Genomic DNA, 72,089 nt, shown 5'->3' on the forward strand with positions numbered 1-72,089 from the left:
CTCGGATGCTTCGGGCTTTCTCGTCGTTGCTTCGATGTCACTAGCGTGTGCCTTTATGAAGGAATCTGCCAATACGGTAAGTGAGTTTATCGGGTTAGGAGATAGGCTATGATGCCATATCGTGGCCCCCTTCAATAGTGTTTCTCCAAACCTTTAGTTCTATCATTCCGGATTTTTTTGGAATAGGTTTCGTTGCCGCTTCCTCGGTGAACGGCCTTTGTATGAACTTCTTTGAATCCATGCCCTTGAGGACCGGGGGTGCACCCAAGATCTAGTCGACCATAAAGTTATAGGTCTCGTCCTTCTTGTCATTGGCTGCTATCAATTTCTCTCTCGATTCGATCCTTTTGGTGAGATCCTTATGCATTTTTACTATGGCAGGGTCGGTTATCGATCCATTGTTGCTCGATCTCCCGGGTACCTGTTCGACTGGGGGAGCTGTTTCCGGTGCTACTATGTTGGGAGTCTTCAGGTGCTTTTGCAAATGAGCGATAGCCAACCGTTGTGCCTGCAACATTTCAAAAATAATATGAAGACTAACTTGCTATTCTTCCCGTGCTGGGATTCTTTGGGCTTCCTGTTGGTCGTCATGCCGCATGCTCCTATCGGTGTGTGAGGTTTCGTCGACCTGCTGTGCGTCCTGCGAATTCCCGTCCACTAAAATTGGTCCAGGTGCGTTATCGGGATTCTGCGGTGGCGCACCGATGGTTGGAACAGCCACACCTTTTTCCTTGTGGTTTTCGATGTCGTCATTCTCGACTCTGTTTACTGAGCCGGACATTTTGTCCTGAAATCAAGAGATCTTGAACAAGAAAAAGTGTGAAAGATAACTTGTGTTTGTATAATGAAACCAGCAAGAAAATAATCACTATTATTCTTAGCCCCACGGTGGGCGCCAAAGTATTTGCCGTGAAAATAGTAATAACAATTAAATTTGTAAATGGGATTCTAAAAATACATAATCTATTTTTATGCTAGTTGTTAGAGCAGTGGATGCTAGATATGCGAAGTTTAATGACGAAGTACAAGCTAAAATGGGGCGGTAATCAAACCGAGGGGCTTGCTATCCGGGCTTTGGATTGATCGATGAAAGGCCTCGACGTCAATACTCGGCTCGAGCTATCGGGGGTAGCCGGGAAGGGAATAACAGTTAGGATATAATTAAAGAAGGCTCTTTATGGCCAGTACCAAGCAATAAATGAAGAACAAGTATAAAAGCAATAAATGGGAAGAGTAGCCTAGAGCGAGTAAGTTAGATAGAAAAGAGAGAGAGAGTTATTATTGATCTTGTGTAGAATGGTTAGAGCAATGGCATCCCTTTACAAAGTGGTGAGGATCCCCTTTATATAGGAGGGGAATCTTGTTATAGTAAAACATACATTAATTGTAAAAGCATGGAGATAGGACGGCTAGATGCGACGCCTCGATACAGGCTCTGGTTAGGTCGGCTCTGTCAGACTTAGCCGCGTGCCTTGGGAATTCCCTCTTTTTCTCTAGCCTCGATTTTCATCTTCTTTGAGTCGGGCCTCGACGAGCCCCGAGGGAGGGAACTCGGTCGCAACTCCACGTCCTTGGGGTCTCGTGGCATTCTTCTGAAATGACTTAATAGCAAAAAATTAGTCCCTCTAATTTCGCCGCATACAAAGTTATTTCGAACAGTTGTAGTAGTTTTTGGCTCATGACTTAGTGACACCCGAGTTCAGGATTATGTTTCTTTCCGCTGGATTTTGATTTATACTTTTTCTTATTGAATTTATGTTAAAATTATGATTTTCCTTTAGTATTTATTTGAAAAATGGAGTGTTCGGAAATAAGTGGCTGGCCAAGTGTCACGATAGGTACCATCACGACATGGTTAGATTTTGGGTCATGACAAAAATCACGATACGAAGCTATCAAACAAAATTACGATCCCGATAGCTAAAAGTCAACCTACGGTCAAACTTTTCAACTTCAAATTGCTCAATTTTGGCAAAACAATGTAAATCAACCTATGAACTTCTGAATTTTATTATAAGCATACGCCCAAGTACACAATTACGATACGAAGCTATCAGAGCCATCAAAACACTGTTCTAGGTTCGTTTTTATAAAAGTTAAAGTTTGGTCAATATTTCTAACTTAGACTTCTAAGCCAAGAAACAAAAGGCTTAAATCAGCCCGAAGTCTTTCCGGAACAAAATCAATCATCACCTTTAATCATAAAACTATAAACACACATGTGTAAAGAATCAAAAGTGGAAATTGGGAGCAACTACACAAAATGATCGGTCGGGTTACATGATCGAAATTGCACCAACTATGCTACTCCATGATTTAGGGCTTGAAATTGGGTTATTCAACATACCTTTATTCTCGCTTTCCATGATTTTCTCCTCTACTATTCAGCCCAAAAGGCTTTCCCCGCACTCAATTCCATGCTTTTCACTCCTTTTTCCATGGATTAGTCACTTGTTGGGTCTTTGATGTGGATGATGTGTTTAGATCTAGAGGAAAAATTCCTTGAATTGCTTTAAACTGTATTGCACTTTTGCATCAACCAACTCCGGAATTCCCTTCTTCGCCATGATTATCCGGTGATTGCTACTTTGTGATTGTTCTCCCCTCCCCTTAGTCTTCGACTTTCTCATCATCATCTACCCAAGTGTTAGAGATGCTTTCATTCTAGAGAGAACTTATTCTTTGTCTTCGACTTACTTCTAGGTATTCTCTAAGCCTTTTAGTGTTCTTTAATTCAGACTAGGGTATCTACCCACACTCGACGTTTCACCACAAGTATTTGCATCTTTTTTGGTTCAAACTACATGTCTTGGTCTTCAAAAATAATTAACATACAATGATACAATAGAGAAATCTAGTACTGAGGCAGAATACAGGTCCTTAGCTCATTGTGAGTTAATCTAGCGTTGAGGCAGAATACATTCCCTTAGCTTTGTTGGAAGCTGAAATCACGTGGGTACGTACGTAATTATGAGATATTGGGATCACTTTGATCTCTTTGCCAATGCTCTTCTCAAACAATATTAGGGCTCTTTACCTCACGAGTAATCTAGTTCTCCATGATCAAACATTGTACGTCGAGCTTGACTATCATTTTGTGCGCGAGAAGGAAGTTCAAGGTGCTATGCTCGCAAAGTTTGTTCCATTGATGCATCAAGTAAGCACGGACAACTATACTTCATACTTCCCCACTCATTAGGTGGTAATTACGGTTCATGAGGTCCAAGCATGGAGTTGTGGAGTTCCCCACCTCCAGGCTTGAGGGGGGGTTGACAAACAATAGCCTAGGGTTTCTTGATGTATTGTGAAGCCTAGGATATAATTATACACATTTCCTAGTTGTGTGGTGCGAGTTTTTATGTATATCTCCAAGTTTGTAGATAAGAATCCCAAGATAAGAGTTGTATTCTACCAAATGTGTATAGAGCACACATATAGAACTTTCTATCAGAAAAGGTGTATTTATACATATACTATATAGTGATATGAAGAAAGAGACCAAGTTAGTTTAACATATCTGTTATTGATTTTCTTCAGTTACATCTAATAGGTGGAACACAGACCTTATAAAAATTGAGGGACGACAGATGTGGCTACAAAGGTGGTTTTCGGACTTCAAGCTTGAAGAAGATTTACCAGTGACACCGGTATAGGTACTGCTACCACGACTCTCTTTTCATATGCACACATGGCAGTATGTTAAACAGGTGGTCAGTGTTGTTGGGACTCCACTGGAAATGGACCTGGAAACGAGAGGAAAGACCAGACCTAGCATGGCTAAGGTAAGAATTTAAATTGACCTACTAAAACAACAACCAGATTCTGTTTATGTTGGTCAAGTTTATGATGATGCTCCTAAAAAAGGCTTTGTTCAAAAACTTGAATATGAGGGTGTTCCAAGGTATTGTAAATACTGTATGAAGCTTGGGCATAAAATGATGAGTGTACAACTTTGGAAAGGAAAAGGAAAATGGAAAAGAAAGAGCAAGAAGCAAAACAAGAGAAGGAGGTGAATCCTGAAACCAAAGAAGATGAGCAAAAAAGTATAACATACTAGCAGTAATAGGGGAAGTAAGCAGAATAAATTTGGAACAACATTCTTAGAGGAAATAGGGACACAATGTAGAGCATAACAACAAGAATGAGAGAATCAAAAAGATCAACAATGAAGAGAAACCAAATGATAAGAACAGAGCTAAAAGTTAGGAAAGGATGCAACGCATCAAGGGAAGAACTACCAAAAAAATCAAGGCTAGAAGACAAAAGAAAGTTCCAAAAAAGAAGTCCAAGGTGACCATTAAACATGTCAATATCTCTGGTAATTCCAAAAACAAGGGAGTTATAGAAGAAGCTATGAATGAGCAATAAGAAAATAACTCTCACATGAATACTCATGTAGATGCTAGCAGAAGTGATGATAGGTACAAAGTGGAGATGAAGGAAGCATCAATGTGACCAATAATGTAAGCTAAGAAGAGACTGAAGAAGTAGTGCAAGAATCAAGAAATATTGAGGCTACCAAAAAAAACAAAGCTCCCGACTTTCAGATGTATATCAATGAATCAACTAGTGTCCCTTCAGACATTAAGAATCTACCAGGAATTAACCTGGCAGTTAACTTAATTCCTGAAGAATAGGAAGATCACACGGAAGCAGCACCAATTAGGAGAGAAACACAACAATTTAAAGTAACTTCTCCCAACAGAGTCATTGTTGTGATTCCTAAAGATAAATTACAAATTGGGCACGACATAGAGGATGAGGATGATTTCTCACATCTGATCAAGAGAAGAAACCAAAATAAAAAGAAAGAAAAGAAGAAAAAAGCAATGCCAATACACCTACTCATGGAGGTAGCTCAAACTAATTCCCCCTCCCTTGTTTCCATGATTAATGTAATTTTCTAGAATATTAGAGGAGTGAATACCAAGAAAGCCTTTCCTAGGCTTAAAAAACTTGTCAACATCAACAAAGTGGACTTCATAGCTATTATGGAGACTTTTGTTAGCATGAACAAGATTGATTAATACATTTGTTGGGTCTTTGATGTGGATGATGTGTTTAAATCTAGAGGAATAATTCCTTGAATTGCATTGACACTGTGTTGCTTTTTGCATCAGCCGACTCCGAATTCCCTTCTTCGCCATGATTATCCATTGATTGCTACTTTATGATTGTTCTCTCCTCCCCCTAGTCGTCTTCGACTTTCTCATCATCAGCGGGAGCTTAGAGAAGCTTTCATTTGGGAGAGAACTTATTCTTGGTCTTCGACTTACTTTCAGGTATTCTCTAAGCCTTCAATGTTTCTCTAATGCAGATTAGGGTAGCTACCCATTCTCGATGTTTAACCATAAGTATTTGCATTTTCCTTTGGTTCAAACTACTTGTATTGGTCTTCCAAAAAATAATATACAATGATACAATAGCGAAATCTAGTGTTGATGCGGAATACAGATCCTTAGCTCCATTGTGAGTTAATCTAGCGTTGAGGCAGAATACATGTCCTTAGCTTTGTTGGAAGCTGAACTCACGTGAGTATGTATGTATTACGTGATATTGGGATCACTTTGAGCTCTCCGTCAATGCTCCTCAGAAACAATATTAGTGTTCTTCACCTCATGAGTAATCCGATTCTCCATGCTCGAACATAGCACGTCGAGCTTGACTATCATTTTGTGCGCGAGAAGGAAGTTCAAGGTGCTATGCTCGCAAAGTTTGTTCCATTGATGCATCAAGTAAGCACGGACAACTATACTTCATACTTCCCCACTCATTAGGTGGTAATTACGGTTCATGAGGTCCAAGCTTGGAGTTGTGGAGTTCCCCACCTCCAGGCTTGAGTGGGGTTGATAAACAATAGCCTAGGGTTTCTTGATGTATTGTGAAACCTAGGCTACAACTATACACATTAGCTAGTTGTGTGGTGCGAGTTTTTACCAAATGTGCATAAAGCACACATATAGAACTTTCTATCATAAGAGGTGTGTTTATACTCCATACATATACCATATAGTGATATGAAGAAGAGCCCAAATTATTTTAACCTATCTTTTGTTTATTTTCTCCAGGTACATTTAATAAGTGGAACACATGGCCTTATCACTCGTATAAAAGTAGAAAGTATAAGTTCTAAAAAATTGAAAAATATTATACCATTTTTTAAAGAGTAAAAGCAGCATCATTAATCTACTCGTATTCGAGTGAATGACTAATATTTACACTTAAATTATGAGCCACGCATTTTTTTTCGACTCTGTGTGGTAAGAGTGGGCTCTAAAAGGCTCAAAAGATTGCAAGTATTATCTAATTTAATTTATTGAAGCTGTTTTAGAATTCATCTAGAAGTTGGGTTATCTTCTCCCTTTCACATTTTCTCATAGAAAGGAGAGAACACCAAAACAATGAATAATCCAACTTCTTCTCTTGTTCTTTTATTTTTCTTGTTAGTCTTCACTTGTCTTTGTCAAATAACCGCAAAAGCGGACGATTCTAAGGCTAAGGTAATTTGGATATTCTTGAATTTTATATAAAATTTTCTACAAATTGACAATAATATATTCGAAACTTAATTTTCGTGGAGAGAGAGTTCTACTATGCACAATCTTCTGAGTAATGCACGAGTGATGTGAAAAGTTAGCTTTTTTCTAATTTTATCGAATATTCTTTAATTTGTTCATGTAAAATGACTGTGAGCACGTGACTTTTGCCCTATATGAATTACTCCCATACATTCAAAACAAAATAATTTTTTTATTATTAATTATTTGCAATTTTGTGGATTTTAGTGGCATCTTCTGTTATTGTGTCAATATTGTTTGTGCCTGTTTATTTTATTTAATTAATGAAAAATACAAAAAAAAATATTGTAATTGCATTTAGGATTTAATTTGACATTTTGGAATTAATTAATAATTAGGTGTTTTATAAAATAAAAAAAATCATAAAAAATATTTTATTTTTTTTGCTTTTTAATTTTAGTCTTGAATTTTAGTAGTTTTTCTTTTAATTTGATTAATTATTATCTAGAGATAATTAAGTTAATTTGGTGGAATAATTTTATTTAGGGATCAATTTAGGATTTTAATTAATTTTGAGAACAAAAATAGTTTGGAAATAAATAGAAAGGGAAAAGAATTTTGGGCCAATTCAATTTAATCCCCAAGCCCAAACCAATTTTTTACCCCAGTCCAACCCAAAACCAGGCAAAACCCGTCAAAAACCAGCCCCGACCTGTTCCCACACCCGGTCCGCCTAGTTGCTACTCCAAACGACCCCGTTTCGTGCCCACTTGATCACAACCATTGGATTTATATCATCCAACGGTTCACATTAATCCCCCAGTTTAATAATACCAAAACCCCAAACGACCCCCACCCCTCAGAACCCTCTCTTCGTCTCTCATCTAACCCAAACCCTAGAGACCGGCTGCCACCATTCCCCACCGCCTTCCGGTGGCGGTACCGGCCCCAACCTGCCTGAAAATTACACCCCACAACCGTAACAACCTCCTCGTCCCAAATCCCTGCTCCCATTTCTTCGAACACCCCGGGAACTCTTCGAATATTGATTCTAAAAGATGAACCCTAGCTGCCACCACCTCCAAACACCTCCAAAATTACACCCATGATCATCAAGACCCCCTATTCCCAAATCCTCACTCCATTTGCCTCGAACATGGCCTGAACCCTTCGAATTTCAAATCTAGGGTTCGAGCCATAAAAGCCCAAAGCCAAATTTAGACATGCAAGACTACTCCTTCAAGTTTTCTCAAGTATTCATGACGGTTCGGTAACAAAATAATGTTTCTCTTTTGTTCTTGGCAAAGAACAAATGATTGACATTATCTGGGGACCAAACTGGATTATCAGTTACAAGTCCAAGTGTAGGGTGAGTTCGTTCCTATTTTTATGATTATTCTCATTAGTATTATTCTGATATTCGTCTTCCTCGTCTCTTTTTCTTTTTTCTGGTCAATTTCAATTGAAATTCGATCAGTTCTTTGGTGTAAATTATTTTTGTTTACTGTTGTTTCTTTAAGATTGGTTTTGTGGATTTGTTTTGTATAATTCGAATATCAGCTTATTATAATACTATGAAATTTTATCACGTTTAATGTTTAGTCAGTCAAATTAAGGATTAGTTTGAGTTTAGTTAATTCTTGTTTAAATGTGTATAATAATCGACTGATTAATATAGGTTTAATTCAAGTGTTTACCTACATAAGAAGTTTCTAGTGGATAGTAGGGTTAGGATTGCACTAATTGAGTGGATAATTAAGTGGATGATTTAAGAAATGAAAAGTAGAATTGATAATGGAGAATACACTAAAATGAATGCCTATTTAAAGGTTGAACTTGAGAGGTTTTAGGGGGGGAAGAACATTCTGAGACTCTGAATACAGATAGAATTGAGAGAGTAAAAAAAAGAGACGACATATTCTGAAAATACTGGAAAGGAAGAAGAACATTTTCTCAAAAATACTAAAAGAAATAATGAAGAGATTTTGAAAAAGTTAAAAATTCCTAGAAAATACAGTATACTACAAAGGAACTACTGTTCTGGGTTGGGTTCTGTTGCCTGGTTACTGTTTCATTGGATTGTAAATCAATTTTTCTGGTTTCATTTGCTGAATTTGGGTTGTGTTGTTGCTGTTGTCGATTTTTGCTGTTTCTGTTCTGATCTCAACTCATTTTTTCTCCTTTTGTTTTGCTGTTTGTTACCAAGTACCTCCTTAGCCCATGAATAATGAGTGATTGTTGGACATGTAAATCGGGTAGAATACTGATTGAATACAGGTTGCATTTGAACTTAGTTTCCCCTATTTCTCCTACTACTTTAATATTCTATAATAGATATGTAGTTTTAGATGTTATCTAAGCTATAACCTTTGGAAATGTATGTATGATTCTTATTTGAGATCTGTATGGTTCGAAGTATTTTGCAAGCATGTTCTGTGTTTACATTTGCTCCTGAATGAGTTTAAAATGTCCAATGATTATGTTGAAAGCTGTATTATGATTTTCTAGAATTCATGGGAGAACCAGATTCTAATTTACTGGTTTGGTGACTGTCAGTATTAGAGGAAATTCAAGTTAGCTTAGTTATGTTGAAATGATTCACTGGTTGTTTACTGTCGCTTGCATGTCAATTGAGCAGATTTGGTTGTTTTAAGATCATGATTTTAAATTCTACAGGTTTTGTCAACGTGAGGTTTAATTAAGGTTTAAATATCAGCATTTCAAGTTAATTTAGGTCTTTGAAAATTTAGAATCATATGCTATATAGTTTCTCAAGAATTGGACCCCTAATTGTTTTCTCAATCATGGCATTGTTAAAGCTTCATATGATTATCCATTGGTCAATTAAAGGATAAATTAAAGTTGTTGTGTATGTGGTGGTTCCGTGACTGGCTATTTGGAGTTACTTCGATCTTTTGCTAATTCAATCACTACTTGTACGCTGTGAAGGCTCGATTTTGAGTCCCGTTTGTGGTAGCTCCAGGGCTCTAAAATTAGGATCACCTTGGGCCCAAATACTTGTGAATAGGACTTGGATCTTTTCTCGCCCCCTTCTGCCCCGTTTTCTGGTTACTAGTATGTATTGACCAAGGCCCATTCACCTAATTTGAACAAATCTCCATTTCTTTAATGCTTCATTAATCAGAATCTTAAAGTAGTTTCGAGGTGCACCATTAAATAGAATATAGTTTACGGCCCTCATGAGTTAATTGCTTTTGGTTAGAAATGAAACGAGGCATGCTGCGCCCAATACAATCTAAAAATGCATAGACCTCATTTAATTAATATTTCTATCCTTAGAACCCGAGGCGTGCCATTTAGCGAATTTTCTATAGCCCTCGCAAAGATGAAAATGCGTAGCTGCTTTTGGCGCGTAATTTTAAATTACATTCCTAAACTCGGGTATGAATTTCATGTGACCAAAATCCAAATCTCAACAACATTAAATAAAATACGTCGCGGATCGCGGGTGCATTTCATGTGGCGTGATCCAAAGGCGTGTTTTGTATAACGTTGAAATCTTCCTTAAAATAATTCAAAGCAGTTTAAGGTTGAAATGCACATAGGTTTAAAAGTGCACTAAAATTAGATAATAGGCCAATAATAATAGTTGAGCGACCATGCTAGACCCACGGAACTCGGGAATGCCTAACACCTTCCCCGGGTTAACAGAATTCCTTACCCGGATTTCTGTGTTCGCAGACTGTAATACAGAGTCAATGTTTTCCTCGATTTGGGACTTGAACCGGTGACTTATGACACCATAATTATCCTAAGTGGCGATTCTGAATTTTAAATAAATTAATCCCGTTTCAATTGTCACTTTAAGTTGGAAAAAATTCCCTTATACACCCTTCCAAGGGGTGTAGTAAAAAGGAGGTGAGACAGCTCTGGAGACTCCACTAGGGACCGAACCCAGAATCTCTGGTTCAGGGTTCAGAATTAGAGCTTGGAATAACTATTATAGTTGGCTTTATTTATTATCTGATTTTTATGTATTTGAACCTAATGTGCTAATTGTTGCTTTTTACCGCTTTGATATTGCTTGAATTGTATATAAAATTGTTACGAAACCCTTTTCTCTCTGAGTCTTATAAATCATCTTGGAATTGTGCACTTCGTGTGACTTCTTTTCTATTAGAGTCATATCCCAATTTTAGAGCGAGGTTTGGACAAGTTGCAAAACTGGTGAAGCTTCTGTATTCCCTGTACGCTGCCCCCCCCCCCTCGAGTTGTCTGCTCGGGTAAGCCAGGTCTAGAACAATACACCCAGGGTTTTAAACCTAGTATAACAAAGCCTCATGTCGGATCCCTAGTAGTAACGCTTGTTTGCATCACATGCATCTGACTTTGGGGACTCAACACAGGGGTTGGGTCCGTCTAGGACAGGTGTACCCAAATTAAAAAGACCATACTGACGCATATTTTACGTGCTACTTGTGCATTTATTTGCTTTGGGTTCGCATGCTGGCCGACTTTTGAATGATGAGAGAAAAGTTGGAAAAGAAAATAGCAGTATAAGGGTTGAGTGAGTTAGTCACCTATTTTGAAAAAATCAATGTCCAAATAGTACTGAAACTCCGTCGATTTTTTTTTTGAGAAAAATGAAATGAAAAAAAAGAGTTTTGTTTTCAAAAATAGTTTTATTTGCCCGAACTATGCCAGTTTGACTCTCACCGAATGTGGGATACGTAGGCAACCCTCATCGGGTCCAACTTTCCCTTTTTGCAAGAATAGCCCAAAAATAACAAAATTTTGATTTGTGTCACAAATAAGTCAGGTGATGTCATTCTTGTTTAAAATAAGCTGAATGTCCCCAAAAGGGCGTCGGAAGGTTGTTTTTGCAAGAACAGCCACCTGGGATCATTTTTAACGGTTAGTAGACACAACCTTAAAATCTTCTTCCCCGAAGTGCTGAAAGGCCGTATTTGCGAAATCAAGTTTGTTTTTGAAATGAAAAAAAAATTTGAAAAATGATGTTACTTTTTCTTTTTGGGTCAAAATAATCACCTTAATAAATGTGCAGGATGAGCACAAACGAAATTGAACCCTTCACAGTCTTTAATGAGATCCCCTTAAAGCTCCATATGTGGTGGAATGATCTAGGAAAAAACAGTAGAGAAACAGTGGTAAATGTTCTGGGAGGCCTCGTTGGACTATTGAATTAAGAGGTGGTACATATTGACGAATTGGAGCAGATTGAAAAACCAGGTTGGAAACTTTTCTTTGATTGGGCTTCCAATATGAAAGGAGTTGTAATAGGAGCTGTGCTTATTTCTGAAACAGGGCATCACTATCCTATTACAGTTCAGCTTCGGTTTTATTGCACCAATAATATGGCTGAGTACGAGGCATGCATTTTGGGTTTAAGGCTAGCTGCAGACATGGATGTACAAGAAGTCTTGGTCTTGGGAGACTCGGATCTTCTGGTACATCAAATTCAAGGAGAATGGGAAACACGAGATTTGAAGCTCATACCGTACCGACAATGTTTGCATGATCTTTGTCAACGGTTTCGATCAGTGGAGTTCAGGCATATTCCGAGGGTCCATAATGAGGTTGCCGATGCTTTGGCTACCTTAGCATCAATGTTGCACCATCTGGACAAGGCTTATGTCGATCTTCTGCATATTCAAGTCCGAGATTAGCATGCTTACTGTAACATGGTAGAAGAAGAACTTGATGGTGAACCGTGGTTCAACGATATCAGGAAGTACATCAGAATGGGGATATATCCAGTGCAAGCCACGGGGGATCAAAGTAGAACAATTCAACAGTTGGAAAGTGGGTTTTTCTTAAGTAGAGGAGTTTTGTATAAAAGAACTCCAGACCTTGGATCGTTAAGATGCATAGATGCTAGACAAGCCACGGCTATCATGTCTGAAGTACATTCGGGAGTCTGCGGACCACATATGAGCGGATATGTGCTGGCAAAGAAAATTCTCCGAGCAGTTTATTATTGGCTCACTATGGAGCGAGATTGTATCAGTTTTGTGCGCAAATGTCATCAGTGCCAAGAACATGGAGATTTAATTCATTCTCTGCCATCCGAGTTATACACAATGACCGCACAATGGCCCTTCGTTGCTTGGGGTATGGATGTCATTGGACCAATTGAGCTAGTAACATCCAATAGGCACAGATTCATTCTGGTAGCCATTGATTATTTCACCAAGTGGTTTGATGCCAAAACTTTCAAATCGGTGACCAAGAAATTAGTGGTCGATTTTCTTCACTTAAATATCATATATCGATTCGAAATCCCATAGGTGATCATCACGGATAATGGTGCTAATCTTAAAAGTAATTTGATGAAATAGGTATGTCAACAGTTTAAGATTACACATCGCAATTCTACCCCATATCATCCCAAGGCGAATGGAGCAGTCGAGGCAGCCAACAAAAACATAAAGAAGATACTTCGGAAAATGGTAGAAGGTTCGAGACATTGACACGAAAAATTACCATTTGTGTTGTTGGGTTATTGCACTACTATCCGTACTTAAGTAGGTGCAACTCCTTATTTGTTGGTATATGGCACTGAAGCAGTAATATCTGCAGAAGTTGAAATCTCGTCCCTTCGGATTGTCACTGAGGCTGAGATTGATGATGATGAGTGGGTCAAAACCCGTTTGGAGTAGTTGAACTTGATTGATGAAAAATGATTGGCAGCAGTGTGTCATGGCCAGTTATATCAAAAGAGAATGTCAAGAGCATACAACAAAAAAGTGCGTCCCCGAAAGTTTGAAGTGGGTCAACAAGTGCTGAAATGTATCCTTCCACATCAGGCTGAAGCAAAAGGCAAGTTCGCCCCGAATTGGCAAGGGCCATTCATTGTAACCAGAGTATTGTCCAATGGTGTTTTATATTTAATAGATATCGAAGGAAAATGCGTAGACACGGCTATAAATTCTAATACAGTCAAGAGATATTATGTATGATTTCTTTGGTATAATTGTTGATTGTTTGTATTTGGCATTATGTCGAAGATTGAAATGATGAAGGCAATTTGTTCTGCTATCTAAACACTTTACCCTTTGTTCCCCCTTTTGAGCCTTATTTATTTCTTTCATACCCCTCTTTTGGAATCAATAACGAAAAAAGAGAGAAAACAAAGAAAAAATAAAAGGGAGAAAAGAAAGAAAAGAAAAAAGAGAAAAGAAAAGAAGCGAAAAGAGAAAGTACAAGAAAACAAAGAAATTCGGTTGTGAACTATGTTTGACCTGATTCCTGTTAAGGATATGTAGGCAGTCTCACGGCTCAGTCATAGTAAAAATAAAATATCAAAAGATCCCCAAGCAAAAAATTGGGGCAGAAGTTGTGATTGTGATAAGAAATCTGATTCCAAAAGTTGTAATTCTAACCCATTTGAGATGCTTGGAGCCTTTTCAATACCCTTTTCTTTCCAAACATATCCAAGAACCCACATTGCTGTCCAAAGAAAGACCTCCCAATCAGTCTCCGAGATATGCCAAATCAAGCAAGTAAAGAGAATTCATATCAAGGGCAACACTCCGGTTTAAGCAAGAGAAATCAAAAAATGAGAGTCTTATTGGTGAAAACCCTCATGGGCACCATGAGGTGATGAAAGCTGAGAGAAAGTAAAAATGAGAAAGTCTTATCGGTGAAAACCTTCACGGGCACCATGAGGCGACAAGGAATTGAGGAATAAATAAATGAGAGAGGTTTGTCGGTGGAAACCCTTCAGGGCACTACAAGTCGAACAAGGTCCGTAAGTTGGCGGAAAGTAAAAATTGGGTTGTGGACATCTTGGAGCACAAAGTAAAACAATTGGAAATGAGATTGGTTAAATGGACTAGGCTGATTAATCCAAAATGCATACCATGATCATTGGTGCCAATAGCTCCACTCAGATAAGTTTCTTTTTCTATCTCCAACAGTCATCCAAATTTGAATTTTCTTCTTTATTCTTAATTCTCAAAATCGTTGCATTTCATTGCTGTTAATTATACTCCTCTAAAGCTCTTCCAAGGTTAGCCTTGTTTCAACAAATAAGAAGGAATGTCAAGTGTACTACCAGTTTCGAAATTGCACAAAGCAAAATGCGGCTAGGACATGCCAGAGATAATATGATGAAAAGTAGGACATAGGGTGTAAGCAAAAGTTAAATCGGTGGAATGGTTCAGTAATGTCGTGGGAGATGTACGAGTTCAGACAGAAAGGTCAGAAATGGAGAACAACAGTTGGGGATCCTGCAGTTAAGGATCAGTTAGAAGGTCAAAACAATCCTTCGACCATGTTCAAGGAAGTCGGAATGAAGCAAAGCCTAGCAAAAAGAAAACCACCCCCAGCAAGAATGCCACAACTAACCACCATGTTTTAAACTGACAAGATTTTCTTTGATTTGAAACAGGGACAAAGATGGCATTTGTTTTAGGAAATCATCCGTAAGGAGAACAAGTACCAACCAGGTTTGATTGCAGAATTCTCAAGACCCTCCTGGAAAATGGGACCTAGTTTAAAAATCAAAACAATCGTAAATAGCAAAATATAGCATAAATGTACCCCAAAGGAATATAAGTTAGTTTCAAAGTTTGCATAAAATAGGATTCAATTAGGAGTTTTCAGGACCCTCTTGAATAATGGGACCTAGCTTTGAGATTTTCATTAGATAACAAGGTTTAGCATAAGTTCTATTGTAGGGTAATATAATTTAGCCGTAAAATTTTCACTCTTAAGATAAGCTTTAATTCGAAATTTCAGGACCCTCCTGGATAATGGGATTTAATTTGAAAATTTCAGGACCTTCCTGGATAATGGGACTTAGCTTTAATTCGAAATATTCATGAGTACAATATCTAGCATAAGCTCTACTTTGTAAAAATATAAGTTGGTTTTAATTTTTCATTTTTTAAGACAAGACTCAATTGGAGATTTTCAGGACCCTCCTAGAAAATGGGACCTAGGTTAAAATCCAAAACAATCATAAGTAGTAAATATAGGACAAATGTGCACCAAAAGGAATATAAGTTGGCTTCAAAGTCCGCATAAGAGTTTTCATGATCCACCTGAATAATGGGACATAATTTTAAGCATTCCATTAGATAAGTAAGTATTGTTATAAGACAGTACAGTTTCGCGTTGAAATTGTTATTCGTAAGATAAGATTTAATTCGAAATTTCAGGGCCCTCCTGGATAATGGGATGTAGCTTTAAGGCTGTCTTAGATAACAAGATTCGACGAAAGTCATACCTCTAAAAATATGATGTAGCTTTGGAAACTCATTAGAGATTTTCAGGACCCTCTTGGATAAAAGGATATAGCTTGCAGATTGTTAGAGATATTTGGTAAGAAGATTTAATTAACACTCATAGATGCGCCTGGTTACCAAACTGGGGCAGAAAATTTTCTTTGGTGTTGTCTATTTTGCTGAAGTCAGATGCCCGTCTGAAGAACAGGGAAGAACAACACGGATATTAAAGATAAAAAGCAGAGCATGACCAAGTAATCGGGGGCCCACCTGGAGTATAAGGGAAAACAAATCAAGTTTCAAGGAAGATTGGCACAAGTATTGGTAATCAGGCGCCCACCTGGAAGAACAAGGGAGAACAAGCCAAAGAAAAGTAGTTTCAAGAAGAAGATGGACCAAGTTTCAGAAATCAAGCATCCACCTGGAGAACAAGGAAAGACAGTTGAAATATCAGCAATCAGGCATCCACCTGTAGAACAAGGAAAGACGGTTGAAATATCAGCAATCAGGCATCCACCTGGAGAACAAGGAAATATAGTTGAAATATCAGCAATCAGGCGTCCACCTGGAGAACAAGGAAAGACAGTTGAAATATCAGCAATCAGGCATCCACCTGGAGAACAAGGAACAACAGTTAAAGTATCAGTAATCAGGAGCGCAACTGGAGAACAAGGGAGTACAGTTCAAGTTCAAGTAATCAGGAGCCCGCCTGGAGAACCAAGGGAAGAAGCAATGCAAGTTCGTCAATCAGGAACCCACCTGGAAAACAAGGAGCAACAACTCAAGTTCAAGAAATCAGGAGCCCACCTGGAGAGCAAGGGAATACAATTCAAATTTCAAGTAATCAGGAGCCCGCCTAGAGAACAAAGGAAAGGAAACAATAGTTAAAGTAAGACATTCAAAAGGTTCAACAATCAAGTACCCACATGGAGAGAAAGGGAAAGCATTTCACAAAATACCATTCAAGCCAGCCAAAAAGGAACTTCTGAGCGAAATACAAATCAACGAGGCAACAGTAGTCACAAGATCAAGTTTGAAAATAAATCTTTGTAAAGCATAGATCATAGCTTAGTCTAGCTTCTTCATTTTGTCATGGTGTAATAAGGAGGTCAGTAAGCAGTATCAGCAGCATCAACAACAGTAACAGTGAAACCACAGCTTCATGGTAGTCTCAGCTACCAAAACTTTCCGAACTACATTGACTTGATTCCTTTATAGCCAAGGATATGTAGGAAGCCTTTGAAGCAGAAGTTCGGTCAAATCTTTCAAAAAAAAAATGCTTCCCACGGAGTATTCAAAAGGGCAAAAATTGCTCGTATTCGCTCATTTTATCTTTGCACGAAAACTCTTCATGTTTTCGGGCAAAGAGGGGCAGCTGTGAGCACGTGATTTTTGCCCTATATGAATTACTCCCATAAATTTAAAACAAAATAATTTTTTTATTATTTATTATTTGCAATTTTGTGGATTTTAGTGGCGTCTTCTGTTATTGTGTGAATATTGTCTATGCCTGTTTATTTTATTTAATTAATAAAAAATACAAAAAAATATATTGTAATTGCATTTAGGATTTAATTTGACATTTTGGAATTAATTAATAATTAGGTGTTTTATAAAATGGAAAATATCACAAAAAAATATTTTATTTTTTTTGCTTTTTAATTTTAGTCTTGAATTTTAGTAGTTTTACTTTTAATTTGGTATTTAATTAATTGGGTTAATTATTATCTAGAGATAATTAAGTTAATTTGGTGGAATAATGTTATTTAGGGATCAATTTAGGATTTTAATTAATTTTGAGAAGAAAAATAGTTTGAAAATAAATAGAAAGGAAAAAGAATTTTGGGCCTATTCAATTTAATCCCCAATACCAAACCAATTTTTTACCCCAGTCCAACCCAAAACCAGGCGAAACCCGTCCAAAACCAGCCCGACCCGTTCCCATACCCGGTCTGCCTAGTTGCTACTCCAAACGACCCTGTTTCGTGCCCACTTGATCACAAGCGTTGGATTTTTATCATCCAAGGGTTCACATTAATCCCCCCATTTTAATAATACCAAAACCCCAAACGACCTCCACCCCTCAGAACCCCCTCTTCGTCTCTAATCTAACCCAAACCCTAGAGATCAGCCACCACCATTCCCCACCGCCTTCCGGTGGTGGCGCCCGCCCCAACCTGCCTGAAAATTACACCACACAACCGTCACAACCTTCTCTTCCCAAATCCCTACTCCAATTTCTTCGAACACCCCAGGAACTCTTCGAATATTGATTCGAAGAGATGAACCCTAGCCGCCACCACCTCCAAACACCTCCAAAATTACACCCCATGATCATCAAGACCTCCTCTTCCCAAATCCTTACTCTGTTTCCCTCGAACATGGCCTGAACCCTTTGAATTTTAAATCTAGGGTTCTAGCCATAAAAGCCCAAAGCCAAATTCAGACATGCAAGACTACTCCTTCAAGTTTTCTCAAGTATTCAAGACGGTTCGGTCACAAAATAATGCTGCTCGTTTGTTCTTGGAAAAGAACAAATGATTGACATTATTTGGGGACCAAACTGGATTATCAGTTGCAAGTCCAAGTGTAGGGTAAGTTCGTTCCTATTTTTATGACTATTCTTATTAGTATTATTCTGATATTCGTTTTCCTCGTCTCTTTTTTCTTTTTTCTAGTCAATTTCAATTGAAATTCGATCAGCTCTTTGGTGTTAATTATTTCTGTTCACTGTTGTTTCTTTAAGATTGGTTTTGTGAATTTGTTTCATATAATTGGGATATCAGCTTATTTTAATACTGTGAAATTGTATCTCGTTTAATGTTTAGTCAGTCAAATTAAGGATTAGTTTGAGTTTAGTTAATTCTTGTTTAAATGTGTATAATAATCGACTGATTAATATAAGTTTAATTCAAGTGTTTACCTACTTAAGAAGTTTATAGTGGATAGTAGGGTTAGGATTGCACTAATTTAGTGGATAATTGAGTGGATGATTTAAGAAATGAAAAGTGGAATTGATAATGGAGAATACACTAAAATGAATGCCCATTTAAAGGTTGAACTTGAGAGGTTTTAGGGGGAAGAACATTCTGAGACTCTGAATACAGATAGAATTGAGAGAGTAAAAAGAAAAAGAGACGAGAGATTCTGAAAATACTGGAAAGGAAGAAGAACATTTTCTGAAAAATACTAAAAGAAATAATGAAGAGATTTTGAAAAAGTTACAAATTCCCAGAAAATACAATATACTACAAAGGAACTACTGTTCCATTGATCTTCCATTGAATCTGGAGGTTTTTGACATTTCGAAACAGTTTCTGATTTTCTCTTTGATATCGAAGAAATGGTTTAAATCTGTTTTTGAAAGTTCTGGGTTGAGTTCTGTCGCCTGGTTACTATTTCATTGGATTGTAAATCAATTTTCTGGTTTCTTTTGGTGAATTTGGGATGTGTTGTTGTTGCTGTCGATTTCTGCTGTTTCTGTTCTGATCTCAACTCAGTTTTTCTCCTTTTGTTTTGATGTTTGTTACCGGGTACCTCCTTAGCCCATGAATAACGAGTGATTGTTGAACATGTAAATTGGGTGGAATACTGATTGAATACAGACAGCATTTGAACTTAGTTTCCCCTGTTTCTCCTACTGCTTTAACATTTTATAATAGATATGTAGTTTTAGATGTTATCTAAGCTATCACCTGCACATTTAATGTTGTGTATGTTCAGTAGTTGTATGTATGGGTAATTGGACATGTATGTATGATTCTTATTTGAGATCAGTATGGTTCGAAGTATTTCGCAAGCATGTTCTGTGTTTCCATTTGCTCCTAAATGAGTTTAAAATGTCAAATGATTATGTTGAAAGCTTTAGTATGATTTTCTGGAATTCATGGGAGAACCAGATTCTAATTTACTGGTTCGGTGACTGTCAATATTAGGGGGAATTCAAGTTAGCTTAGTTATGTTGAAATAATTCACTGGTTGTCTACTATTGCTTGCATGTCAATTGAGCAGATTTGGTTGTTTTAAGATCATGGTTTTAAATTCTACAAGTTTTGTCAACGTGGTGTTTAATTAAGGTTTAAATATCAGCATTTCAAGTTAATTTAGGGCTTTGAAAGTTTAGAATCATATGTTGTATAGTTTCTCAAGAATTGGACCCCTAATTGTTTTCACAATCATGGCATTGGTAAAGCTTCATGTGATTATCCATTGGTCAATTAAAGGATGAATTAAAGTTGTTGTGTATGTGGTGGTTCCGTGACTGGATATTTGGAGTTACTTCGATCTTTTGCTAATTCAATCACTACTTGTACGCTGTGAAGGCTCGATGTTAAGTCCCGTTTGTGGTAGCTCCAGCGCTCTGAAATTAGGATCATCTTGGGCCCAAATACTTGTGAATAGGACTTGGATCCTTTTTCGCCCCCTTCTGCCCCATTTTTTGGTTACTAGTACGTATTGACCAAGGCCCATTCACCTCATTTGAACAAATCTCCATTTCTTTAATGCTTAATTAATCAGAATCTTAAAGTAGTTTCGAGGTGCGCCATTAAATAGAATATAGTTTACGTCCATCATGAGTTAATTCCTTTTGGTTAGAAATGAATCGAGGCGTGTCGTGCCCAATACAATTTAAAAATGCATGGCCCTCATTTAATTAATATTTCTATCCTTAGAACCTGAGGCGTGCCATTTAGCGAATTTTCTATGGCCCTCGCAAAGTTGAAAACGCGTAGCTGCTTTTGGCGCGTAATTTAAATTACCTTCCTAAACTCGGGTGTGCATTTTATGTGACCCAAATCCAAATCTCAACAACGTTAAATAAAATACGTCGCGGATCACGGGTGCATTTCATGTGGCGTGATCCAAGGGCGTGTTTTGTATAACGTTGAAATCTTCCTTAAAATAATTCAAAGCGGTTTAAGGTTGAAATGCACATAGGTTTAAAAGTGCACTAAAATTAGATAATAGACCAATAATAACAGTTGAGCGACCGTGCTAGAACCACGAAACTCGAAAATTCCTAAAACCTTCTCCCGGATTAACAGAATTTCTTATCCGGATTTCTGTGTTCGCAGACTGTAATACAGAGTCAATATTTTCCTCGATTCAGGACTTGAACCGGTGACTTGGGACATCATAATTATCCTAAGTGGCGACTCTGAATTTTAAATAAATTAATCTCATTTCGATTGTCACTTTAAGTTGGAAAAACTCTCTTATACACCCTTCCAAGGGGTGTAGTAAAAAAGGAGGTGTGGCAATGACCATGAAGAACAACTAATACTGATATCATATTGATTGTGTTTCTGTTATTGATTGTATCTCTTTGTATCGATCTACAGCTTTACATCGTCTACTTGGGTCACAAGCCACATGATGACCATGAACTTATCACTGATTCATATCATGACATTTTAGGTCAAGTGGCTGGGAGGTATGTATATATATATTATGTTAATAAGCATGTCTATTACATATAGGATGATATCATTTTTGCACTACAATATGTAAAGATATTCATACAATCAATGTGTGATATTTTGTATATTAGTTACTATTTTTACAAAGTTCTTTCCTTCAGTAGCCGATCAATATATCTTTCCTTGATCATTCTCCAAAAATAAACATTATTCTAGAGATTAATTATAGTAGTTATAAATTCTCATTTTCTCATGTTTTTTTTTTCCTTGCCATTTTTCCATTCACTTTTTCCTATCGTATTGAATTCTTGTTATTAAAGAAATCAAAAAGTGCATGAACTTTGATGTCAATAACCTGAGTTCTAGTAGTGACAAAGCAATCATATCGGTAGAAGGGAACATACACCAAGAATATTGTATATAAAAAATATTAGATAAGATAAGATTATACTTAATATTTGTATCTTATGAAAAAGTAACATAATTACAAAAAAAAATTATCAAACTCATTTATCTGCAATTATTTTTATTCGACGATCCAAGCGATATTTAAGAATTTTAAGTTTATGTATTAGATTAAAATTATAGAAACAAAATTGCAACTTAAGAAAGTTTACATATTATACCATTATTTATTTTAATCCTAATTCTGATAATTAACGCGATATAATCATTTAATTAATTTCTGCCTATAATTATATGTATATTAAATTTATTGTTTTAACATGCACGTGAGAAGAAACTTGTCTATAAGTGACTTTACTATATAAAGCTTAAACTCGTGTATTTTGGTTATGCAGCAAGGAAGAAGCCAAAAAACTGATGGTGTATAGCTATAGACATGGCTTCTCTGGGTTTGCTGCTATGCTCACTGCTTGTCAGGCCAAACAAATTGGAGATATTTAATTTTCACTATCACACATTTTACCTTAAAATACTAGCACAAACTTTCTTTTTTTGTACGAAATAGAAGAAAATAATTTCTCGATATATATTTAAGATTTCCGTCATTCTTCACTTAGTTGATATACTTTCTTTGCATTTCAGAATTACCTGGTGTGGTTCGAGTTATACAAAATCATGTTTACGAGACTCATACATCAAGGAGTTGGGATTTTTTGGGTCTTTCTAAGAATAACCCCAACAATCCTCTGAACAAAACAAACCAGAGTAATGGAATAATCATTGGCGTTTTAGATTCAGGTTTACATCTTGCGTTTTCTCCTTTGTCCTCACTGTTTTATTTTAATTTTTCTTTCCCCCAAAGAAAATTTGGCCCAGCTAATGTTCATACTAAAAAGAGTACTCCCCCTGTTCAGTTTATGTGAACCTATTTCCTTTTTGGTCCGCTCCAAAAACAAATAACCCCTTTCTACATTTGGTAACAATTTAGCGATTTCCCGAAGAAAGGAGAGGGCGCTCTTCTAATATTTAGCTCCTAGGTGCTCTACCTCTCTATTTTCAAAAGCCCTGCTCACTCATAGCCCTATAACCAAGCAGGCAGGCTAGACATCAGAGATTTAACTTATAATTCTATCCTTAGAAGTTTTTATAACCACATAAATATTCTGGACCCCTTTTTGACTTCTTTAGAACCACAAATTCCAAAAGTCTTTTTTTTTCTTAAATTTCGTGCCCAATCAAATAGGTTCATATAAATTGAAACGGAGGGAGTAGAAGATTTAACTGTATATGCTCGGATAGTATAAATATGTTTTATACTAACACTATGCATTTTGAAATATGCTGTTTCGATCCTCCAAAGATATGGCCATACCTATATTGGATCCTCCATATATAAATACAGTTTGAAGAATATATCCAACACGGGACAGCAGCATGTTTATAGGATCCGAGCAACATAGAGTACTTTAACTCTAAAAAGAACCAACTTTTTGTAGGTATATGGGGAGATTCGGAAGCTTTTAACGATGAGGGACTAGGTCCGATTCCATCTCGATGGAAAGGTAAATGCATATCTGAAGGAAATTTCAATGCCACAAAACATTGTAACAGAAAGATCATTGGTACATAAAGGGATAATACCTCGTTGGTACATAAAGGGATTGATGGAAGAAAGGAAACTAAACGAGACAATGGTCAGGCAATTATATAATTTATCATCATTAGATAACACTGGACATGGTACACATGTTGCCTACACAGCTGCTGGTTCTTATGTTAACAATCTTGAATACTATGATCTTAACATGGGAACAATACAAGGAGGAGCACCACTTGCACGATTAGCTATTTATAAGGTATTGTTTGAAGCGTATGACCATTTCAGCTAAAAGCTTAAATAACAAAAAGAAAATACTTTTGTTTACTTTTTTAATATTATTAATTATGTTTTTAACAGGTATTCTGGAGAGACGCGAAAGGTGTGTATTCTTGTAATGGTGCTGATTTTCTTTCTGCTATTGATGATGCCATAAGAGACGGGGTTGATATATTATCAGCATCTCTTGGTAGTGGTCCTGCCACCGTAGCTGAAGTTCATGCTGAAAGTATATTGGGCATAGGATCTTTTCATGCAGTATCCCATGGCATATCTGTTGTTGCTGGTGGAGGAAATAATGGACCTAACTCAAACACAATCGTCAATACTTCTCCATGGCTTATTACGGTTGCTGCTAGCAACGACGATACACAAATTGTTACTCCTTTAACACTTGGCAACAACAAGACAATATTAGTAAGGCTTTTCTGTTATGTTAAAACTTTTATCATTTTTAGTGTAAGTGTTAAAATGGGATGAGATAGGCTTAAAATATGAAAGAAAGTTGTATCGAACCTATAACTTTTGGAATCTATTCAAACTTAGCGTGAAATAGGGCACAAAAGAAGAAAAGTATCTATATAAGCAACATCAATTGTGAGATTAATCTTTAATCATACAGGTAGATTTGTCAAATAATGTCTTTGTGTATATGAATGTGTATGTGCTAGAGATTTATATGCTAGTAAAAAGTATAGGCAGAGAACTTCTATAATGCTAGCGAAATAATTTTTTTATATGATATTGTCCGTCCTTGGGAGGAGTTTTGTTCATTTGTTGCATCATGAATAACAAGAACTCATATAACCTACTCTATCTTGCTTGGGATAGACCCATAATAGTTATTGTTATTTTCATCAGTTAAAACTTTGGTCACTAAATTGATTATTATTTTTTCAGTTTTTTCTTGTACTTACTAGTATGGACATTTAAAATAATTTGAGTGATTGTAGGGTCAAGGACTTATTAAAGGGAAGGGAAGGAGTGGCTTTGCTCCTTTGGTCTTTCGGCTATATAACAAAGTAAGTGAAATGTATATTTTATCATACAATAATACAGATTACAAGTACTAAGCCCTTACCATTTTACCTTTTGATTATTTAATTTTGTTAACAATTTCATTTTCCATTTGCAGTCCTAAAGACTTCATGTCTATTGCCAATGAAGTGAAAGGAAAAGTTGTCATGCTTTTCTCGCAAACTAAAGCGGATATTTTTGGATATTTGATAGCACTAAATAATACAGGAGTTTCGGCTTTTATTTATGCTATGCCCCCTCTTGATGGAATCGAAGACTTCAATCAAACTTTTGCTGTCCCTATACCATTTATTGCCGTTGATTTCGAGCAAGGAAACCAAATTGTTGATTATTTTATAAATTGTAAATCCAAGTATGCATATAATATTTCTCCTTCTCCTTCTTTTTTTCTTCTTCCTGTTTTTTATCGATCTTTGTATGACTTCTTGGGTCCTGAAAATAAGCATTACATCAAATATTCTATAGAAAAAGAAATTAGTAAATGACTTGTATATATCTTATCAAAGCACCTTTAGTTGTTATATAACCGCGCAATGACTTTTTCTGTTTGCAACAGTAACCAAAATCCTATGATTAAGTTGGGCCGATCTGAAGTTCTTGAGGGTAAGAAGGCAGTCCTAAAGGTGCCTAAGTTCTCATCAAGAGGCCCAAATTCCTTTACCCCAGAAATTCTGAAGGTAAATATATAAATATACATTGTTTTGACATGAAAACTGCTCTCAAAGAATATACGTCAACAAGGGTCTCTTAAGTCTTAATATAACCATTTCTATGTTTAATTGTTTTCTTTAATTATTTCCTATTTATAAGTTTAATTTACCGAATATTGTTGTAGCCCGATGTTGCTGCTCCTGGTGTAAATATACTCGCATCATTTATTCCTCGCTCTGGAGACAATGGATTCAAACTTCAGTCAGGAACATCTATGGCAACCCCTCACGTCTCAGGAATTGTTGCACTCCTCAAAGTTGCACATCCTAATTGGTCTCCTGCAGCAATCAAATCCGCACTTGTGACTACTGGTAATATCTTATGCATTTAAGTAGATAATATTTTTATCTAAGCTATAACCTTTGGAAATGTATGTATGATTCTTATTTGAGATCTGTATGGTTCGAAGTATTTTGCAAGCATGTTCTGTGTTTACATTTGCTCCTGAATGAGTTTAAAATGTCCAATGATTATGTTGAAAGCTTTATTATGATTTTCTGGAATTCATGGGAGAACCAGATTCTAATTTACTGGTTCGGTGACTATCAGTATTAGAGGAAATTCAAGTTAGCTTAGTTATGTTGAAATGATTCACTGGTTGTCTACTGTCGCTTGCATGTCAATTGAGCAGATTTGGTTGTTTTAAGATCATGATTTTAAATTCTACAAGTTTTGTCAACGTGAGGTTTAATTAAGGTTTAAATATCAGCATTTCAAGTTAATTTAGGGCTTTGAAAATTTAGAATCATATCCTATATAGTTTCTCAAGAATTGGACCCCTAATTGTTTTCTCAATCATGGCATTGTTAAAGCTTCATATGATTATCCATTGGTCAATTAAAGGATGAATTAAAGTTGTTGTGCATGTGGTGGTTCCGTGACTGGCTATTTGGAGTTACTTCGATCTTTTGCTAATTCAATCACTACTTGTACGCTATGAAGGCTTGATGTTGAGTCCCGTTTGTGGTAGCTCCAGGGCTCTAAAATTAGGATCACCTTGGGCCCAAATACTTGTGAATAGGACTTGGATCTTTTTTCGCCCCCTTCTGCCCCGTTTTCTGGTTACTAGTACGTATTGACCAAGGCCCATTCACCTAATTTGAACAAATCTCCATTTCTTTAATGCTTAATTAATCAGAATCTTAAAGTAGTTTCGAGGTGCGCCATTAAATAGAATATAGTTTACGGCCCTCATGAGTTAATTGCTTTTGGTTAGAAATGAAACGAGGCATGCCGCACCCAATACAATCTAAAAATGCATGGCCCTCATTTAATTAATATTTCTATCCTTAGAACCCGAGGCGTGCCATTTAGCGAATTTTCTATAGCCCTCGCAAAGATGAAAATGCGTAGCTGCTTTTGGCGCGTAATTTTAAATTACCTTCCTAAACTCGGGTATGCATTTCATGTGACCAAAATCCAAATCTCAACAACATTAAATAAAATACGTCGCGGATCGCGGGTGCATTTCATGTGGCGTGATCCAAAGGCGTGTTTTGTATAACGTTGAAATCTTCCTTAAAATAATTCAAAGCGTTTTAAGGTTGAAATGCACATAGGTTTAAAAGTGCACTAAAATTAGATAATAGGCCAATAATAATAGTTGAGCGACCATGCTAGACCCACGGAACTCGGGAATGCCTAACACCTTCTCCCGGGTTAACAGAATTCCTTACCCGGATTTCTGTGTTCGCAGACTGTAATACAGAGTCAATCTTTTCCTCAATTTGGGACTTGAACCGGTGACTTATGACACCATAATTATCCTAAGTGGCGACTCTGAATTTTAAATAAATTAATCCCGTTTCAATTGTCACTTTAAGTTGGAAAAAATTCCCTTATACACCCTTTCAAGGGGTGTAGTAAAAAGGAGGTGAGACAGCTCTGGAGACTCCACTAGGGACCGAACCCAGAATCTCTGGTTCAGGGTTCAGAATTAGAGCTTGGAATAACTATTATAGTTGGCTTTATTTATTATCTGATTTTTATGTATTTGAACCTAATGTGCTAATTGTTGCTTTTTACCGCTTTGATATTGCTTGAATTGTATATAAAATTGTTACGAAACCCTTTTCTCTCTGAGTCTTATAAATCATCTGGGAAGTGTGCACTTCGTGTGACTTCTTTTCTATTAGAGTCATATCCCAATTTTAGAGCGAGGTTTGGACAAGTTGCAAAACTGGTGAAGCTTCTGTATTCCCTGTACGCTGCCCCCCCCCCCTCGGCTCGAGCTGTCTGCTCGGGTAAGCCGGGTCTAGAACAATACACCTAGGGTTTTAAACCTAGTATAACAAAGCCTCATGTCGGATCCCTAGTAGGAACGCTTGTTTGCATCACATGCATCTGACTTTGGGGACTCAACACAGGGGTTGGGTCCGTCTAGGATAGGTGTACCCAAATTAAAAAGACCATACTGACGCATATTTTACATGCTACTTGTGCATTTATTTGCTTTGGGTTCGCATGCTGGCCGACTTTTGAATGATGAGAGAAAAGTTGGAAAAGAAAATAGCAGTATAAGGGTTGAGTGAGTTAGTCACCTATTTTGAAAAAACCAATGTCCAAATAGTACTGAAACTCCGTCGATTTTTTTTTTGAGAAAATGAAATGAAAAAAAAGAGTTTTGTTTTCAAAAATAGTTTTATTTGCCCGAACTATGCCAGTTTGATTCTCACCGAAGGTGGGATACGTAGGCAACCCTCATCGGGTCCAACTTTCCCTTTTTGCAAGAATAGCCCAAAAATAACAAAATTTTGATTTGTGTCACAAATAAGTCGGGTGATGTCATTCTTGTTTAAAATAAGCCTAATGTCCCCAAAAGGGTGTCGGAAGGCTGTTTTTGCAAGAATAGCCACCTGGGATCATTTTTAACGGTTAGTGTAAGCACGTGATTTTTGCCCTATATGAGAATTACTCCCAAAAAATTCAAAAAATAAAATAATTTTTCTTGGTGTGCAATTTTTGTGATATTTTGTGTAACTATTTGTATGTTTGTCTATGCATGTTTATTTGTTAAATTAATAAAAAAAATACAAAAATAGGCATCTTTTGCATTTTTAGCATTTAATGTCCAAATGAACAATTTTATGCTTAATTATTACTTAATTGTGCGTTAATTGTTATTGGAAGTTAATTTGCGCTTTTATAACTTAATTTAGTTCTTAATAATAATTTAAGTACTTTTATAATTTAGTTTTAGAAAAATAAAAGAAGAAAAGAGAACAAAAATACAAAGAAAAATCGGATTGGGTCACTTCTTCAATTTCAAACCACAGGCCCAAATAATTGCCCAACTTTCCCCATGACCCGGTCCGTTTCAAACCGGGTCGACCCGGTCCGCTCCATTAACCCAACACCCCATCTTCATTTTTGTCCAACACAAAACAAAACCAAAAAAATAAAAAATAAAAGGTGAATTATCACTATTAATAGTTTTATTTTTTGTTTTTTTTATATATAAAAAAAATCCGAAAATATTTTATTTTATTTTTTTTATTTTTATTTTTTATTTTTAAAAAAAACATATATAATAATTTCGGGAATGTTTTTTTTAAAAAAAAAAAAGTAAAAGAATGTAGAAAATTTTAAAAAAAAATAAAAAGTTTTAAAAAAAAATTTAAAAGTAAAAGAAGGTTGGAATTAAAAAATAAATATAAAGGTATCTGAAAATTTAAAAAAATTTAAAGTAATTAAAAGTAGCATTTTTAAAGGAAAAAGAAAAGATAGTGGTTTGTTTTTTAAAAGAAAAGTTAAATAAAGTGTGATTTTAAATAAGATAAAGCAATTAAAGTTGGAATTTTAAAAATAAAAGTAAATAAAGGTGGGATTTCTTTTTCTAAAAAAATAAAAGCAATTTGCAAGTGGGATTTCTTTTAATTAAAAAAATAATAAAATAAAAAAAAATCTGAAAATTTCGAAAATTTTGCTATAAATAGAAGAGAAAATTTAGGAAGAAGGGGTGGAAAAAAAGAGGAAAAACTAGATAGAGAGAAGAAAAAAAGAGGGGGCGGAGCTTCAATCTAACTATATTTGATTCTTTTGAATATTAGTTGTCAAATTTTTATTTTATTTATAATTTCGAATTTTTTTAGTAAAATTCTTGTTCATCAATATTTGTATTAATATAGCAATTAGTATGTCATGCTTTCTTAAATAAAAAAAAGCTCGTAATTAATTAGGATTTTCTTTATTTATTTTAGAGACTAATTTTAATAGAAAAGATGTAGTCGCTTTAGGATTTGTCCATTTAAAATAAATGAGATGAGCCTCGCCTAGTAAAATATATAGATTGCAGGGCCCTCACAAATGTATGTGTTAATTACTTAGAACTCGGGATCGGCCGCTTAGCGAACTTCATGGCCTTTTCTCAAAATAACCCTGCGCTAGTCGCTTTAGGCGTGTATTTAATAATGTTATCTCCTTAAACTCGGGTGCACATTTATGTGACCCAAATCCAAATCTCAACGAAATCGAAATGTGTCTCTAATCACGGGTACATTGATTGTGACGTGGTCTGAGATGTATTTCCATGACATTGCAAATTCTTTTTAATAATGAATGAGACGAGCCTCGACAAACAAAAAATGCACAAGCTGCGGGGCCCTCTAAATGTATATATTAAAATACTTAGAATTCGAGGACAGTCCGTTTAGCGAATTTTACGGCCTTCCCCAAAATAACAAGACGCTAGTTGCTTTAGGCGTGCCTTTAATAATTTATTTTCCTTAACTCGGGTGCACATTTATGTGACCCTAATCCAAATCTCAACCGAGTCGAGATATGCCAAACAACTACGGGTGCATTGATGTAACGTGGTTCGAGATATGTTTCCACGACGTTGCAATTCTCGTAAAATAATAACAATAAGTAAGAAAGCGGTAAAAAGATAAAATTTTGCATATAAGTTCATATTTGTATAAAATCACATAATCAAGCCGAATATAACAGTTGAGCGACCGTGCTAGAACCACGGAACTCGGGAATGCCTAACACCTTCTCCCGGTTAACAGAATTCCTTATCCGGATTTCTGGTGCGCAGACTGTAATATGGAGTCATTCTTTTCCTCGATTCGGGATTAAAATTGGTGACTTGGGACACCCTAAATCTCCCAAGTGGCGACTCTGAAATAAATAAACGAATCCCGTTTCGATTGTCCTTTAATTGGAAAAAACTCCCTTGTACCCTCGCGGGTATGTAAAAAGGAGGTGTGACAGCTCTGGCGACTCTGCTGGGGACTAGACCCAGAACCACTGGTTCAGGGTTCAAGAATTCGAGCTTAAAATAATTGTTATTATTTGGCTTTATTTATTATCTGATTTTTACATGATATATGCTTAATGTGCTAAATGATGCTTTTACCACTTTAATATTATCTGAATTGTGTATATAAAACTGCTACGAAACTCTTCTTCTTTCTGAGTCTTCTAAATTTATGGTGTACACGTGCGCGTGGCCCACCTTTCTGTTAGAAGTCATACCAAATAAGACGAAGTTGGGACAAGTAACTAGGCCGGGCAGACTTTCGTGCTCCCGGTACGTTGCCCTCATTTCGGCTCAAGCTGTCCACTTGGGTAAGCCAGGGTTAGAACAATATGCCTCAGGTTTTTCACTTAGAATAACTCAGCTACATGCCGGATCCCTAGTAGGAACGTTTGTTTGCATCACGTGCATTTGACTTTGGAGGCTCAACATAGGGGTTGGGTCTGTCTAGGACAGGTGTACCAAAAATGAAAATGACCATCCTGATGCATCTTACTTGCTCCTACTTGCGCATTTATTTGATTCGGACTTGTGTGTTGACTGACTTTTGAATATCAAGAACAATATTTTGAAATGAAAAAAGAAATAGCGGTTAGGGAATTGATTGTTTATTTTTGAAAAAAAAAAACTCAATGCCTAAATATTGTCAAACCTCTACCGAAATTTCGAGAAAATGAAAAAAAATGTTTTATTAGTTTGTTTTACTAAAAGCAAAGAAAAAAAGTCGTTGTTCTGTCTTATTTTTAAAAAAAATATATATATAAAAAAAATATATAAAAAGGAAAATAATTTGTCTTCCCCTGAAAATGACAATGAAAAAGAGTCTTACTTTTAAAATAGTTTTATTTATTTGTTTCTGAAAAATTCAAAATGAAAATGAAAAGAGTCGTGCTTTGAAAGTGGTTTTGTTATTTGTTGCTGAAAAAGAAAAAAAATCTTGTTTTAAAATAGTTCGGTTAATTAGCCCGAACTACGCGGGTTTGATTCTCACCGGATGTGAGATACGTAGGCAACCCTCATCGGGTCCAACCCCCTTTTTGCTAAAATAAGCCAAAAACCAATAAATAAATAAAAACGTGTCAAAATTTTAATTTTGTCATAAATAAGTCGGGCAGTGTCCAGCCTCCCCTTTTGCTAAAAAATAGCCAAAAAAAATATGTCAAATTTTAATTTTGTCATAAAGAAGTCGGGTGACGCTGTTTTATCAATGCATAGCCGAATGTTCCCGAAAGGGACGCCGGAAGGCTGACTTTGCATAAACAGCCACCTTTGGGTCATTTTTTAAAAATTTGGTCTAGTTGACCCACACAGCCTTAAAAAATCTTCGTCCCCAAGGCGCTGAAGGGCCATGTTGCAACACCTGGTTTTTATTGTAATTTGAAAAAAAAAACAAAGAGTCAGCGGTCAGGTGAATACCGTTTGAATTTTGTCATAATAAGCCGAGCTAGCTTCGGCCGCGTCTTAAACCGTTCTTGCCGAAATAGCCTCAGAGTATCTTTCAGTTGTCGAAAGGCTATTTTCGTAAAAGAATGGACAAGTGTGTAAAGTGTCATAAAATAATCCTCTCCGGCCTCAAAATTTGGAAGGGGCCACATTTGCAAAAATAACCGTTTGGTTGCATTTGTCAAATGGAGAAAGGAAGCTGGCCGTTTGTTTTGGAGTTTGTAAAACTTTTGATTATAATATGTGGGTCGTTTGATTTTCAAGTTTGCAGGTCATTTTTAAACCTTTGAAACCCAATATGAAAATTGAAAAAAAAAATGATTAGTATTGCTTATCTTTTACTGGTCCGAACTACGCAAGGTCTGATTCATGCGGGGGCATGATACGTAGGCAATCTCTATAAGATTCGACCACCACAATAAAATATATATAAGAAAATAGAATAAAATAAAAGTGAATAAAATTTTCAAGAAAGCTGGGACGACACAAGCAGTCGAGCAAATGCATAATAGAAAGGGGATATTTGTCTAGGAGCATTGCATCTCAACGTGTAATTATATATGTGTTAAATTCTCAAAACTAACAAGTTTGTTCATTTTCAGAATTCAAGCAGTTAGTTTCTTTAAAGAGTATACTGGCATATTATCATTATCACACGAGATCAAAAGGACCAATACCCGAAAGTATGTCTATCCCAGATGTTGACACAGGTATTGAGCTAGAGGAGATGGATGTCGGGAAAATGAAAGAAGAGATGTTATAAACTCAAGCAGCAAATGGCTGAGATGTACCAAGCCTGGTCTACATGACAGCTACCCCCATCTTACCCAACTAACCCTGCTCCATCAATGACCCAAACTCAGGATAATATTACCACTGAATTATCCCCAAATTTCCCCATTTACCAACACTACCGAGGAACCACCTCTCAGACACCACAGTCTCCACCTCCGAAACCAGTTTCATACTTTCCTCCACCTGTGACTCCTGTTTTCGTAGCACCTCCCCCGGCTACATTCCACAAATCTCCTAGTGAGCCTACATTCCAGGCCCAGGACACCCAATATTACCCCCCGGAGCCCACCCTCAAAGCCTCCGAAATCCATTCAACTACTCCTCGTTTTGACCTCCCAACCGAAAGTGACAAGCCAGCCAAAAATGCTGAACAAGAAGAGATGTTCAGGAAGGTCAAAAGTCTAGAACAATATTTCCGAGACATGCGAGGGTTAGGTGGGCAAGTCAGTGTAGCATACAAGGATTTGTGCTTGTTCCCAAATGTACAATTACCAGTTGGCTTCAAGATGCCTAAATTTGACCTATACAATGGGCACGACGACCCAGTAGCCCACTTAAGGGGTTTCTGCAGCAAGATGCGAGGAGCTGGGGGAAAAGACAAATTATTGATGGCTTACTTCAGTCAAAGTTTAAGCGGATCAGCTTTGGAGTGGTATACACGCCAGGACCATGGGAGATGGTACACCTGGGATGACCTAGCACAGGCATTCGCACACCATTTCCAATACAATCTGGAAATCATCCCAGATCGACTATCTTTGACAAAATTTGAGAAGAAACACAATGAAAGTTTCAGAGAGTATGGCTTCCGGTAGAGAGAACAGGCAGCAAGAGTGGATCCTCTTATGAAGGAGAGTGAAATGGTAGACTACTTCCTCCAAGCCTTGGAACCAACTTACTATGCCCATTTGGTTTCAGCGGTAGGGAAATCATTCAACGAGGTAGTGAAGATGGGAGGTATGGTGGAAGAAGGCCTCAAGACAAATAAAATTATGAGCTATTCAGCAATTAAGGCAGCTACTCAAGCTATTCAAGGCGGGGTAGGAGAAATCGGAAGAAAGAAGAGAGAGGAAGCAACGGTAGTTGATTCAGGAATTTGGTCGGGACCCAGAGGTTCACCGCCTTAATATAATCAACAACGACCTCGCCAATCAACTTACCACCACAATTCATCCCAACACTACTATCACCCTTCGGAGCCTCATTCTTCAATTAACCAAGCCCAAACATACACTCAGCCTCCGGTTCGCTCACAATGGCGCGCGTCGGCTCCCCAGAACACACATACACCACTGCAAAATACCTATTCACCACCAAGAGCCTACAAGAACCCTCCAGGGGCAGGTTTCTGGGGAAATCAGGCTTTCAGAAATGAAAGAATACAAAGAACATTCACTGAGTTGGGGGAAACCTATACTGCCGTGTTCCACAAATTAAGGCAGTTAGGCTTGTTGAGTCCTGTTGAGCCCAGATTGCCAAATCCCCTTCCCAAAAATATGGACCACTCGGTAAGCTGTGAGTATTGTTCGGGGGCTCCCGGACATGATACCGAGAAATGTTGGAAGTTGAAACATGCAGTACAGAATCTTATTGACACCAACAAGATTGAGGTTCAGACACTAGAGGCACCCAACATCAATCAGAACCCGTTGCCGGCACACCTTGAAACCCACATGATTGAGCTAATGCACGAAGGAGGGAAGCTAAAGAAACCCTCACAAACAGTGATGATGATCCGTGTCGGTTCAAAAGAAATGTTAACCAGTGGGAAAGCGGTGGTATAGTTGGAAAAGGTGGATGACAAGCCAGTTATGGTGTTGGGAAAAGGGTCCAACAAGGCAGATGTGCAGTTTGTAGGGTTGAAAGCAAAAATCAACAATTGAATGGCTACTCCTCTTCCAATACGAAGGGAGTCTTGGTAGTGGGCTCTGATTTTCTTTTTTTGTTGTCTGGATTATTCCAGGGTTGTAATCCAGATCTTTCTTGTGCTCGCCAAAGTGTGAAACCTTGCTATCCCGTATTTTAATAAAGTGAAAGTTTTTTTTCCTCATTCCTTATTTTGTTTTAATTTTTCTTCTTATTTTTCTCTTCTGAACAGTTCTCTTTCTACTGGTTCTAATGACATGGCATGCACGACGGATCTTCAACCTAGTCTAAAAAAAATCAATCTGATTTCGAATTTATAGTACAAGATTGTGATGATAAGTCGGAATACGATGAGGACTAAGCCTTCAGAAAAATTAACAGAGAGTTGAGCCAAGTTTAAAAAAAAAAAAAAGAGCCCAACTCAAATGACACGGAAGCCGTCAATCTAGGGGATGCGGATGACATCAGGGAAGCTAAGATAAGCATCCACATGGAACCAAACATCAGGGAAGAACTAATCAAAGCACTTACTGAATTCAAAACATTTTGCATGGTCATACGACGACATGCCGGGCTTAAGCACCAATCTAGTGGTTCAAAAATTGCCCACTGACCCGGCATTACCCCCCGTCCAGCAAAATTGAGGAAGTTCAAAACCAACGTGAGTGGGAAGATTAAGGAAGAAGTGACCAAACAGCTGAATACTAAGGTTATTCGGGCCGCTCGATATCCTGATTGGTGGGCTAATGTGGTGCCAATGAAAAAAAAAAGAAGAAGACGGAAAATCCGAGGTGTGTGTTGATTATCACAATCTAAACAGAGCAAGCCCGATGACGCTTTATGATCAACAGATATCGAAGGGAAATGCGTCGACATGGCTATCAATTCTGACGCAGTTAAGAGATATTATGATTTCTTGTAATTATAATTGTTGTTTGTTTGTACTTAGCATTTATCAGAGAATGAAATGACGGAGGCAATTCTTTCTTCTATCCAAACACTTTGACCTTTGCTTCCCCTTTTGAGCCTTATTTACTCTTTCATACCCCTCTTTTGGAATCAGTAATGAAAACGAAAAAAAAAGTAATGATAATAAGAACAAAAGAAAAGTCAAAAAAAAACAAAGGAATGGGAACTACGTTTGACCTGATTCCTCAAAGAAGGATACGTAGGCGCCTCACGGCTCGGTCATAGTGTAACATAGTGTGCATAAGGTAACATAGTGTGACAAAATAAAAATCCCTGAGCAAGAAAAACTGGGGCAGAAGTTGGCGCTTGTAATTTTGTCAAGAAAGTTTGATTCCAAGAGTTGTACTATTTTACCCCTAAAAATTATTTTTGAACTTTGGATACCTTCTTCTACTTTCATCCATACACAAAAACCCCTATTGATGTCCAAAAAAGACCTCCCGATCAGTATCTGAGAAGTGCTAAGTCAATTCAAATGGAAGTCGGGAATAACACTCTGATCCCCAGCAAAAAAGAAGATCATAAGCTGAAAATGAATTGATAACCGAAAGAATCCCCAACAGAGAGAGTCATATCGGCAGCACTCCAATCCTCAGCTGAAAAATAAAATAAAATGAGAAAGTCTTATCGGTGAAAACCTTCAGAGGCACCATAAGGCGACGGGAGTTGAGAGAAATGAGAGAGTCTTATTAGTGAAAACCCCTCGAAGGGCACTATGAGGCGACAAGACAAGATTGGCGGGAAGGATCCGCATTTGGCAAAGAGTTGAGTGTCTGTTTATCCCCAGCAACATGAGGCCGTCTGGAAGGTTGATTGATACAAATAGACTGGGTTGATTAATCCGGAATACGCGACATGATCGTTGGAATCGGTTATATCATTCAGATAAGTTCTTTTCTTTCCTTTCCCTAGCATTTGTTGAGAAAGACTTCTTCTTTTTCTATTTTTTGAAAGTCTTCACTTTTTCATTTCTTGGTTTAAAGATTTTACCTCCCCAACAGTTTGTTTTTGAAAAGGATTTTCAGAGTTTACTACCAGTTGCCAAAATGATGCAAAGCAAAAGGCGAATACAATAGGCCAAAGATAAGGCGATAAAGTGAAAAGAAGTTGGTCGCAAACACAGAGTGGGGAAGGAAGAAAAGGAAAATTCATCCCCAGCAAGTTTTGATAGCGTAATGAAGCACAGAGCGGGGAAGAGGGAAAGGGAAAAACCATCCCCAGCAAGAGTGGCACGACCACTCACCATGTGTTAAAACTAACAAATTTTCTTTGATTTGAAGCAGGAAAAGGAAATCTTGTTAATGGCGAAAAAACATGCCACAAGGAAAAGCACCAACACTGGGGCAGAAAATTTTCTGCCATTTGTCGAAAATTTTCTCGAAAGAACGAGGAAATCAAATCAAGTTTTAAGAGATAGCAAGACAACACGATTCTAAGAAAGACAGTCGGAGTTAAGACAATTCCAAATTTTTGAAGATGGGTTCATCCGCCCTCGAATAGGATATTCTGGGTTCATCCGCCCTCGAATAGGATATTCTGGGTTCATCCGCCCTCGAATAGGATATTCTGGGTTCATCCGCCCTCGAATAGGATATTCTGGGTTCATCCGCCCTCGAATAGGATATTCTGGGTTCATCCGCCCTCGAATAGGATATTCTGGGTTCATCCGCCCTCGAATAGGATATTCTGGGTTCATCCGCCCTCGAATAGGATATTCTGGGTTCATCCGCCCTCGAATAGGATATTCTGGGTTCATCCGCCCTCGAATAGGATATTCTGGGTTCATCCGCCCTCGAATAGGATATTCTGGGTTCATCCGCCCTCGAATAGGATATTCTGGGTTCATCCGCCCTCGAATAGGATATTCTGGGTTCATCCGCCCTCGAATAGGATATTCTGGGTTCATCCGCCCTCGAATAGGATATTCTGGGTTCATCCGCCCTCGAATAGGATATTCTGGGTTCATCCGCCCTCGAATAGGATATTCTGGGTTCATCCGCCCTCGAATAGGATATTCTGGGTTCATCCGCCCTCGAATAGGATATTCTGGGTTCATCCGCCCTCGAATAGGATATTCTGGGTTCATCCGCCCTCGAATAGGATATTCTGGGTTCATCCGCCCTCGAATAGGATATTCTGGGTTCATCCTCCCTCGAATAGGATATTCTGGGTTCATCCGCCCTCGAATAGGATATTCTGGGTTCATCCGCCCTCGAATAGGATATTCTGGGTTCATCCGCCCTCGAATAGGATATTCTGGGTTCATCCGCCCTCGAATAGGATATTCTGGGTTCATCCGCCCTCGAATAGGATATTCTGGGTTCATCCGCCCTCGAATAGGATATTCTGGGTTCATCCGCCCTCGAATAGGATATTCTGGGTTCATCCGCCCTCGAATAGGATATTCTGGGTTCATCCGCCCTCGAATAGGATATTCTGGGTTCATCCGCCCTCGAATAGGATATTCTGGGTTCATCCGCCCTCGAATAGGATATTCTGGGTTCATCCGCCCTCGAATAGGATATTCTGGGTTCATCCGCCCTCGAATAGGATATTCTGGGTTCATCCGCCCTCGAATAGGATATTCTGGGTTCATCCGCCCTCGAATAGGATATTCTGGGTTCATCCGCCCTCGAATAGGATATTCTGGGTTCATCCGCCCTCGAATAGGATATTCTGGGTTCATCCGCCCTCGAATAGGATATTCTGGGTTCATCCGCCCTCGAATAGGATATTCTGGGTTCATCCGCCCTCGAATAGGATATTCTGGGTTCATCCGCCCTCGAATAGGATATTCTGGGTTCATCCGCCCTCGAATAGGATATTCTGGGTTCATCCGCCCTCGAATAGGATATTCTGGGTTCATCCGCCCTCGAATAGGATATTCTGGGTTCATCCGCCCTCGAATAGGATATTCTGGGTTCATCCGCCCTCGAATAGGATATTCTGGGTTCATCCGCCCTCGAATAGGATATTCTGGGTTCATCCGCCCTCGAATAGGATATTTTGGGTTCATTCGCCCTCGAATAGGATATTCTGGGTTCATCCGCCCTCGAATAGGATATTCTGGGTTCATCCGTTCTAAGAAAGACAGTCGGAGGTAAGACAATTCCAAGCTTTTGAAGATGGGTTCATCCGCCCTCGAATAGGATATTTTGGGTTCATCCGCCCTCGAATAGGATATTTTGGGTTCATCCGCCCTCGAATAGGATATTTTGGGTTCATCCGCCCTCGAATAGGATATTTTGGGTTCATCCGCCCTCGAATAGGATATTTTTGGGTTCATCCGCCCTCGAATAGGATATTTTGGGTTCATCCGCCCTCGAATAGGATATTTTGGGTTCATCCGCCCTCGAATAGGATATTTTGGGTTCATCCGCCCTCGAATAGGATATTCTGGGTTCATCCGCCCTCGAATAGGATATTCTGGGTTCATCCGCCCTCGAATAGGATATTCTGGGTTCATCCGCCCTCGAATAGGATATTCTGGGTTCATCCGCCCTCGAATAGGATATTTTGGGTTCATCCGCCCTCGAATAGGATATTTTGGGTTCATCCGCCCTCGAATAGGATATTTTGGGTTCATCCGCCCTCGAATAGGATATTTTGGGTTCATCCGCCCTCGAATAGGATATTTTGGGGTTCATCCGCCCTCGAATAGGATATTTTGGGTTCATCCGCCCTCGAATAGGATATTTTGGGTTCATCCGCCCTCGAATAGGATATTTTGGGTTCATCCGCCCTCGAATAGGATATTTTGGGTTCATCCGCCCTCGAATAGGATATTTTGGGTTCATCCGCCCTCGAATAGGATATTTTTGGGTCATCCGCCCTCGAATAGGATATTTTGGGGTTCATCCGCCCTCGAATAGGATATTTTGGGTTCATCCGCCCTCGAATAGGATATTTTGGGTTCATCCGCCCTCGAATAGGATATTTTGGGTTCATCCGCCCTCGAATAGGATATTTTGGGTTCATCCGTCCTCGAATAGGATATTTTGGGTTCATCCGCCCTCGAATAGGATATTTTGGGTTCATCCGCCCTCGAATAGGATATTTTGGGTTCATCCGCCCTCGAATAGGATATTTTGGGTTCATCCGCCCTCGAATAGGATATTTTTGGGTCATCCGCCCTCGAATAGGATTTTATTTTCAAAGTTGTTGTTGATGCCAGGTGCACACTTGTATAACGAGAGGAATACTTTTCAGTCATCACATTTCATGCCAGGTGCCCACCTGTATAACGAGAGGTATACATTCAGTCTTTACATTTCAAGCGTTGAAGTTGGGAGCCCGCCCAGATAACAGAGGCATATATTTTAGCATTAATTTTCAAGTATTGAAGTTGGGAGCCCGCCCATACAACAGAGGCACACATTTCAAGATCAAGTCAGAGGACAATAAAACAGAGGGTTACAACAGGAATCCCCCGCAGGAAACAATAAAAATCCCCAGCACCGGGAAGCAAAAGGATGCAACAAGAGGTCCCAGCACAAACTCAAGTGCATGTGTCAAAAGGAAGAAAAGCATCTGAAGAAAAGCACCGGAGGAAACACAAGCTGACAAGAAAGCAAGGCAACTAGAACAAATTTTAGTCTAGCCTAGCTTCTTGTTTTCTTTTAAACACGGTGTAACAAGGAGATCGGTAAGCAGTGATAACAGCATGCAACAGCAGTAACATTGCAGTCCACGGTAGTTCCAGCTACCAAAACTTTCCGAACTACATTGACCTGATTCCTGTTTAGCCCAGGATATGTAGGAAACCTTTGAAGCAAAGGTTCGGTCAAATCTTTTTCAAAAAAAAAAAAATGCTTCACACTGAGTACTCGGATGGGCAAAAATCGCTCGCTTTATCTTTGCACGAAAACCCTTCGTGTCTTCGGGCAAAGAGGGGCAGCTGTAAGCACGTGATTTTTGCCCTATATGAGAATTACTCCCAAAAAATTCAAAAAATAAAATAATTTTTCTTGGTGTGCAATTTTTGTGATATTTTGTGTAACTATTTGTATGTTTGTCTATGCATGTTTATTTGTTAAATTAATAAAAAAAATACAAAAATAGGCATTCTTTTGCATTTTTAGCATTTAATGTCCAAATAAACAATTTTATGCTTAATTATTACTTAATTGTGCGTTAATTGTTATTGGAAGTTAATTTGCGCTTTTATAACTTAATTTAGTTCTTAATAATAATTTAAGTACTTTTATAATTTAGTTTTAGAAAAATAAAAGAAGAAAAGAGAACAAAAATACAAAGAAAAATCGGATTGGACCACTTCTTCAATTTCAAACCACAGGCCCAAATAATTGCCCAACTTTCCCCATGACCCGGTCCGTTTCAAACCGGGTCGACCCGGTCCGCTCCATTAACCCAACACCCCATCTTCATTTTTGTCCAACACAAAACAAAACCAAAAAAATAAAAAATAAAAGGTGAATTATCACTATTAATAGTTTTATTTTTTGTTTTTTTTATATATAAAAAAATCCGAAAAAATATATATTTTTTTATTTTTATTTTTTTAAAAAAAAAACATATATAATAATTTCGGGAATGATTTTAAAAAAAAAAGTAAAAGAATGTAGAAAATTTTTAAAAAAAATTTAAAAGTAAAAGAAGGTTGGAATTAAAAAATAAATATAAAGGTATCTGAAAATTTAAAAAAATTTAAAGTAATTGAAAGTAGCATTTTTAAAGGAAAAAGAAAAGATAGTGGTTTGTTTTTTAAAGAAAAGTTAAATAAAGTGAGATTCTCTTTTAAAAAAAATAAAAAGTGGGATTTTAAATAAGATAAAGCAATTAAAGTTGGAATTTTAAAAATAAAAGTAAATAAAGGTGGGATTTCTTTTTCTAAAAAAATAAAAGCAATTTGTAAGTGGGATTTCTTTTAATTAAAAAAATAATAAAAAAAAAACTGAAAATTTCGAAAATTTTGCTATAAATAGAAGAGAAAATTTAGGAAGAAGGGGTGGAAAAAAAGAGGAAAAACTAGATAGAGAGAAGAAAAAAAGAGGGGGCGGAGTGAGAAGTATACACCCGATATACATTCTGGATACACTAAATATACAGGGGCAGAATTCATTTTGGAGAGTTTTGAAGTTGAAAAAGAATAGTTACTGTTTCATTGCCTCGCTTAAGATCTGAAATAGTCAGAACCTTCCTGCCTTTTACTTCTTCTCTATACTTGGAGTCGTTTATAGTCTCCTGGGTTTTCTACTATTCCTACTGTTACTGGTCTATTCCTGTGTTGCTGGACTGTCGTTGTTGTGCTACATTGTTACTACTGTTGCTGCTTCTCAGCTTCATCTTCTCTTGTTTTCCAATACCAGGTACACGAATGTAATACTAGTTATTGCAAGCTAAAAATGTGGAAGCATGAATACATATGAAGAATCGAATTTTGAAGTTTTAATTTCGCTTTTTCTCTGTTCCTTTTATTGATTGTATTTAGGCTATTTTATGTATTATTGAATAATAATTGGAATAAGAGAAAATAACATAAGTTAGTCTTTAATGAATCGGCTTGGCAAAACGGGTTAATTCACTAGCTATGAAGGTTCTAAGATTATCAACAGTAGGTTAATTGTGAACAAGTACTTAAATTTAGCTAAGGCATGAATTTGAACTAAATTTCGTGAATTAGGTATTAAGGCTTGATTTGAGTTCAAACAAAATTAGAAGAACGTTTAAGTCTAATAAACTTTCTATTAAGCTTTAGTATTATGGTTAAATCCAGTTTCAAATGGTTGTGAATAATTAATTTCAATAGTTTTTTTATATATATAACAATGCGAGCTTCAATCTAACTATATTTGATTCTTTTGAATATTAGTTGTCAAATTTTTATTTTATTTATAATTTCGAATTTTTTTAGTAAAATTCTTGTTCATCAATATTTGTATTAATATAGCAATTAGTATGCCATGCTTTCTTAAATAAAAAAAGCTCGTAATTAATTAGGATTTTCTTTATTTATTTTAGAGACTAATTTTAATAGAAAAGATGTAGTCGCTTTAGGATTTGTCCATTTAAAATAAATGAGATGAGCCTTGCCTAGTAAAATATATAGATTGCAGGGCCCTCACAAATGTATGTGTTAATTACTTAGAACTCGGGATCGGCCGCTTAGCGAACTTCATGGCCTTTTCTCAAAATAACCCTGCGCTAGTCGCTTTAGGCGCGTATTTAATAATGTTATCTCCTTAAACTCGGGTGCACATTTATGTGACCCAAATCCAAATCTCAACGAAATCGAAATGTGTCTCTAATCACGGGTACATTGATTGTGACGTGGTCTGAGATGTATTTCCATGACATTGCAAATTCTTTTTAATAATGAATGAGACGAGCCTCGACAAACAAAAAATGCACAAGCTGCGGGGCCCTCTAAATGTATATATTAAAATACTTAGAATTCGAGGACAGGCCGTTTAGCGAATTTTACGGTCTTCCCCAAAATAACAAGACGCTAGTTGCTTTAGGCGTGCCTTTAATAATTTATTTTCCTTAACTCGGGTGCACATTTATGTGACCCAAATCCAAATCTCAACCGAGTCGAGATATGCCAAACAACTACGGGTGCATTGATGTAACGTGGTTCGAGATATGTTTCCACGACGTTGCAATTCTCGTAAAATAATAACAATAAGTAAGAAAGCGGTAAAAAGATAAAATTTTGCATATAAGTTCATATTTGTATAAAATCAGATAATCAAGCCGAATATAACAGTTGAGCGACCGTGCTAGAACCACGGAACTCGGGAATGCCTAACACCTTCTCCCGGGTTAACAGAATTCCTTATCCGGATTTCTGGTGCGCAGACTGTAATATGGAGTCATTCTTTTCCTCGATTCGGGATTAAAATTGGTGACTTGGGACACCCTAAATCTCCCAAGTGGCGACTCTGAAATAAATAAACGAATCCCGTTTCGATTGTCCTTTAATTGGAAAAAACTCCCTTGTACCCTCGCGGGTATGTAAAAAGGAGGTGTGACAGCTCTGGCGACTCTGCTGGGGACTAGACCCAGAACCACTGGTTCAGGGTTCAAGAATTCGATCTTAAAATAATTGTTATTATTTGGCTTTATTTATTATCTGATTTTTACATGATATATGCTTAATGTGCTAAATGATGCTTTTACCACTTTAATATTATCTGAATTGTGTATATAAAACTGCTACGAAACTCTTCTTCTTTCTGAGTCTTCTAAATTTATGGTGTACACGTGCGCGTGGCCCACCTTTCTGTTAGAAGTCATACCAAATAAGACGAAGTTGGGACAAGTAACTAGGCCGGGCAGACTTTCGTGCTCCCGGTACGTTGCCCCCATTTCGGCTCAAGCTGTCCACTTGGGTAAGCCAGGGTTAGAACAATATGCCTCAGGTTTTTCACTTAGAATAACTCAGCTACATGCCGGATCCCTAGTAGGAACGTTTGTTTGCATCACGTGCATTTGACTTTGGAGGCTCAACATAGGGGTTGGGTCTGTCTAGGACAGGTGTACCAAAAATGAAAATGACCATCCTGATGCATCTTACTTGCTCCTACTTGCGCATTTATTTGATTCGGACTTGTGTGTTGACTGACTTTTGAATATCAAGAACAATATTTTGAAATGAAAAAAGAAATAGTGGTTAGGGAATTGATTGTTTATTTTTGGAGAAAAAAAACTCAATGCCTAAATATTGTCAAACCTCTACCGAAATTTCGAGAAAATGAAAAAAAATGTTTTATTAGTTTGTTTTACTAAAAGCAAAGAAAAAAAAAGTCGTTGTTCTGTCTTATTTTTAAAAAAAATATATATATAAAAAAAATATATAAAAAGGAAAATAATTTGTCTTCCCCTGAAAATGACAATGAAAAAGAGTCTTACTTTTAAAATAGTTTTATTTATTTGTTTCTGAAAAATTCAAAATGAAAATGAAAAGAGTCGTGCTTTGAAAGTGGTTTTGTTATTTGTTGCTGAAAAAGAAAAAAAATCTTGTTTTAAAATAGTTCGGTTAATTAGCCCGAACTACGCGGGTTTGATTCTCACCGGATGTGAGATACGTAGGCAACCCTCATCGGGTCCAACCCCCTTTTTGCTAAAATAAGCCAAAAACCAATAAATAAATAAAAACGTGTCAAAATTTTAATTTTGTCATAAATAAGTCAGGCAGTGTCCAGCCTCCCCTTTTGCTAAAAAATAGCCAAAAAAAAATATGTCAAATTTTAATTTTGTCATAAAGAAGTCGGGTGACGCTGTTTTATCAAGGCATAGCCGAATGTTCCCGAAAGGGACGCCGGAAGGCTGACTTTGCATAAACAGCCACCTTTGGGTCATTTTTTAAAAATTTGGTCCAGTTGACCCACACAGCCTTAAAAAATCTTCGTCCCCAAGGCGCTGAAGGGCCGTGTTGCAACACCTGGTTTTTATTGTAATTTGAAAAAAAAAACAAAGAGTCAGCGGTCAGGTGAATACCGTTTGAATTTTGTCATAATAAGCCGAGCTAGCTTCGGCCGCGTCTTAAACCGTTCTTGCCGAAATAGCCTCAGAGTATCTTTCAGTTGTCGAAAGGCTATTTTCGTAAAAGAATGGACAAGTGTGTAAAGTGTCATAAAATAATCCTCTCCGGCCTCAAAATTTGGAAGGGGCCACATTTGCAAAAATAACCGTTTGGTTGCATTTGTCAAATGGAGAAAGGAAGCTGGCCGTTTGTTTTGGAGTTTGTAAAACTTTTGATTATAATATGTGGGTCGTTTGATTTTCAAGTTTGCAGGTCATTTTTAAACCTTTGAAACCCAATATGAAAATTGAAAAAAAAAATGATTAGTATTGCTTATCTTTTACTGGTCCGAACTACGCAAGGTCTGATTCATGCGGGGACATGATACGTAGGCAATCTCTATAAGATTCGACCACCACAATAAAATATATATAAGAAAATAGAATAAAATAAAAGTGAATAAAATTTTCAAGAAAGCTGGGACGACACAAGCAGTCGAGCAAATGCATAATAGAAAGGGGATATTTGTCTAGGAGCATTGCATCTCAACGTGTAATTATATATGTGTTAAATTCTCAAAACTAACAAGTTTGTTCATTTTCAGAATTCAAGCAGTTAGTTTCTTTAAAGAGTATACTGGCATATTATCATTATCACACGAGATCAAAAGGACCAATACCCGAAAGTATGTCTATCCCAGATGTTGACACAGGTATTGAGCTAGAGGAGATGGATGTCGGGAAAATGAAAGAAGAGATGTTATAAACTCAAGCAGCAAATGGCTGAGATGTACCAAGCCTGGTCTACATGACAGCTACCCCCATCTTACCCAACTAACCCTGCTCCATCAATGACCCAAACTCAGGATAATATTACCACTGAATTATCCCCAAATTTCCCCATTTACCAACACTACCGAGGAACCACCTCTCAGACACCACAGTCTCCACCTCCGAAACCAGTTTCATACTTTCCTCCACCTGTGACTCCTGTTTTCGTAGCACCTCCCCCGGCTACATTCCACAAATCTCCTAGTGATCCTACATTCCAGGCCCAGGACACCCAATATTACCCACTGGAGCCCACCCTCAAAGCCTCCGAAATCCATTCAACTACTCCTCGTTTTGACCTCCCAACCGAAAGTGACAAGCCAGCCAAAAATGCTGAACAAGAAGAGATGTTCAGGAAGGTCAAAAGTCTAGAACAATATTTCCGAGACATGCGAGGGTTAGGTGGGCAAGTCAGTGTAGCATACAAGGATTTGTGCTTGTTCCCAAATGTACAATTACCAGTTGGCTTCAAGATGCCTAAATTTGACCTATACAATGGGCACGACGACCCAGTAGCCCACTTAAGGGGTTTCTGCAGCAAGATGCGAGGAGCTGGGGGAAAAGACAAATTATTGATGGCTTACTTCAGTCAAAGTTTAAGCAGATCAGCTTTGGAGTGGTATACACGCCAGGACCATGGGAGATGGTACACCTGGGATGACCTAGCACAGGCATTCGCACACCATTTCCAATACAATCTGGAAATCATCCCAGATCGACTATCTTTGACAAAATTTGAGAAGAAACACAATGAAAGTTTCAGAGAGTATGGCTTCCGGTAGAGAGAACAGGCAGCAAGAGTGGATCCTCTTATGAAGGAGAGTGAAATGGTAGACTACTTCCTCCAAGCCTTGGAACCAACTTACTATGCCCATTTGGTTTCAGCGGTAGGGAAATCATTCAACGAGGTAGTGAAGATGGGAGGTATGGTGAAAGAAGGCCTCAAGACAAATAAAATTATGAGCTATTCAGCAATTAAGGCAGCTACTCAAGCTATTCAAGGCGGGGTAGGAGAAATCGGAAGAAAGAAGAGAGAGGAAGCAACGGTAGTTGATTCAGGAATTTGGTCGGGACCCAGAGGTTCACCGCCTTACTATAATCAACAACGACCTCGCCAATCAACTTACCACCACAATTCATCCCAACACTACTATCACCCTTCGGAGCCTCATTCTTCCATTAACCAAGCCCAAACATACACTCAGCCTCCGGTTCGCTCACAATGGCGCGCGCCGGCTCCCCAGAACACACATACACCACTGCAAAACACCTATTCACCACCAAGAGCCTACAAGAACCCTCCAGGGGCAGGTTTCCGGGGAAATCAGGCTTTCAGAAATGAAAGAATATAAAGAACATTCACTGAGTTGGGGGAAACCTATACTGCCGTGTTCCACAAATTAAGGCAGTTAGGCTTGTTGAGTCCTGTTGAGCCCAGATTGCCAAATCCCCTTCCCAAAAATATGGACCACTCGGTAAGCTGTGAGTATTGTTCGGGGGCTCCCGGACATGATACCAAGAAATGTTGGAAGTTGAAACATGCAGTACAGAATCTTATTGACACCAACAAGATTGAGGTTCAGACACCAGAGGCACCCAACATCAATCAGAACCCGTTGCCGGCACACCTTGAAACCCACATGATTGAGCTAATGCACGAAGGAGGGAAGCTAAAGAAACCCTCACAAACAGTGATGATGATCCGTGTCGGTTCAAAAGAAATGTTAATCAGTGGGAAAGCGGTGGTATAGTTGGAAAAGGTGGATGACAAGTCAGTTATGGTGTTGGGAAAAGGGTCCAACAAGGCAGATGTGCAGTTTGTAGGGTTGAAAGCAAAAATCAACAATTGAATGGCTACTCCTCTTCCTATACGAAGGGAGTCTTGGTAGTGGGCTCTGATTTTCTTTTTTTTGTTGTCTGGATTATTCCAGGGTTGTAATCCAGATCTTTCTTGTGCTCGCCAAAGTGTGAAACCTTGCTATCCCGTATTTTAATAAAGTGAAAGTTTTTTTTTCCTCATTCCTTATTTTGTTTTAATTTTTCTTCTTATTTTTCTCTTCTGAACAGTTCTCTTTCTATTGGTTCTAATGACATGGCATGCACGACGGATCTTCAACCTAGTCTAAAAAAAATCAATCTGATTTCGAATTTATAGTACAAGATTGTGATGATAAGTCGGAATACGATAAGGATGAAGCCTTCGAAGAAATTAACAAAGAGTTGAGCCAATTTGAAAAAAGAGCCCAACTCAAATGACACGGAAGCCGTCAATCTAGGGGATGCGGATGACATCAGGGAAGCTAAGATAAGCATCCACATGGAACCAAACATCAGGGAAGAACTAATCAAAGCACTTACTGAATTCAAAACATTTTGCATGGTCATACGACGACATGCCGGGCTTAAGCACCAATCTAGTGGTTCAAAAATTGCCCACTGACCCGGCATTACCCCCCGTCCAGCAAAATTGAGGAAGTTCAAAACCAACGTGAGTGGGAAGATTAAGGAAGAAGTGACCAAACAGCTGAATACTAAGGTTATTCGGGCCGCTCGATATCCTGATTGGTGGGCTAATGTGGTGCCAATGAAAAAAAGAAGAAGAAGAAGAAGACGGAAAATCCGAGGTGTGTGTTGATTATCACAATCTAAACAGAGCAAGCCCGATAACGCTTTATGATCAACAGATATCGAAGGGAAATGCGTCGACATGGCTATCAATTCTGACGCAGTTAAGAGATATTATGATTTCTTGTAATTATAATTGTTGTTTGTTTGTACTTAGCATTTATCAGAGAATGAAATGACGGAGGCAATTCTTTCTTCTATCCAAACACTTTGACCTTTGCTTCCCCTTTTGAGCCTTATTTACTCTTTCATACCCCTCTTTTGGAATCAGTAATGAAAACGAAAAAAAAAGTAATGATAATAAGAACAAAAGAAAAGTCAAAAAAAAAACAAAGGAATGGGAACTACGTTTGACCTGATTCCCCAAAGAAGGATACGTAGGCGCCTCACGGCTCGGTCATAGTGTAACATAGTGTGCATAAGGTAACATAGTGTGACAAAATAAAAATCCCTGAGCAAGAAAAACTGGGGCAGAAATTGGCGCTTGTAATTTTGTCAAGAAAGTTTGATTCCAAGAGTTGTACTATTTTACCCCTAAAAATTATTTTTGAACTTTGGATACCCCCTTCTACTTTCAGCCATACACAAAAACCCCTATTGATGTCCAAAAAAGACCTCCCGATCAGTATCTGAGAAGTGCTAAGTCAATTCAAATGGAAGTCGGGAATAACACTCTGATCCCCAGCAAAGAAGAAGATCATAAGCTGAAAATGAATTGATAGCCGAAAGAATCCCCAACAGAGAGAGTCATATCGGCAGCACTCTAATCCTCAGCTGAAAAATAAAATAAAATGAGAAAGTCTTATCGGTGAAAACCTTCAGAGGCACCATAAGGCGACGGGAGTTGAGAGAAATGAGAGAGTCTTATTAGTGAAAACCCCTCGAAGGGCACTATGAGGCGACAAGACAAGATTGGCGGGAAGGATCCGCATTTGGCAAAGAGTTGAGTGTCTGTTTATCCCCAGCAACATGAGGCCGTCTGGAAGGTTGATTGATACAAATAGACTGGGTTGATTAATCCGGAATACGCGACATGATCGTTGGAATCGGTTATATCATTCAGATAAGTTCTTTTCTTTCCTTTTCCCTAGCATTTGTTCAGAAAGACTTCTTCTTTTTCTATTTTTTGAAAGTCTTCACTTTTTCATTTCTTGGTTTAAAGATTTTACCTCCCCAACAGTTTGTTTTTGAAAAGGATTTTCAGAGTTTACTACCAGTTGCCAAAATGATGCAAAGCAAAAGGCGAATACAATAGGCCAAAGATTAAGGCGATAAAGTGAAAAGAAGTTGGTCGCAAACACAGAGTGGGGAAGGAAGAAAAGGAAAATTCATCCCCAGCAAGTTTTGATAGCGTAATGAAGCACAGAGCGGGGAAGAGGGAAAGGGAAAAACCATCCCCAGCAAGAGTGGCACGACCACTCACCATGTGTTAAAACTAACAAATTTTCTTTGATTTGAAGCAGGAAAAGGAAATCTTGTTAATGGCGAAAAAACATGCCACAAGGAAAAGCACCAACACTGGGGCAGAAAATTTTCTGCCATTTGTCGAAAATTTTCTCGAAAGAACGAGGAAATCAAATCAAGTTTTAAGAGATAGCAAGACAACACGATTCTAAGAAAGACAGTCGGAGTTAAGACAATTCCAAATTTTTGAAGATGGGTTCATCCGCCCTCGAATAGGATATTCTGGGTTCATCCGCCCTCGAATAGGATATTCTGGGTTCATCCGCCCTCGAATAGGATATTCTGGGTTCATCCGCCCTCGAATAGGATATTCTGGGTTCATCCGCCCTCGAATAGGATATTCTGGGTTCATCCGCCCTCGAATAGGATATTCTGGGTTCATCCGCCCTCGAATAGGATATTCTGGGTTCATCCGCCCTCGAATAGGATATTCTGGGTTCATCCGCCCTCGAATAGGATATTCTGGGTTCATCCGCCCTCGAATAGGATATTCTGGGTTCATCCGCCCTCGAATAGGATATTCTGGGTTCATCCGCCCTCGAATAGGATATTCTGGGTTCATCCGCCCTCGAATAGGATATTCTGGGTTCATCCGCCCTCGAATAGGATATTCTGGGTTCATCCGCCCTCGAATAGGATATTCTGGGTTCATCCGCCCTCGAATAGGATATTCTGGGTTCATCCGCCCTCGAATAGGATATTCTGGGTTCATCCGCCCTCGAATAGGATATTCTGGGTTCATCCGCCCTCGAATAGGATATTCTGGGTTCATCCGCCCTCGAATAGGATATTCTGGGTTCATCCGCCCTCGAATAGGATATTCTGGGTTCATCCGCCCTCGAATAGGATATTCTGGGTTCATCCGCCCTCGAATAGGATATTCTGGGTTCATCCGCCCTCGAATAGGATATTCTGGGTTCATCCGCCCTCGAATAGGATATTCTGGGTTCATCCGCCCTCGAATAGGATATTCTGGGTTCATCCGCCCTCGAATAGGATATTCTGGGTTCATCCGCCCTCGAATAGGATATTCTGGGTTCATCCGCCCTCGAATAGGATATTCTGGGTTCATCCGCCCTCGAATAGGATATTCTGGGTTCATCCGCCCTCGAATAGGATATTCTGGGTTCATCCGCCCTCGAATAGGATATTCTGGGTTCATCCGCCCTCGAATAGGATATTCTGGGTTCATCCGCCCTCGAATAGGATATTCTGGGTTCATCCGCCCTCGAATAGGATATTCTGGGTTCATCCGCCCTCGAATAGGATATTCTGGGTTCATCCGCCCTCGAATAGGATATTCTGGGTTCATCCGCCCTCGAATAGGATATTCTGGGTTCATCCGCCCTCGAATAGGATATTCTGGGTTCATCCGCCCTCGAATAGGATATTCTGGGTTCATCCGCCCTCGAATAGGATATTCTGGGTTCATCCGCCCTCGAATAGGATATTCTGGGTTCATCCGCCCTCGAATAGGATATTCTGGGTTCATCCGCCCTCGAATAGGATATTCTGGGTTCATCCGCCCTCGAATAGGATATTCTGGGTTCATCCGCCCTCGAATAGGATATTCTGGGTTCATCCGCCCTCGAATAGGATATTCTGGGTTCATCCGCCCTCGAATAGGATATTCTGGGTTCATCCGCCCTCGAATAGGATATTCTGGGTTCATCCGCCCTCGAATAGGATATTCTGGGTTCATCCGCCCTCGAATAGGATATTCTGGGTTCATCCGCCCTCGAATAGGATATTCTGGGTTCATCCGCCCTCGAATAGGATATTTTGGGTTCATCCGCCCTCGAATAGGATATTTTGGGTTCATCCGCCCTCGAATAGGATATTTTGGGTTCATCCGCCCTCGAATAGGATATTTTGGGTTCATCCGCCCTCGAATAGGATATTTTTGGGTCATCCGCCCTCGAATAGGATTTTATTTTCAAAGTTGTTGTTGATGCCAGGCGCCCACTTGTATAACGAGAGGAATACTTTTCAGTCATCACATTTCATGCCAGACGCCCACCTGTATAACGAGAGGTATACATTCAGTCTTTACATTTCAAGCGTTGAAGTTGGGAGCCCGCCCAGATAACAGAGGCATATATTTTAGCATTAATTTTCAAGTATTGAAGTTGGGAGCCCGCCCATACAACAGAGGCACACATTTCAAGATCAAGTCAGAGGACAATAAAACAGAGGGTTACAACAGGAATCCCCCGCAGGAAACAATAAAAATCCCCAGCACCGGGAAGCAAAAGGATGCAACAAGAGGTCCCAGCACAAACTCAAGTGCATGTGTCAAAAGGAAGAAAAGCATCTGAAGAAAAGCACCGGAGGAAACACAAGCTGACAAGAAAGCAAGGCAACTAGAACAAATTTTAGTCTAGCCTAGCTTCTTGTTTTCTTTTAAACATGGTGTAACAAGGAGATCGGTAAGCAGTGATAACAGCATGCAACAGCAGTAACATTGCAGTCCACGGTAGTTCCAGCTACCAAAACTTTCCGAACTACATTGACCTGATTCCTGTTTAGCCCAGGATATGTAGGAAACCTTTGAAGCAAAAGTTCGGTCAAATCTTTTTCAAAAAAAAAAACAAAAAAAAAATGCTTCACACTGAGTACTCGGATGGGCAAAAATCGCTTGCTTTATATTTGCACGAAAACCCTTCGTGTCTTCGGGCAAAGAGGGGCAGCTGTAAGCACGTGATTTTTGCCCTATATGAGAATTACTCCCAAAAAATTCAAAAAATAAAATAATTTTTCTTGGTGTGCAATTTTTGTGATATTTTGTGTAACTATTTGTATGTTTGTCTATGCATGTTTATTTGTTAAATTAATAAAAAAATACAAAAATAGGCATCTTTTGCATTTTTAGCATTTAATGTCCAAATAAACAATTTTATGCTTAATTATTACTTAATTGTGCGTTAATTGTTATTGGAAGTTAATTTGCGCTTTTATAACTTAATTTAGTTCTTAATAATAATTTAAGTACTTTTATAATTTAGTTTTAGAAAAATAAAAGAAGAAAAGAGAACAAAAATACAAAGAAAAATCGGATTGGGCCACTTCTTCAATTTCAAACCACAGGCCCAAATAATTGCCCAACTTTCCCCATGACCCGGTCCGTTTCAAACCGGGTCGACCCGGTCCGCTCCATTAACCCAACACCCCATCTTCATTTTTGTCCAACACAAAACAAAACCAAAAAAATAAAAAATAAAAGGTGAATTATCACTATTAATAGTTTTATTTTTTGTTTTTTTTATATATAAAAAAAATCCGAAAATATTTTATTTTATTTTTTTTATTTTTATTTTTAAAAAAACATATATAATAATTTCGGGAATGATTTTAAAAAAAAAAGTAAAAGAATGTAGAAAATTTAAAAAAAAAATAAAAAGTTTTAAAAAAAATTTAAAAGTAAAAGAAGGTTGGAATTAAAAAATAAATATAAAGGTATCTGAAAATTTATAAAAATTTAAAGTAATTGAAAGTAGCATTTTTAAAGGAAAAAGAAAAGATAGTGGTTTGTTTTTTTAAAGAAAAGTTAAATAAAGTGAGATTCTCTTTTAAAAAAAATAAAAAGTGGGATTTTAAATAAGATAAAGCAATTAAAGTTGGAATTTTAAAAATAAAAGTAAATAAAGGTGGGATTTCTTTTTCTAAAAAAATAAAAGCAATTTGTAAGTGGGATTTCTTTTAATTAAAAAAATAATAAAATAATAAAAAAAAAATCTGAAAATTTCGAAAATTTTGCTATAAATAGAAGAGAAAATTTAGGAAGAAGAAGTGAGAAAAAAAGAGGAAAAACTAGATAGAGAGAAGAAAAAAAGAGGGGGCGGAGTGAGAAGTATACACCCGATATACATTTTGGATACACTGAATATACAGGGGCAGAATTCATTTTGGAGAGTTTTGAAGTTGAAAAAGAATAGTTACTGTTTCATTGCCTCGCTTAAGATCTGAAATAGTCAGATCCTTCCTGCCTTTTACTTCTTCTCTATACTTGGAGTCGTTTATAGTCTCCTGGGTTTTCTACTATTCCTACTGTTACTGGTCTATTCCTGTGTTGCTGGACTGTCGTTGTTGTGCTACATTGTTACTACTGTTGCTGCTTCTCAGCTTCATCTTCTCTTGTTTTCCAATACCAGGTACACGAATGTAATACTAGTTATTGCAAGCTAAAAATGTGGAAGCATGAATACATATGAAGAATCGAATTTTGAAGTTTTAATTTCGCTTTTTCTCTGTTCCTTTTATTGATTGTATTTAGGCTATTTTATGTATTATTGAATAATAATTGGAATAAGAGAAAATAACATAAGTTAGTCTTTAATGAATCGGCTTGGCAAAACGGGTTAATTCACTAGCTATGAAGGTTCTAAGATTATCAACAGTAGGTTAATTGTGAACAAGTACTTAAATTTAGCTAAGGCATGAATTTGAACTAAATTTCGTGAATTAGGTATTAAGGCTTGATTTGAGTTCAAACAAAATTAGAAGAACGTTTAAGTCTAATAAACTTTCTATTAAGCTTTAGTATTATGGTTAAATCCAGTTTCAAATGGTTGTGAATAATTAATTCCAATAGTTTTTTTATATATATAACAATGCGAGCTTCAATCTAACTATATTTGATTCTTTTGAATATTAGTTGTCAAATTTTTATTTTATTTATAATTTTGAATTTTTTTAGTAAAATTCTTGTTCATCAATATTTGTATTAATATAGCAATTAGTATGCCATGCTTTCTTAAATAAAAAAAAAGCTCGTAATTAATTAGGATTTTCTTTATTTATTTTAGAGACTAATTTTAATAGAAAAGATGTAGTCGCTTTAGGATTTGTCCATTTAAAATAAATGAGATGAGCCTCGCCTAGTAAAATATATAGATTGCGGGGCCCTCACAAATGTATGTGTTAATTACTTAGAACTCGGGATCGGCCTCTTAGCGAACTTCACGGCCTTTTCTCAAAATAACCCTGCGCTAGTCGCTTTAGGCGCGTATTTAATAATGTTATCTCCTTAAACTCGGGTGCACATTTATGTGACCCAAATCCAATCTCAACGAAATCGAAATGTGTCTCTAATCACGGGTACATTGATTGTGACGTGGTCTGAGATGTATTTCCATGACATTGCAAATTCTTTTTAATAATGAATGAGACGAGCCTCGACAAACAAAAAATGCACAAGCTGCGGGGCCCTCTAAATGTATATATTAAAATACTTAGAATTCGAGGACAGGCCGTTTAGCGAATTTTACGGTCTTCCCCAAAATAACAAGACGCTAGTTGCTTTAGTCGTGCCTTTAATAATTTATTTTCCTTAATTCGGGTGCACATTTATGTGACCCAAATCCAAATCTCAACCGAGTCGAGATATGCCAAACAACTACGGGTGCATTGATGTAACGTGGTTCGAGATATGTTTCCACGACGTTGCAATTCTCGTAAAATAATAACAATAAGTAAGAAAGCGGTAAAAAGATAAAATTTTGCATATAAGTTCATATTTGTATAAAATCAGATAATCAAGCCGAATATAACAGTTGAGCGACCGTGCTAGAACCACGGAACTCGGGAATGCCTAACACCTTCTCCCGGGTTAACAGAATTCCTTATCCGGATTTCTGGTGCGCAGACTGTAATATGGAGTCATTCTTTTCCTCGATTCGGGATTAAAATTGGTGACTTGGGACACCCTAAATCTCCCAAGTGGCGACTCTGAAATAAATAAACGAATCCCGTTTCGATTGTCCTTTAATTGGAAAAAACTCCCTTGTACCCTCGCGGGTATGTAAAAAGGAGGTGTGACAGTTAGTAGACACAACCTTAAAATCTTCTTCCCCGAAGTGCTGAAAGGCCGTTTTTGCGAAATCAAGTTTGTTTTTGAAATGAAAAAAAAATTGAAAAATGATGTTACTTTTTCTTTTTGGGTCAAAATAATCACCTTAATAAATGTGTAGGATGAGCACAAACGAAATTGAACCCTTCAAAGTCTTTAATGATATCCCCTTAAAGCTCCATATGTGGTGGAATGATCTAGGAAAAAGCAGTAGAGAAACAGTGGTAAATGTTTTGGGAGGCCTCGTTGGACTATTGAATGAAGAGGTGGTACATATCGACGAATTGGAGCAGATTGAAAAACCAGGTTGGAAACTTTTCTTTGATGGGGCTTCCAATATGAAAGGAGTTGTAATAGGGGCTGTGCTTATTTCTGAAACAGGGCATCACTATCCTATTACGGTTCAGCTTCGGTTTTATTGCACCAATAATATGGCTGAGTACGAGGCATGCATTTTGGGTTTAAGGCTAGCTGCAGACATGGATGTACAAGAAGTCTTGGTCTTGGGAGACTCGGATCTTCTGGTACATCAAATTCAAGGAGAATGGGAAACACGAGATTTGAAGCTCATACCGTACCGACAATGTTTGCATGATCTTTGTCAACGGTTTCGATCAGTGGAGTTCAGGCATATTCCGAGGGTCCATAATGAGGTTGCCGATGCTTTGGCTACCTTAGCATCAATGTTGCACCATCTGGACAAGGCTTATGTCGATCTTCTGCATATTCAAGTCCGAGATTAGCATGCTTACTGTAACATGGTAGAAGAAGAACTTGATAGTGAACCGTGGTTCCACGATATCAGGAAGTACATCAGAATGGGGATATATCCAGTGCAAGCCACGGGGGATCAAAATAGAACAATTCAACGGTTGGCAAGTGGGTTTTTCTTAAGTGGAGGAGTTTTGTATAAAAGAACTCCAGACCTTGGATCGTTAAGATGCATAGATGCTAGACAAGCCACGGCTATCATGTCCGAAGTACATTCGGGAGTATGCGGACCACATATGAGCGGATATGTGCTGGCAAAGAAAATTCTCCGAGCAGTTTATTATTGGCTCACTATGGAGCGAGATTGTATCAGTTTTGTGCACAAATGTCATCAGTGCCAAGAACATGGAGATTTAATTCATTCTCTGCCATCCGAGTTATACACAATGACCGCACCATGGCCCTTCGTTGCTTGGGGTATGGATGTCATTGGACCAATTGAGCTAGCAACATCCAATGGGCACAGATTCATTCTGGTAGCCATTGATTATTTCACCAAGTGGTTTGAGGCCAAAACTTTTAAATCGGTGACCAAGAAATCAGTGGTCGATTTTGTTCACTCAAATATCATATATCGATTCGAAATCCCATAGGTGATCATCACGGATAATGGTGCTAATCTTAACAGTAATTTGATGAAATAGGTATGTCAACAGTTTAAGATTACACATCGCAATTCTACCCCATATCATCCCAAGGCGAATGGAGCAGTCGAGGCAGCCAACAAAAACATAAGGAAGATACTTCGGAAAATGGTAGAAGGTCGAGACATTGACACAAAAAATTACCATTTGCGTTGTTGGGTTATTGCACTACTATCCGTACTTCAGTAGGTGCAACTCCTTATTTGTTGGTATATGGCACTGAAGCAGTAATACCTGTAAAAGTTGAAATCTCGTCCCTTCGGATTGTCACTGAGGCTGAGATTGATGATGATGAGTGGGTCAAAACCCGTTTGGAGTAGTTGAACTTGATTGATGAAAAATGATTGGCAGCAGTGTGTCATGGCCAGTTATATCAAAAGAGAATGTCAAGAGCATACAACAAAAAAGTGTGTCCCCGAAAGTTTGAAGTGGGTCAGCAAGTGCTGAAATGTATCCTTCCACATCAGGCTGAAGCAAAAGGCAAGTTCGCCCCGAATTGGCAAGGGCCATTCATTGTAACCAGAGTATTTTCCAATGGTGTTTTATATTTAATAGATATCGAAGGAAAATGCGTAGACACGGCTATAAATTCTAATACAGTCAAGAGATATTATGTATGATTTCTTTGGTATAATTGTTGATTGTTTGTATTTGGCATTATGTCGAAGATTGAAATGATGAAGGCAATTTGTTCTGCTATCTAAACACTTTACCATTTGTTCCCCCTTTGAGCCTTATTTATTTCTTTCATACCCCTCTTTTGGAATCAATAACGAAAAAAGAGAGAAAAGAAAGAAAAAATAAAAGAGAGAAAAGAAAGAAAAGAAAAAAGAGAAAAGAAAAGAAGCGAAAAGAGAAAGTACAAGAAAACAAAGAAATTCGACTGTGAACTATGTTTGACCTGATTCCTGTTAAGGATATGTAGGCAGCCTCACGGCTCAGTCATAGTAAAATAAAATATCAAAATACCCCCAAGCAAAAAATTGGGGTAGAAGTTGTGATTGTGATAAGAAATCTGATTCCAAAAGTTATAATTCTAACCCATTTGAGATGCTTGGAGCCTTTTCAATACCCTTTTCTTTCCAAACATATCCAAGAACCCACATTGCTGTCCAAAGAAAGACCTCCCAATCAGTCTTCGAGATATGCCAAATCAAGCAAGTAAAGAGAATTCATATCAAGGGCAACACTCCGGTTTAAGCAAGAGAAATAAAAAAATGAGAGTCTTATTGGTGAAAACCCTCATGGGCACCATGAGGTGACGAAAGCTGAGAGAAAGTAAAAATGAGAGAGTCTTATCGGTGAAAACCTTCGCAGGCACCATGAGGCGACAAGGAATTGAGGAATAAACAAATGAGAGAGGTTTGTCGGTAAAAACCCTTCAGGGCACTGCAAGTCGAACAAGGTCCGTAAGTTGGCGGAAAGTAAAAATTGGGTTGTGAAATCTTGGAGCACAAAGTAAAACAATTGGAAATGAGATTGGTTAAATGGACTGGGCTGATTAATCCAAAATGCATACCATGATCATTGGTGCCAATAGCTCCACTCAGATAAGTTTCTTTTTCTATCTCCAGCAGTCATCCAAATTTGGATTTTCTTCTTTATTCTTAATTCTCAAAATCGTTGCATTTCATTGCTATTAATTTTACTCCTCTAAATATCTTCCAAGGTTAGCCTTGTTTCAACAAATAAGAAGGAATGTCAAGTGTACTACCAGTTTCGAAATTGCACAAAGCAAAATGCGGCTAGGACATGCCAGAGATAATATGATGAAAAGTAGGACATAGGGTGTAAGCAACAGTTAAATCGGTGAAATGGTTCAATAATATCGTGAGAGATGTACGAGTTCAGACAGAAAGGTCAGAAATGGAGAACAACAGTTGGGGATCCTGCAGTTAAGGATCAGTTAGAAGGTCAAAACAATCCTTGGACCATGTTCAAGGAAGTCGGAATGAAGCAAAGCCTAGCAAAAAGAAAATCACCCCCAGCAAGAATGCCACAACTAACCACCATGTTTTAAACTGACAAGATTTTCTTTGATTTGAAACAGGGACAAAAGATGGCATTTGTTTTAGGAAATCATCCGTAAGGAGAACAAGTACCAACCAGGTTTGATTGCAGAATTCTCAAGACCCTCCTGGAAAATGGGACCTAGTTTAAAAATCAAAACAATGGTAAATAGCAAAATATAGCATAAATGTACCCCAAAGGAATATAAGTTAGTTTCAAAGTTTGCATGTTTAAGATAGGATTCAATTAGGAGTTTTCAGGACCCTCTTGAATAATGGGACCTAGCTTTGAGATTTTCATTAGATAACAAGGTTTAGCATAAGTTCTGTTGTAGGGTAATATAATTTAGCCGTAAAATTTTCACTCTTAAGATAAGCTTTAATTCGAAATTTCAGGACCCTCCTAGATAATGGGATTTAATTTGAAAATTTCAGGACCTTCCTAGATAATGAGACTTAGCTTTAATTCGAAATATTCATGAGTAAAATATCTAGCATAAGCTCTACTTTGTGAAAATATAAGTTGGTTTTAATTTTTCATTTTTTAAGACAAGACTCAATTGGAGATTTTCAGGACCCTCCTAGAAAATGGGACCTAGGTTAAAATCCAAAACAATCATAAGTAGTAAATATAGGACAAATGTGCACCAAAAGGAATATAAGTTGGCTTCAAAGTCCGCATAAGAGTTTTCAGGATCCACCTGAATAATGGGACGTAATTTTAAGCATTCCATTAGATAAGTAAGTGTTGTTATAAGACAGTACGATTTCGTGTTGAAATTGTCATTCGTAAGATAAGATTTAATTCGAAATTTTAGGGCCCTCCTGGATAATGAGATGAGCTTTAAGGCTGTCTTAGATAACAAGATTCGATGAAAGTCATACCTCTAAAAATATGATGTAGCTTTGGAAACTTATTAGAGATTTTCAGGACCCTCTTGGATAAAAGGATATAGCTTGCAGATTGTTAGAGATATTTGGTAAAAGGATTCAATTAACACTCATAGATGCGCCCGGTTACCAAACTGGGGCAGAAAATTTTCTTTGGTGTTGTCTATTTTGCTGAAGTCAGATGCCCGTCTGAAGAACAGGGAAGAACAACACGGATATTAAAGATAAAAAGCATAGTATGACCAAGTAATCAGGGGCCCACCTGGAGTATAAGGGAAAACAAATCAAGTTTCAAGGAAGATTGGCACAAGTATTGGTAATCAGGCGCCCACCTGGAAGAACAAGGGAGAACAAGTCAAAGAAAAGTAGTTTCAAGAAGAAGATGGACCAAGTTTCAGAAATCAGGCATCCACCTGGAGAACAAGGAAAGACAGTTGAAATATCAGCAATCAGGCATCCACCTGGAGAACAAGGAAAGACGGTTGAAATATCAGCAATCAGGCATCCACCTGGAAAACAAGGAAAGATAGTTGAAATATCAGCAATCAGGCGTCCACCTGGAGAATAAGGAAAGACAGTTGAAATATCAGCAATCAAGCATCTACCTGGAGAACAAGGAACAACAGTTAAAGTATCAGCAATCAGGAGCGCACCTGGAGAACAAGGGAGTAAGTTCAAGTTCAAGTAATCAGGAGCCCGCCTGGAGAACTAAGGGAAGAAGCAATGCAAGTTCGTCAATCAGTAACCCACCTGGAAAACAAGGAGCAACAACTCAAGTTCAAGCAATCAGGATCCCACCTGGAGAGCAAGGGAATACAATTCAAATTTCAAGTAATCAGGAGCCCGCCTAGAGAACAGAGGAAAGGAAACAATAGTTAAAGGAAGACATTCAAAAGGTTCAACAATCAAGTACCCACATGGAGAAAAAGGGAAAGCATTTCACAAAATACCATTCAAGCCAGCCACAAAGGAACTTCTGAGGGAAATACAAATCAACGAGGCAACAGTAGTCACAAGATCAAGTTTGAAAATAAATCTTTGTAAAGCATAGATCATAGCTTAGTCTAGCTTCTTCATTTTGTCATGGTGTGATAAAGAGGTCAGTAAGCAGTATCAGCAGCATCAACAACAGTAACAGTGAAACCACAGCTTCATGGTAGTCCCAGCTACTAAAACATTCCGAACTACATTGACCTGATTCCTTTATAGCCAAGGATATGTAGGAAGCCTTTGAAGCAGAGGTTCGGTCAAATCTTTCAAAAAAAAAAATGCTTCCCACGGAGTATTCAAAAGGGCAAAAATCGCTCGTATTCGCTCATTTTATCTTTGCACGAAAACTCTTCATGTTTTCGGGCAAAGAGGGGCAGCTGTGAGCACATGATTTTTTCCCTATATGAATTACTCCCATAAATTTAAAACAAAATAATTTTTTTTATTATTTATTATTTGCAATTTTGTGGATTTTAGTGGCGTCTTCTGTTATTGTGTGAATATTGTCTATGCCTGTTTATTTTATTTAATTAATAAAAAATACAAAAAAATATATTGTAATTGCATTTAGGATTTAATTTGACATTTTGGAATTAATTAATAATTAGGTGTTTTATAAAATGGAAAATATCACAAAAAAATATTTTATTTTTTTTTGCTTTTTAATTTTAGTCTTGAATTTTAGTAGTTTTACTTTTAATTTGGTATTTAATTAATTGGGTTAATTATTATCTAGAGATAATTAAGTTAATTTGGTGGAATAATGTTATTTAGGGATCAATTTAGGATTTTAATTAATTTTGAGAAGAAAAATAGTTTTAAAATAAATAGAAAGGAAAAAGAATTTTGGGCCTATTCAATTTAATCCCCAAGCCCAAACCAATTTTTTACCCCAGTCCAACCCAAAACCAGGCGAAACCCATACAAAACCAGCCCCGACTCGTTCCCATACTCGGTCTGCCTAGTTGCTACTCCAAACGACCCTGTTTCGTGCCCACTTGATCACAAGCGTTGGATTTTTATCATCCAAGGGTTCACATTAATCCCCCCATTTTAATAATACCAAAACCCCAAACGACCTCCACCCCTCAGAACCCCCTCTTCGTCTCTAATCTAACCCAAACCCTAGAGATCAGCCACCACCATTCCCCACCGCCTTCCGGTGGTGGCGCCCGCCCCAACCTGTCTGAAAATTACACCCCACAACCGTCACAACCTTCTCTTCCCAAATCCATGCTCCAATTTCTTCGAACACCCCGGGAACTCTTCGAATATTGATTCGAAGATATGAACCCTAGCCGCCACCACCTCCAAACACCTCCAAAATTACACCCCATGATCATCAAGACCCCCTCTTCCCAAATCCTTACTCCGTTTCCCTCGAACATGGCCTGAACCCTTTGAATTTTAAATCTAGGGTTTGAGCCATAAAAGCCCAAAGCCAAATTCAGACATGCAAGACTACTCCTTCAAGTTTTCTCAAGTATTCAGGATGGTTCAGTCACAAAATAATGCTGCTCGTTTGTTCTTGGAAAAGAACAAATGATTGACATTATTTGGGGACCAAACTGGATTATCAGTTGCAAGTCCAAGTGTAGGGTAAGTTCATTCCTATTTTTATGACTATTCTTATTAGTATTATTCTGATATTCATTTTCCTCGTCTCTTTTTTCTTTTTTCTGGTCAATTTCAATTGAAATTCGATCAGTTCTTTGGTGTTAATTATTTCTGTTCACTGTTGTTTCTTTAAGATTGGTTTTGTGAATTTGTTTCATATAATTGGGATATCACCTTATTTTAATACTATGAAATTGTATCTCGTTTAATGTTTAGTCAGTCAAATTAAGGATTAGTTTGAGTTTAGTTAATTCTTGTTTAAATGTGTATAATAATCGACTGATTAATATAAGTTTAATTCAAGTGTTTACCTACTTAAGAAGTTTATAGTGGATAGTAGGGTTAGGATTGCACTAATTTAGTGGATAATTGAGTGGATGATTTAAGAAATGAAAAGTGGAATTGATAATGGAGAATACACTAAAATGAATGCCCATTTAAAGGTTGAACTTGAGAGGTTTTAGGGGGAAGAACATTCTGAGACTCTGAATACAGATAGAATTGAGAGAGTAAAAAGAAAAAGAGACGAGAGATTCTGAAAATACTGGAAAGGAAGAAGAACATTTTCTGAAAAATACTAAAAGAAATAATGAAGAGATTTTGAAAAAGTTACAAATTCCCAGAAAATACAATATACTACAAAGGAACTACTGTTCCATTGATCTTCCATTGAATCTGGAGGTTTTTGACATTTTGAAACAGTTTCTGATTTTCTCTTTGATATCGAAGAAATGGTTTAAATCTGTTTTTGAAAGTTCTGGGTTGAGTTCTGTCGCCTGGTTACTATTCCATTGGATTGTAAATCAATTTTCTGGTTTCTTTTGCTGAATTTGGGATGTGTTGTTGTTGCTGTCGATTTCTGCTGTTTCTGTTCTGATCTCAACTCAGTTTTTCTCCTTTTGTTTTGATGTTTGTTACCGGGTACCTCCTTAGCCCATGAATAACGAGTGATTGTTGAACATGTAAATTGGGTGGAATACTGATTGAATACAGACAACATTTGAACTTAGTTTCCCCTGTTTCTCTTACTGCTTTAACATTTTATAATAGATATGTAGTTTTAGATGTTATCTAAGCTATCACCTGCACATTTAATGTTGTGTATGTTCAGTAGTTGTATGTATGGGTAATTGGACATGTATGTATGATTCTTATTTGAGATCAGTATGGTTCGAAGTATTTCGCAAGCATGTTCTGTGTTTCCATTTGCTCCTAAATGAGTTTAAAATGTCCAATGATTATGTTGAAAGCTTTAGTAAGATTTTCTGGAATTCATGGGAGAACCAGATTCTAATTTACTGGTTCGGTGACTATCAGTATTAGGGGAAATTCAAGTTAGCTTAGTTATGTTGAAATGATTCACTGGTTGTCTACTATTGCTTGCATGTCAATTGAGCAGATTTGGTTGTTTTAAGATCATGGTTTTAAATTCTACAAGTTTTGTCAATGTGAGGTTTAATTAAGGTTTAAATATCAGCATTTCAAGTTAATTTAGGGATTTGAAAGTTTAGAATCATATGTTGTATAGTTTCTCAAGAATTGGACCCCTAATTGTTTTCACAATCATGGCATTGCTAAAGCTTCATGTGATTATCCATTGGTCAATTAAAGGATGAATTAAAGTTGTTGTGTATGTGGTGGTTCCGTGACTGGCTATTTTGAGTTACTTCGATCTTTTGCTAATTCAATCACTACTTGTACGCTGTGAAGGCTCGATGTTAAGTCCCGTTTGTGGTAGCTCCAGGGCTCTGAAATTAGGATCATCTTGGGCCCAAATACTTGTGAATAGGACTTGGATCCTTTTTCGCCCCCTTATGCCCCATTTTTTCGTTACTAGTACGTATTGACCAAGGCCCATTCACCTCATTTGAACAAATCTCCATTTCTTTAATGCTTAATTAATCAGAATCTTAAAGTAGTTTCGAGGTGCGCCATTAAATAGAATATAGTTTACGTCCATCATGAGTTAATTCCTTTTGGTTAGAAATGAATCGAGGCGTGTCGTGCCCAATACAATTTAAAAATGCATGGCCCTCATTTAATTAATATTTTTATCCTTAGAACCCGAGGCGTGCCATTTAGCGAATTTTCTATGGCCCTCGCAAAGTTGAAAACGCGTAGCTGCTTTAGGCGCGTAATTTAAATTACCTTCCTAAACTCGGGTGTGCATTTTATGTGACCCAAATCCAAATCTCAACAATGTTAAATAAAATACGTCGCGGATCACCGGTGCATTTCATGTGTGGCGTGATTTGTATAACGTTGAAATCTTCCTTATAATAATTCAAAGCGGTTTAAGGTTGAAATGCACATAGGTTTAAAAGTGCACTAAAATTAGATAATAGACCAATAATAACAGTTGAACGACCATGCTAGAATCACGAAACTCGAAAATTCCTAAAACCTTCTCCCGGGTTAACAGAATTTCTTATCCGGATTTCTGTGTTCGCAGACTGTAATACAGAGTCAATCTTTTCCTCGATTCAGGACTTGAACCGGTGACTTGGGACACCATAATTATCCTAAGTGACGACTCTGAATTTTAAATAAATTAATCTCATTTCGATTGTCACTTTAAGTTGGAAAAAACTCTCTTATACACCCTTCCAAGGGGTCTAGTAAAAAAGGAGGTGTGGCAATGACCATGAAGAACAACTAATACTGATATCATATTGATTGTGTTTCTGTTATTGATTGTATCTCTTTGTATCGATCTACAGCTTTACATCGTCTACTTGGGTCACAAGCCACATGATGACCATGAACTTATCACTGATTCATATCATGACATTTTAGGTCAAGTGGCTGGGAGGTATGTATATATATATTATGTTAATAAGCATGTCTATTACATATAGGATGATATCATTTTTGCACTACAATATGTAAAGATATTCATACAATCAATGTGTGATATTTTGTATATTAGTTACTATTTTTACAAAGTTCTTTCCTTCAGTAGCCGATCAATATATCTTTCCTTGATATCTTTCCTTGATCATTCTCCAAAAATAAACATTCTTCTAGAGATTAATTATAGTAGTTATAAATTCTCATTTTCTCATGTTTTTTTTCCTTGCCATTTTTCCATTCACTTTTTCCTATCGTATTGAATTCTTGTTATTAAAGAAATCAAAAAGTGCATGAACTTTGATGTCAATAACCTGAGTTCTAGTAGTGACAAAGCAATCATATCGGTAGAAGGGAACATACACCAAGAATATTGTATATAAAAAATATTAGATAAGATAAGATTATACTTAATATTTGTATCTTATGAAAAAGTAACATAATTACAAAAAAAAAAAAAATTATCAAACTCATTTATCTGCAATTATTTTTATTCGACGATCCAAGCGATATTTAAGAATTTTAAGTTTATGTATTAGATTAATATTATAGAAACAAAATTGCAACTTAAGAAAGTTTACATATTATACCATTATTTATTTTAATCCTAATTCTGATAATTAACGCGATATAATCATTTAATTAATTTCTGCCTATAATTATATGTATATTAAATTTATTGTTTTAACATGCACGTGAGAAGAAACTTGTCTATAAGTGACTTTACTATATAAAGCTTAAACTCGTGTATTTTGGTTATGCAGCAAGGAAGAAGCCAAAAAACTGATGGTGTATAGCTATAGACATGGCTTCTCTGGGTTTGCTGCTATGCTCACTGCTTGTCAGGCCAAACAAATTGGAGATATTTAATTTTCACTATTACACATTTTACCTTAAAATACTAGCACAAACTTTCTTTTTTTGTACGAAATAGAAGAAAATAATTTCTCGATATATATTTAAGATTTCCGTCATTCTTCACTTAGTTGATATACTTTCTTTGCATTTCAGAATTACCTGGTGTGGTTCGAGTTATACAAAATCATGTTTACGAGACTCATACATCAAGGAGTTGGGATTTTTTGGGTCTTTCTAAGAATAACCCCAACAATCCTCTGAACAAAACAAACCAGAGTAATGGAATAATCATTGGCGTTTTAGATTCAGGTTTACATCTTGCGTTTTCTCCTTTGTCCTCACTGTTTTATTTTAATTTTTCTATCCCCCAAAGAAAATTTGGCCCAGCTAATGTTCATACTAAAAAGAGTACTCCCCCTGTTCAGTTTATGTGAACCTATTTCCTTTTTGGTCCGCTCCGAAAAAAATAACCCCTTTCTACATTTGGTAACAATTTAGCGATTTTCCGAAGAAAGGAGAGGGCGCTCTTCTAATATTTAGCTCCTAGGTGCTCTACCTCTCTATTTTCAAAAGCCCTGCTCACTCATAGCCCTATAACCAAGCAGGCAGGCGAGACATCAGAGATTTAACTTATAATTCTATCCTTAGAAGTTTTTATAACCACATAAATATTCTGGACTCCTTTTTGACTTCTTTAGAACCACAAATTCCAAAAGTCTTTTTTTTCTTAAATTTCGTGCCCAATCAAATAGGTTCACGTAAATTGAAACGGAGGGAGTAGAAGATTTAACTGTATATGCTCGGATAGTATAAATATGTTTTATACTAACACTATGCATTTTGAAATATGCTGTTTCGATCCTCCAAAGATATGGCCATACCTATATTGGATCCTCCATATATAAATACAGTTTGAAGAATATATCCAACACGGGACAGCAGCATGTTTATAGGATCCGAGCAACATAGAGTACTTTAACTCTAAAAAGAACCAACTTTTTGTAGGTATATGGGGAGATTCGGAAGCTTTTAACGATGAGGGACTAGGTCCGATTCCATCTCGATGGAAAGGTAAATGCATATCTGAAGGAAATTTCAATGCCACAAAACATTGTAACAGAAAGATCATTGGTACATAAAGGGATAATACCTCGTTGGTACATAAAGGGATTGATGGAAGAAAGGAAACTAAACGAGACAATGGTCAGGCAATTATATAATTTATCATCATTAGATAACACTGGACATGGTACACATGTTGCCTACACAGCTGCTGGTTCTTATGTTAACAATCTTGAATACTATGATCTTAACATGGGGACAATACAAGGAGGAGCACCACTTGCACGATTAGCTATTTATAAGGTATTGTTTGAAGCGTATGACCATTTCAGCTAAAAGCTTAAATAACAAAAAGAAAATACTTTTGTTTACTTTTTTAATATTATTAATTATGTTTTTAACAGGTATCCTGGAGAGACGCGAAGGTGTGTATTCTTGTAATGGTGCTGATTTTCTTTCTGCTATTGATGATGCCATAAGAGACGGGGTTGATATATTATCAGCATCTCTTGGTAGTGGTCCTGCCACCGTAGCTGAAGTTCATGCTGAAAGTATATTGGGCATAGGATCTTTTCATGCAGTATCCCATGGCATATCTGTTGTTGCTGGTGGAGGAAATAATGGACCTAACTCAAACACAATCGTCAATACTTCTCCATGGCTTATTACGGTTGCTGCTAGCAACGACGATACACAAATTGTTACTCCTTTAACACTTGGCAACAACAAGACAATATTAGTAAGGCTTTTCTGTTATGTTAAAACTTTTATCATTTTTAGTGTAAGTGTTAAAATGGGATGAGATAGGCTTAAAATATGAAAGAAAGTTGTATCGAACCTATAACTTTTGGAATCTATTCAAACTTAGCGTGAAATAGGGCACAAAAGAAGAAAAGTATCTATATAAGCAACATCAATTGTGAGATTAATCTTTAATCATACAGGTAGATTTGTCAAATAATGTCTTTGTATATATGAATGTGTATGTGCTAGAGATTTATATGCTAGTAAAAAGTATAGGCAGAGAACTTCTATAATGCTAGCGAAATAATTTTTTTATATGATATTGTCCGTCCTTGGGAGGAGTTTTGTTCATTTGTTGCATCATGAATAACAAGAACTCATATAACCTACTCTATCTTGCTTGGGATAGACCCATAATAGTTATTGTTATTTTCATCAGTTAAAACTTTGGTCCCTAAATTGATTATTAATTTTTTAGTTTTTTCTTGTACTTACTAGTATGGACATTTAAAATAATTTGAGTGATTGTAGGGTCAAGGACTTATTAAAGGGAAGGGAAGGAGTGGCTTTGCTCCTTTGGTCTTTCGGCTATATAACAAAGTAAGTGAAATGTATATTTTATCATACAATAATACAGATTACAAGTACTAAGCCCTTACCATTTTACCTTTTGATTATTTAATTTTGTTAACAATTTCATTTTCCATTTGCAGTCCTAAAGACTTCATGTCTATTGCCAATGAAGTGAAAGGAAAAGTTGTCATGCTTTTCTCGCAAACTAAAGCGGATATTTTTGGATATTTGATAGCACTAAATAATACAGGAGTTTCGGCTTTTATTTATGCTATGCCCCCTCTTAATGGAATCGAAGACTTCAATCAAACTTTTGCTGTCCCTATACCATTTATTGCCGTTGATTTCGAGCAAGGAAACCAAATTGTTGATTATTTTATAAATTGTAAATCCAAGTATGCATATAATATTTCTCCTTCTCCTTCTTTTTTTCTTCTTCCTGTTTTTTATCGATCTTTGTATGACTTCTTGGGTCCTGAAAATAAGCATTACATCAAATATTCTATAGAAAAAGAAATTAGTAAATGACTTGTATATATCTTATCAAAGCACCTTTAGTTGTTATATAACCGCGCAATGACTTTTTCTGTTTGCAACAGTAACCAAAATCCTATGATTAAGTTGGGCCGATCTGAAGTTCTTGAGGGTAAGAAGGCAGTCCTAAAGGTGCCTAAGTTCTCATCAAGAGGCCCAAATTCCTTTACCCCAGAAATTCTGAAGGTAAATATATAAATATACATTGTTTTGACATGAAAACTGCTCTCAAAGAATATACGTCAACAAGGGTCTCTTAAGTCTTAATATAACCATTTCTATGTTTAATTGTTTTCTTTAATTATTTCCTATTTATAAGTTTAATTTACCGAATATTGTTGTAGCCCGATGTTGCTGCTCCTGGTGTAAATATACTCGCAACATTTATTCCTCGCTCTGGAGACAATGGATTCAAACTTCAGTCAGGAACATCTATGGCAACCCCTCACGTCTCAGGAATTGTTGCACTCCTCAAAGTTGCACATCCTAATTGGTCTCCTGCAACAATCAAATCCGCACTTGTGACTACTTGTAATATCTTATGCATTTAAGTAGATAATATTTTTATACTATATATGCAGTTCAACTTGTTATAATTATAAGTTTATCATTTTAAACTATCTAGTATGAAGAGTTAACCATTGTTAAAAAAACTTATAACCTAAACTCATATCTTATATTGTTTCATTGAGAAAATAGGGTAACATAGATGCGTTATTTTTGCACTGTCAGTGTATTTAACCTATTTACAACATGTTGTTTACTAAGTTTTCTAGGTTAGCAAATTAAGCTTATTATAAATAATTATCTATTATTATAGATTACTTTAAATCTGACAATGCAAAAACAAATTTATACCGTCTGCATACATAAGTTAAACTTGAAATACATAGTCTTTCCTTCTTTTAAACATCTTTTCATATGGTTTTAAATTACATACCCTAATGGTGTAAAAAAAAAAAATTCAATATCTATTCATCGAAATCTCAATCTTATGCTAAGATAACTTTTATTTTGACTATGATACTACATTTCTGTAAACAAATTAAAGTAATTCTACTTTGGAACATTTGGCATAAACATATTATAATAAGACTGATAAAAACGGTATATAGTTCAACTAGCTTTTTTATCTTTTGGCTACGTCAGATCTAATAACAAATATTTTAACTGTACGTGTAGCATGGAACGAGGACACATATACATCTGAAATCTTTTTAGAAGGAACAGGAGACAAACTAGCTGATCCATTTGATTTCGGAGGTGGAATTTGTAATCCAAATGGAGCAACAGATCCTGGCTTAGTCTATGACATGGATAAAGATGATTATTTGAATTATCTTTGTAGCTTAGGTTATAGTAATGATATGGTTTATAATGCAACTACATATTTATCCTCTAGCAAAAATTCAACAGCAGCAGGAGGCATTGTATGTCCGAAAAAAGTCCCTTCTAGGTTGGATTTGAATCTCCCTTCAATATCTATTCCAAATCTCAAGAACTCAGTTTCTGTCAAGAGAACTGTTACCAATGTTGGAAATGTCAACTCTATATACAAAGTATTGGTTAAACCTCCGAGAAATACTGCTATTAAAGTAAGTCCACATGTCTTGAAGTTTAACGCCAAGGCAAAGAAGATTTCTTTTGAGGTCAAAATCACATCTACTCACCAAAGTAGTACTAAATTTACCTTTGGAAGTTTGGCGTGGAGTGATGGCAAGCATTTTGTTAGAATTCCTAAGCAAATAGATGTGTAAATTAAAGAAAAAAGATTTTGCTTTAGAAGTGCGGCATGGAGTGATGACACGCAATTTGTTAGGAGAAAAAGGTGTATAGTGCGCTTGTTGCTCAAACCCCCTCCCTCTTAGTTCGTTTTCTTCATGTTTTTCTTTTCCTTTTTTTTCGGTTGATGTAATTAGATAGAGAAGTGAAGAATCAACAAGTAAGAACGACTTCAACATTTCTGAAATATCGAAGATTATTTGTGCTGTTTTGTAGTTTATGATTCTGTATTGTTCCTGCCGCCTGCAAGTCGATACTCTAGACAATATTCCATATGGGTAGAAGACTTGGAAATATTTCTCATTTTTACGCAGTTCCAAGTTCATCTAATCTGAAACCATATTTAAGTCATAATAAACCTATTTAAAGATATTATATATTTCTCCAATTTCTAGTGACAAACTACAAACTGTTAATGAAATTGCTGGCAGGGATAAAGAACAAGAGCCTATATTAATCACTGTCATAAAAGTTGAAAAGCCTAAAAACTATATATATGCTATCTTTGAGAAAGAAATTAGAGGTGTAAAGAAAAAAGTACCCAGTTTAGCTTTAGAAGCGTAGCATGTGTTATGTGTTGATACCCAATTTTGTCCTCATTATTTTAAATATGAATATATATCTTTAAAATCGTGCACATACATTATTATTAGACTTTCAATGCATGCACACGTGTTTTTATAATTTTTCTACAATTTTAAAGGCTTTAAATCCATCTATTTCTGTATTTTCTATTTTGTAAATATCCACTAATTACCTCTCATATTATTTTTATGATGATTTAATCATCTAAATTCATCATTTATGCCAATATAGTGCTTAAATAATTTAATTGCATTTTTATAATTACATTTGCATTTTCAGGCTAGAATTGCACATTATGTAATAACAGCCTATATATATGCATAATTACATTATCTATACAGAAAATAGCACTTTATATTTTTATAATGTTAAGTAATTATTTTAAATCTTTTTCAGGTATAAATGATATTTT

General features: G+C 37.1%; 1 protein-coding gene and 1 pseudogene across 1 annotated transcript; both read left to right on the forward strand.

The window, feature by feature from the left end:
* The first annotated feature begins 14,667 nt into the window (after positions 1-14,667).
* LOC107772746 (subtilisin-like protease SBT3.8) lies at positions 14,668-24,954 on the forward strand (annotated as a pseudogene).
* Positions 24,955-69,352: 44,398 nt separating this feature from the next.
* LOC107826940 (subtilisin-like protease SBT3.9) lies at positions 69,353-71,067 on the forward strand. Its single transcript, XM_075252892.1, has 3 exons — positions 69,353-69,496; positions 69,655-69,841; positions 70,460-71,067. Exons 1-3 carry the CDS (start codon positions 69,353-69,355, stop codon positions 71,065-71,067), a joined length of 939 nt encoding a protein of 312 aa, XP_075108993.1.
* The last annotated feature ends 1,022 nt before the right edge of the window (positions 71,068-72,089 follow it).

The sequence above is a fragment of the Nicotiana tabacum genome, chromosome 5, assembly GCF_000715075.1.
Source record: "Nicotiana tabacum cultivar K326 chromosome 5, ASM71507v2, whole genome shotgun sequence".
Lineage (NCBI taxonomy): Eukaryota > Viridiplantae > Streptophyta > Magnoliopsida > Solanales > Solanaceae > Nicotiana > Nicotiana tabacum.

Excerpts from the sequence above, each read along its gene's own strand:
- LOC107826940 (XM_075252892.1), top strand. The coding sequence starts at position 69,353 with ATGACTTTTTCTGTTTGCAACAGTAACCAAAATCCTATGATTAAGTTG. Across the intron at positions 69,497-69,654 it reads TTACCCCAGAAATTCTGAAG|CCCGATGTTGCTGCTCCTGG; the intron begins GTAAATATATAA and ends ATATTGTTGTAG. Across the intron at positions 69,842-70,459 it reads ATCCGCACTTGTGACTACTT|ATCTAATAACAAATATTTTA; the intron begins GTAATATCTTAT and ends TGGCTACGTCAG.